Source organism: Anabrus simplex, chromosome 2 (assembly GCF_040414725.1).
Source record: "Anabrus simplex isolate iqAnaSimp1 chromosome 2, ASM4041472v1, whole genome shotgun sequence".
Lineage (NCBI taxonomy): Eukaryota > Metazoa > Arthropoda > Insecta > Orthoptera > Tettigoniidae > Anabrus > Anabrus simplex.
In genome coordinates, this window is record NC_090266.1 from 646,204,151 (window position 1) to 646,276,239 (window position 72,089).

Consider the following 72,089-nt stretch of genomic DNA (forward strand, 5'->3'; position numbering starts at 1 on the left):
ACAAAGTTCGGCGAATAGTCCTGTACTATCAACATTTATGAACAATGCACGACAGTGACCTTACTGTCCTTCGAAATAGTCCCCTCCCATTACTATGCACTGCTGAGTTCGGCGATTCATGTCCTGAAAACTTCGCAAGAAGGCTTCCGTTGGGATGGTGTTCTAAAGCCTCGTCACATTTAGTTGGATGTCAGGAATATCATCAAATCTCTTTTCTTTCAAAGCGAGTTTGAGTCGTGGGAATAGGAAGAAGTCTGGAGGATCGAGATCTGGCGAGTATGGGGGATGTTCAAGTTGCACCACCCCCTTTTTTGCCATGAACTATTTGAGAATACTGGCTGTGTGTGGGCGAGCGTTATCATGGACAAAAAACCATGAACCCTATTGTGCGTACTGGTGTCGTACCTGCATAGACGTTTCATGAAACGGGTCAAAATTTCAATGTACCGTGCAGCATCCAGCGTCATTCCCTCAGGTAGAAATTCCTTGTGGATAATGCCTTAACTATCAAAAAAGAAGATGAGCATAGTTTTGATGCATGACTTTTCGGCTCTGGCCTTTCTCTGGTGAGGGGATCCCGGAGAACACCATTCCATGCCTTGCTGTTTCGTCTCAGAGTCGTCCCTGAGACACCAGGTTTCATCCTCGGTGACAACACAGTTCAAGAAATTTGGTGTCGATCCGCCGTTTCGACAAATCCTGTGAAGCCTTTAAACGTGCCTGGTTCTGATCGTCAGTCAAGTGATGTGGCACAAGACAAGAACATGTTTTCCTCTTCCCTAACTTCTGGGTAACGATTTGTCACACGGATTCATGGTTAATCTGCAGTTAAACCGCTATCATGCGCACAGTTAATCGCCAATTGTTCGTGATTAATGTCCTCACCTACTCAAGGTTTTCTTCAATGATGGCGGTCGCCGGTCTTCCGCTACGGGAGTTGTCAGAAACACTTTCCCAGGCTCCTCGAAAACGGGCGAACCACTCATACACACACTCCAAGGACAGTGCTTGATCTTCAAACACGTACCAGCATCGCCTGCGTCTCTTTTGGTGTCTTGCCAAGCTTGAAACAAACCGGTACATTGATCTTTCGGTCGTTCACGTTCCTGTTCACAATTCAGAACCAACTCCCTAAACAGGCACTGTGTCAAACAGGTCTTACACGGCACACACACGATGCTGAACAACGTTGGGAGCAGGTGGTCAAAACCTGCTGCTACACAAGTGGAGCGTTGTGTCTCGCCAATATTGCCGCATCGACCGTTCTGACTTCATTCACCCAACTTTACTGTCACAGGTTGTATAAACTCATTATTGGAAGGATATTTACCAGTGTCCATACTTAAAACCCGTGTGTCCAACTTGCCTAATGTACTCCAACAGGCAAGTTTCATAAACCACCAATGGAACTGCTTTGTGAGTGGATATAACGCTCCTCGGGCACGATTTCTTCGAGGGAGATTGGAAAGAGCTTCAACATGGGAACCTCAAACACGTTAAGATGGGAGTAAAGATGACATCTTATGGAGATGTGAGCAGTGATAGCACCAGCAGTGCCAGTAGCGACGTCATAGACTGTAGTGTATATAAGATAAGACCTCTCCTTTCCTGTTTTGCTGGTACGTTATTATTACTTTCATAAAGGGTACTTTAGTTAACACATATTTATTTTGCTTCAGGTCATAATACGAGGTGTCCGGGTTAAAGGTATAATATAAAATTTAATAACTTGAGAAATAATGGAGTTATTTATTGGTGGTTTGTTTCTACAACTAGGGTAACTCAAAATGTTTTCTGTGTTCTCTTGCGGTGGTGGTGGTGGTACCACGTGCGGATGCGCGTAATTGCATTGTTCACGAGAAGCACACCAGTAACCGTGTGGACTCCACAGCAAAAAGTGTTCTGCGTGCTTTCGCTTGCGGAGATAAAATCCGTTACATTGGTACAACATAGATTTCTGCGCGAGTATGGACTGTTAGCAACTGATGATGTTCCCACTTACGTAACAATCATGAAATAGGACAGGTGACTTCGAGAATCTGGGACCTTGCTGTCGATGTCGGGCCACCACGCCAAGCACGCAGTTTCAGAGGCTACTGTTGATTTAATCCGTGAGTTCTTCAAGTGGAGCCCTCGTCAGTCATTTCGACAAGCAAGTAGGCAATTACAGTTACCTCGTTCGACAGTACACAATGTTGTCCACAAAAGGTTGCATCTACGGGTGTACAAACTGCAGCTTCATCAGAAAATCAAACCTCAGGACAGGCTGCTACGGAAGGCATTCGCGGAGAGAATTCTGGCAAAAACTGATGGAAACGAGGCATTCCTCAATTCGGTCTGTTTCTCGTACAAGGCCACATTCCATATTTCTGGCATGGTTAACAAGCACAATTGCCGCATGTGGGGATCTGAACCCCACCCCCACGTAGTGATGAGAGTTGGAACGGGACTCTGTGAAAGTGAATGTGTGGTGTGGATTGTCGAAGGACAGGGTTATTGGCCCATTCTTCTTCGCAGAACCTATAGTTAATGCAACACGTTACCCAGACATGTTGGAGCAGAATGTTGTGCCACAACTTCCTCCTGACGTGATCTTTCAGCAAGATGGTCCACCATGTCATTATGCAGAAGTTGTGAGGGATTTCTTGAATCGTGAGTTCCCAGATTGCAGCATTGGGAGAGGTTGTCCATCAATTGCTTGGCCCCCTAGAAGCCCCGACATTATGCCACACGATTTTTTCATGTGGGGGTTTGTCAAGAATCAAGTGTATCAGACACCAGTTCTTGATCTACCAGATCTGCGTCATCACATTCGTGCAGCTATCGCAAATATTACACCTACAATGCTGCAGAACACTTGGAGAGAAGTGCAATACCAATTATGTGTCTGTCGCACCACTCATGGTGCGCACATCGAGGTTTAGTAGGTATGCAAACAAACCTTTTGAGTTACCCTACTTGTAGAAACAAACCACAAGTAAATACCTCCACTACTTCTCAAGTTATTAAATTTTATATTATCATACCTTTAACCAGGACACCTTGTGTGAGCTCGTAACTAGAAGGATACTTTCCAGTGTCTCTACTTCAAACTACTGCATGACTTCCAGCTATTTCTTGTGGGGTGGGAATTTTTACGAACAGACGGACGGAGTGGCTATGGGAAGTATACTTTTGCCCGTAGTGGCTAATTTCTTTATGGAGCATGTTGAGGAGGAAGCTATTGCTTTGGCGCCCGTCAAACCTATGATAACGGAGCTCGATTGCTGCAATCGTTTAAGTGCGGCCAGTATCCAGTATTCAGGATATAGTGGGTTCGAACCCCATTGTTGGCAGCCCTGAAGATGGTTTTCTGTGGTTTCCCATTTTCATACCAGGCAAATGCTGGTGCTGTACCTTAATTAAAGTCACGGCTGCTTCCTTCCCAGTCCTAGCCCTTTCCTGTCCCATCGTCACCATAAGACCTATCTGTGTCTGTGCAACACAAAGCCAAAAGCAAAAAAAGAAAAAAAACCCTGTGATATGGTGGAGGTATGTTGACAATGCATTTGTGGTCTGGACAGAAGGTCCTGAGAAACTTCATCTATTTCTAAACCACCTAAATCAGCAACACCCTTCAATTAGATTCACTATGGAGATGGAGTCGGACACATGCCTTCCTTTCTTGGATGTTCTAGTAAGAAAGAAACCGGACGGTTCCATAGGACATACCATCTATCGTAAGCCTACCCACACAAATCTCTATCTTCATGCAGATTCTCACCACCATCCGGCACAAAAACAAGGCATTCTCGCGACACTCGCCAAGAGGGCGAGACGAATTTGTGAGCCATCAAATATCCAGGTGGAGATGGACACGCTCAAAGTCGCGTTCAAGGGTAATGGTTACAGCGATTTGCGAATTCATAGAGCCCTGGATCCCAGAGAAATGATCAAGCAAAGCTCACAGAAGGAAGAAGTGAATGGAACTGCCTACTTGCCTTACATTCACAACACCACAGATCGAATTGCCAAGGTCCTTCGCAAACACAATATAAAAACCATGTTTAGCACTGCCACTAAAATTGCTCACAGTCTGAGTAAAACCAAGGAGAAATTGTCCCCAATATCACATCCTGGATTATATGAAATTCCCTGTACTTGCAGTAAGTTATACATTGGCCAAACATGCCCCGTTCGTACCCGTATCAAGGAACATGAACGTAATATTCGTCTCAACCAGCCAGACAAGTCGGCAATAGCTGAGCACGCTCTATCGTTGGGTCATGATGTCATGTTGCAAGATGCTCGAGGTCTTAACCACACCAGACACTGGTCCAAGATTGTATGGGAAGCTGTGGAAATATGTAGAAATCCTAACAATTTCAACAGGGACACTGGCTATCAATTAAGTTATACCTGGTTGCCAGCCATTAAGGATTTATGTAGGTAGTTCCCTTCCCTGTCCCTTCACTGTTGTTATTTTGTGTCGGTGTTTTCCAAATTCATACGTTCCTCATCGCCAGATGTTTCATTCCAGGCTTGTGTCAATGTCATATGTTACGTACACATGTTATGGGACCCTCTCAGAATGATTCTGATACCGTAGTTCGGTCAGCTTCCGCTTCAAACGCTAGCGCTGTGCCACGTCTGAGGAGCAATCTGGTGATGAATGAACGTACCATTTCCACTTCTATTATAATGTCTAATTCAAAAAGTTATTGTTTAAGAAGCCTTTCTCGTGGACAGTCAAGATTTTCTTCTGATGACGCAGAGCACAGTTCTCTGCAAAACGTAAAGAATTTCACCTTTTTTGCTTGACACGACGTAAGCCCAAAAGCCTATACAGTATCGTGTCAATAAATTTATGATCAATGTATCAAGAAATTAATCAGAGAAAGTGTGAACTTTATAGAACAAACATCACAGTTTTTGAAATGTTGCTATTTATGAGAAATATTTATCTAATAGAATAGTTTAAAAATTAGGAGTATGTCTACTCCTTAGTCCCGCTTCCTGATACGGGGTTGAGGATGAAGCATGGTATTATATGGCATGTTTTTATAGACGGATACCCTTCCTGATGCCCACCTCAGTTAAGGAGCTAATGAAGATGAAATTTATAATGGTGGAAGAAGGTGGGTAAGGAGGTGGACAGAACTGGCAGTTGCACGGTATTTGCCTGGAAGCGAAAATGGGAAACCACAGAAAACCAACAGGACAGCCAACAGTGGAGTTCGAACCCACTTGTCTCCCAAATGCAGAGCTCGGCTCAATAGATTGTTAACTCATATTTCATTAGAAATACCATGCAGTCCACGGAAGAGAGAAACCCTCTTCCAGATAATAGTGATGACTGTGGATACTGGATATTGGAACTTAGGTGCTGCTGGGTGAGGATAGAATTATTTGATGGAGAATGCAGCAGCTACTCCATTATTTGAAAATTAGGAGTATCTCATCTAAATGAGGACAGTTAGCAGGTACATAAGAAAAGAATTACCTAGGAGTAAAGTTAACTCATCTTCTCATCTAATAATGTTAAAGTTCTTCGAATGTGAACCGGGATCCATTGCACCTGATCAGTACAAACACTCAATAGGTCAATGATTTCAATATGAATATGGAATAACAAAATATAAAGAAGCAACTTGCTTTTTACAATCTAACAATACTTTCATTTCCTGATTTAAGAAATTTAGGAATACTTACCTGGTGTATCACAGTAGCCTGTCCAGGGGTTGGAGTTGTTGACCTTATCACAGGACTAGGGACGGTGCGATGCTGAGGTGAAGGAGATGGTGCTGGGGTTAAGCTTCCCCCAGCTGGAGCAGGTGATCTAGTAGTTGATCCACTTCCAGATAAAACTGATGACTGTGGAGACTGGATATTGGAACTTAGGTGCTGCTGGGTGAGAATAGAATTATTTGACGGAGAATTTTGAATACTGCCACCTCCACTTACAGTCAAATGCTGACTGAGAAGACCTGAACTAGAGCCTTGAGCTGGAGAACTATGAGTCAATACTGCTGCTTGAGATGGCTGACTCTGATTGGGAACACCCACAGGACATGTCTGCAGATTGCTATTATGAGACAGGATGATTGGCTGGGGGCTTTGCATATTAGAGTATGATGAATGCCCTGAGGAAGTAGAATTGGTATTCTGAGCTGGAACTTGCATTGTAGCTGCATTTGTTCCAGATTGTCGCTGGGGAAGCACAACAACCGAAGAGGGAGCTTGTTGCTGGAGACTGCCAAATGCATCCTTAAATGCATTATTAGCACCATTACCAGACAAAACAAAACTATTAGTGGCTTGAGGATTAGAACTGTTAGCTCCTTGACCTGCAGTTCCAGGCTGTGACTGCACCAATGGCAAATTTGTAAAAGAATCTTTTAATAAATTTCCAGGGGGATTTGCAGCTGATAATATAAATCCAGCAGGATTGGATGAAATGTGACTTTGAGGAGATTGTAGCTGTGTATGATAAGGTGAAGGGGCAGGAGAAGGTGGGTGAGGAGGAACTGATGCAGGTGATCTGAGAGGTAATGGGCTTGGAGAAGGAGTGGGTGGTGCATGGGATGCTGGAGATCGAGTTGGTACTGAAAAAGGAGATCCTGGAGATGAAGCTGTGTGAGTGGACGATGGGATAGGAATGCCTGAGGCAGGAAATACAGCACCAGAAGGCCCAACTAATACACCTGAGGAGCCTAGAGATATATTTGCAGAACCAACAGGGATTCCAGTAGAACCAAAAATTGTTCCCGCACCAGCAGACACTGATGTAGAAGAAGAACATACTGGAATACTTGAGATCCCTGCAGCTCCTAGTGTTAATCCTGAGGGTCCGATTATCCCAGATGAGCCTACAGGCATTCCGGAATTTCCAATATGAATGCCAGTAGGTCCAAGTGAGATAGCACCAGATGAACTACTAACAGGCACACTTGATGGTCCCAGGACAGTACCTGAAGGACTAATTGAAATACCAGAAGAGCCTAAAGATATGCCACTGGAACTTTTAGGAACACCCGAAGTAGAGGTCACTGGTGTATAGATGAACCCTTGGTGCTGAGATGAAGATACCACTACAGTCTGAGCAGTTGAAGTGTTGACAAGGGAAACGTGGGGACTAATCTGGTTAGAATTGGTGTGAGGAGAAAATGGAGTAAGAACAAAATGATGAGCTGATACAGGAACTGAAGTTACTGCTCCAGATGGAATGGTACTCGAACTGGATGATACGGCCTGTGAAGAGAAAGAACATTATTTTCTATGAAGTTCCACAAACATACAAAATTACATGTTAAAAGGCAGATAATTAAGAGAAAATCTTAAAAAAATGAAAAAGTAACAGAATAGGTTAATATTGCCCCTTTTATTGTATGTAGAATTCATGTGTTAGCAACATTTCAGTCCAGCATAGTCCTGTAAATCACATCCTCTTGATAGGCTAATTGAATATTGTCCGCATTTATATTTTTTTACTTGTGTTTACAAGATTAATATCAGTTTTGTGCCACAAGATATATAATGAACTCACTATCATTAATGTTGTTTAAGACATCTACATTTAAAATGTTGAATTTGTCTGGAGATGAGTGTGATATAGAAAATAGTACTGAACAAGAAAAGGAAAGGGGTCCCACGTTGTTCCAAACACCTGGTTCAGGTCATCTCCAGGACTATGGGATATATGCAAACAGTTAAATTCCATCAAAAAAGTAAATGATTAATGACAAATAAAGATGTGCTGTGAGGTGATCCCATAAAAGGCCACAGCAGCACAAATATGAAATTCACACCTTGGTACAACAAGAAAATGCCAAACTATTCAAGTCTCCTTTTTCTGTTGCTCCATCTTCCTATACTGACCTGCCACTATTTTTAACCTACTAAATCTTTTCTTTCATGTTCCTATCATTCTATATATGACTTGATTCATCACTTGTTTGTTCCTTCGAATTATTTATGTTGACCCACTGGGATCCGTTTCTCCTTCTGTATTTGTCTTGCATTCATAAGTCTTTTACCATTTATATATACATCTTTAACTTCCATTTTACTGTGTTTATCTGACTTTCTCCTCAAATTATACATCCTACATCAAAAAAGTTATCAGTGGAACACAGTGTACGAGGGATACTGACTCGAAGGTGATCAGATTTTTAAATGAGAAGATGGAATGGGAATGTGGGACACTGGGAGTGAGATTTCTAAATAATAACTGGTAGGCAGGAGATAGGGATCTGTGCTCAGATGGCCTTCACTTGAACCGCAGTGGTACATATAAGTTAGGAAGTTTGTTGAGAAATGTTATAGGAGGTACATTCAAGGAAACAGGGTGTTTTAGGGAAGGGTGATAGGGTATAGGTATCTGGAAGTCAAGTAGAGATGACAAAGATGATGATGATGATGATGATGATGATGATGATGATGATGATGATGATGATGATGATGATTATGCTTGTTTAAAAGGGGCATAACATTTAGGTCGTTGACGCCTAATGGTACGAAATGGGACGAAATGTAATGACAATCTAAAAGTCCAAAATTCATCCACTGACCAGAATTCAAAATGCAATGATGATGAATCAATAGATGAACACAAATTTTTAAAAATCAGCGGATCCAACTCACATTAATGAAAGTTAAAAATAATTCCAAAATCAATCCACTGACTAGAATTCACAAAGACGAAGATGAACAATGATTATGAACTTAAAACAATCAGTGGATCTGACCTTCAATGCCACACCTTCCCAGATACTACCTCCAAGGGGCTGCTTCCAAAGCACAATCCTGAATCGATGATGCTTGTTGTCTAAAGAGGTCCAAAATCCTGGTCAAATGCCCCTCATAATGGTACCTATCACTAGTAAAGTAGAACCATGGTATGTGTCATGTAGCGATAATAATCACAAGTAATGTACACTCAAGGTGTTCCACACAATATGGTACTACTCACAGGTAACGCAGACCTATGGTGTTTCTCACATAATGGCACCACTCATAGGCAACGCAAACCCATGGTGTTCCTCACACAGGGACCCAAATTTTCCCGTGTTGATCTTCAGATAGTGGGTACTAATCACAAGCAATGCAGACCCATAGTGTCGCTCATATAGTAGTACTAATCACAGGTAGCGCCCCGACCCTTGGTGTTTTTCACATAATGGTACAAGTCACAGGCAACGGAAGCCCGCGGTGTTACACATATAGTGGTACTAATCACGAATACTGTAAACCCATAGTGATCTACCCACTGTTGCTACTAATCACAAACGCATTGTGTACCTAAAGCCGAACCATGGTCTTCCTTGTGTAATGGTACTAATCACAAGTAGTCTCATGGTTCTAATTCCTTTGGCCACCCCTTTTGGTAGCCTCTTATGACATGCAGGGGATATCGTGGGTGTATTTTTCAATTGCGTACCCGACCCACAGGGGGTCAGAAAGAGAAAAAAAAGAAGGAAGGGATCCGGCACTTTGAAAAATGAAGGCAAAGGCAAGGGCCACGAGGGGCGTGAAAATGAGACTCCCTACGCTTTGAATACTCTAATAACGTGGGTGTCGTAAAAGAACAAGAGCTGACCACGGGAGGTCGGACAGGATAGATGAAAGTGGGGAGCCTGGCACAAGTAAGTGAAAGCAATGCCTAGACTTAGCTAAGTGCCCCGAGGGCGCTAACTCATACTCCCAAGGTGAAAGCCCCAGAGGCCCCTTTTAGACGCCTCTTAGGACACACAGGGGATACCGTGGATGTATTCTTCACCTGCATCCCCCACCCACTGGGGGTAAGATGACATAAAAATATGAGTGTTCAACTGAACAAGTATTGTAAAGAAAGGAATAGAATTTAGTAATTTAATATACATAAATTTACCAGATACTGTATTAGGAGTGGAATCATCGCCGAGAAATTATATCAAGGATGCAGATTTACTTTATCTTTTATTTCGTTTACAAGTTGCTTTACGTCGCACCGACACAGATAGGTCTTATGGCGATGATGGGGCAGGAAAGGGCCGCACTTAAGTGACTGCAGCTACTGAGCTCGGTACTGGAGAGTTTATGGTAGAGATAGGGATATGAATCTACGAGGGGGGAGTATTCATTTTGGTGAAAGAAGAATTTCTAAGCTATGAAAAAGTTATAAATGACAAACATGAAATTCTAGGTGTAAGGCTCATATTTGGAGATAATACACCTATTATCTTCTTGATGTTTTAGGAGTGTACAGACCTGCAAAGGGTGGAGCAGATGCTGATTCGGAATTATTTGATAAGATAATCAGCTATATGGGAAACAAAATGGAATGAAACGTGAATGTAGCGGGTGATCTCAATTTCCTCAATATCAATTGGGAAAGTAACACCAATGACAGGAAGCGTGACCAACAAATGGCAAACAACTTAATCTGGGAAGGACAGCTGAATCAGTAAGTGATGGAACCAACTAGATGGAAGAATATTCTGGACGTGGTGCTGGAAAAACCAAATGAGCTGTATAGAGAAACCGAAGTAATAGATGGCATTAGTGATCACGAAGCTTATTTCTGCCGTAGTTAAAACTAAATGTGATAGAAAGGAAGGTCGTACAAGTGAGACTATTAGGCAGTATCATGTGGCTGATAACGTGATAAGACAGGCATAAGGGAGATGGGAAAACGGTAAATAAAAATGTAAACAGACTGTGGGATGGGTTTAAAGCAATTGTTTAAGAATGTGAAAACAGGTATGCACGGCCTACCTTCTATATAACAGAGAAGTAAAGAGACTAAGAAGGAGGTAAAGTTTGGAAATAAATAAAGTTAGAAATGGTTGTTGAAGTAAGAAGAAATTGAAGGAACTTACTAGGAAATTGAATCTAGTGAAGAAGTTAGCTAAGATAACATGTTTGCATGATTGGCAGTCATACAAATTTTAGTGATAAATGGAAGGATATGTATTGGTACTTGAAGGCCAAAAACATCTTGGGGTAGTTCACCTCGCCTCAGCAGAACATACTGAAGCATTTTTTGTCGCCTCACTTCCCGCCGTTTAATGCACGGAGTGGTAGTATTCAGTGACCGAGCTCCTTTCAGAGAACATTACAGGGGACTGTACTAACGTAATATTGAGATACTTACAGACTGACAGTGAGAGTGATTTATCTACAAGTAATGCAGTGAAGTGGTGGTTACTTTCCAGTACACGAAGAAAATGTAGCGTGCATCCAGCCAGTGAGGAATGAATCGAAAAGGGAGAGTTCTATAAATTGTATTACCAGCTTAAAATGTACACAGACAGATTTTTTGAATATTTTATAATGTCCCAGTCGATGTTTAATTACATCTTGAACCTAATAGAACCTAGATTCCAACAAGTGTACACTAACTTCTGATAGCACAATTGGCAGCAACCTCTTCCCAACATTTATCTAGAATATATCTATTATGATGCGATTTGTGACGCTGGTCCCATATAGCATTCTTTCAGAAAATTTCACTTATTAATTGCTCCTTATCCATGGCGACAGGGCCACGACACAACACATCAGCGATATCACAACAGTGAGACATCGCATAGAGGGGACAGTATGGTGAGCCTGAGACAAGTCACGATGCTAGTTCCAGGCAGCTGCAGCATAAAATATTAAACAAATTTGATTCCCGGTGAACGGCGAGGTGTACGGCGAGTTGCATGGTGAAATGTGCTGCTCTAACATGTTTCACATCATTTGCTACTGTCAGTTTGTTCGCTGATCGCCACACGGCGAGACTCGCGGCGAGGTGAACAATTCCAAAATGTTTTTGGCCTACGGCAGAAACAGCTTCCAAGAAGAATATTCCAGGAATCATTAAAGAACAAGGGGAGTGTGGATGTGAGGATCTTCCGAAGGCAGAAGTATTGAGGCAGCAGTATGTCAAGATTGTTGGATACAAGTAAAGTGTCCAGACAGAAGAGGTTCATCTTAACAGAGTTCAAAACTAGTAAAGTAGGTGGAATTGATAAGATTTCTGGGGATATGCTAAAGACAACTGGCTGGGATATAGTACAATATCTCAAGTACTTATTTAATTATTGTTTGCATGAAGAAGCTATACCAAATGAATGGAGAGTTGCTGTAATAGCCCTTGCTTATAAAGGAAAGGGTGACAGACATAAAGCTGAAAATGACAGGCCTGTCAATTTGACGTGTGATGCATACACATGTTGGGAAAGCGTTCTGGCAGATTATATTAGACATGTTTGCAAAATTAATAAATGGTTCGACAAAAGGCAGTTCGGGTTTGCGAAAGGTTATTCCACCGAAGCTGAAGTTGTAGGATTCCAGTAAGATATAGCAGATATCTTGGATTCAGGAGGTCAAATGAACAGTATCGCGATTGACTTATCCAAGGCATTTGATAGGGTAGATCATGGGAGACTACTGGCAAAAATGAGTGCAATTGGACTAGACAAAAGAGTGACTGAATGGGTGGCTATATTTCTAGAAAATATAACTCAGAGAATTAGAGTAGGTAAAGCTTTACCTGGTCCTGTCATCATTTATATTTTCTTATATTTTTTTATATATACACTGCCGGCCAAAAAATTCCGGTGTACCTGCACGAATATGTTTAATGATTGTTTAATTGCAGAATATATTAATGTAACCATGTTTTGAAGGTTTTTGGGCAACGGCGACGAGTTTACGTTCGACGTTCAGCATCTGAAAAAATGCATTCTACTGTATAACACCTGAGTGATAATTTTCTCTAACTCTTATTAGAGTGTATGTCAGGTCAAGGTGCAGCTTATAATCAAGTAAGAGATGGATTACAATAGAAGAATTTAAATGGATCTTGCATTGAAAATAGTGCATTTGAAGGTGGATTTGAATGAAATATGGAGGGGCTCTTTGGTGGTTTGGGGTTGTTTCACATTCAGTGGAGTTGGTCAACTGCACTGAAATAAAGGAAAACTGGACAAAAACGCCTACCATTCCATCCTATCTCGTTATGCTCTTCTGTCTAGAAAGCAACGTGGATTTGTCCTCCAATAAGACAATGACCCCAGACACACGTCTCGCTATTGCATGAATTATCTGCAAAACAAAGAAAATTCTGAGGAATTGTTTTTAATGGAATGGCCTCCCAATCCCCGGAATTAAATCCAATTGAGCTGCTATGGGAGGAGTTGGATCGGCAAGTCTGAAAATGTCCTCCCTCATCGAAAAGCTGTGGAACTCTTGCAGAATGCCTGGCAAAGTATACCTGCATCAATGTCAGAAAAAGTTGTTCTGAGAATGCCTAGAATAGTTAAAAGTGTACTTGCAGCAAAGCGTGGTTTCTTTGATGAGAAGAGAGTGTCCTGGGGATCTGTGAGAGTAAATGTGTACATATTGTATATTTCTAGCTCAGATGTAATGTAAAAGTGCAGTTTTATTGTAAAATATTAATTTTACAATACATATTTGTCAATTCCTTGCATAGGTATATTGTTTTCTGTTAATCTCAGTCCACTCTTTGACAGTTCAATGCTTGTCCGGAAACTTTTGGCCAGCAGTGCACACATATATAATGATATCAGTAAAGAACTGGATTCAGAGATAAGGCTTTTTGTATTAGTAATAAATAAGTTACAAGATTGTGAGCAACTTCAAAAAGACCTCGACAATGTAGTGAGATGGACAGCAGGCAACAGTATGATAAAAAACGGAGTTAAAAGTCAGGTTGCGAGTTTCAGTAATAGGAAAAGTCATCTTGGTTTTAATTACAGTTTTGACGGGTAAAAGTTCCTTATGGGAATCCAGTGACAACAAGGAAAGAGCCCATATAATCTTAGTGATAAAGTAATTGATTGAATATATGCGAGGCATGTCTGGTAGGCAAACATGCAATGCTATTACTTCATTTTGCTATCATTTTAAAATCACCCATTGAGAAAATACTCATAGCACAGAAACAAAATCATCTATGTCACGTAATACTATGTGCAATTTGTTTATATTCCCCTGGCAACACAGAATTTATATTTGTGGAGAAAATAAGTTAAACTCAAGACATTTCAATCACTGGCCACCTTCATCAGATAGCAGCATTTCACAAAAGCAAGCGCCAAACTGTCCGTCACATGGAGTTGCATCGGTGGGTGATTATAGTACCAAGAAATTTTCATTTACAGGTGTATTCAATTATTGAAATTTTGAAATGTGGAATAGAAGTGTTGAGGAAAATAAACCAATTTCTTCCTGTAACAAATATTATGGAAGTTGATGAGAATGTTGCTGCAATGAATTTGGTCATTAAAATAATATACTGGTTTTGTTTATCTGGCCTTGATAAAAATCAAAGTGGACTTAAACTGGACATACATAACAGAAGAATGTTGTACACAAAGGGAGATAGGAAGTGAAAGCAGTTTTGCCCTGTGCCAATAGTTCTTCATGCCCTGAGCCCGAACATCAGTCCTCTCGCTGCGCCAGTTTTAAGATGGCAACGTGTGGAGGTTGACACTGTGTGAATAATGGCTGGCATGTAATAATAATAACAGTAATATTTCATTATTCAAATACTTTATATGCTTAAATTCCGGGGGAGTCCACTGTACTCGACTTTTTCTGTTATTAGGCATCCCAATGAACGTCAGTGGTCTGATGGTCGATTCCCCTTTGCCGTATACCACGTTACAGTCTCCTTTAAAGCACTTACTGCGTCAACACAGCAAAGAGACATGGACGTAGAATTTTAGAGCTATTTACAAAATAGTTCCGGCATTTTTGTCAGATGGCTCTGCTTTCGCACAGCATACTCTGTGTACTCGAATATGGATAATGAGTTCTGGAAGCTTTTGGTAGTATCACACAAGAACATTTCGGACCATTCCAGCATAGCCCACTTGCATATAAACGCATGACCACTGTATCAGTCAGATTGAGTCCTAAACAAGAATAAGAAATTTTATGTTTTGTTTTCATTTGGTTATCACATTTTTTATTCTCCCTAACTGATCACATTATGTGGCATCTACTTATAATATAATGTATCTCCGCTTCCATGAGTCAAAATTACTTTCTTTTATATTCTCTTAACATTTATGTTTCTAGATTTTGCTTTGAGCTCCTAAGGGGGAGGGAGGGGTTCCATGTCCCTGGCTGGGTTCTCTATTGAACAGATAACTTTCTCAAAAATATGCAAAGTAAAAGAGGTAGCAGATATAAGTAAACAGTGGTGCAAGTTGGTGAGAAGAGTGGTTAATAGCTGTACTGAGATATATAATTTTACTGTGATCAAAAGGTGGATGTAATTTCACTGTGATCGAAACGTGGATTTCGTACTCCAGAGGTACCAAAAGCAGGGACTACCTCTATCCAAACTCTTCACGTACTGCTTCACAATTCCCCATTTAATATGTAAAGGGGGCAATAAAACACTTTGAGGATCAATTAATGGACAATTTATAATATTTTTTATTTTTTTATTTTTTTTATTTTTTTTCCCTCCAGACACGAACTGTTTCGGCTACAAGCTCTTGTTCAGCAATATCTCTCGCCCTCTCAATCAAGTGTTTCCAATACGTACCCCTACTCCTCCCCCTTTCAATATTATAAAACTCCCCTAACCCCAGTCTATCCAAGGCGTTCTTCTTCACCTTATCACCCCAGTAATCTCCATAATTGCACTTCATTTGACACTGGTAAGCCGACTGCAGAATTAGCCCCCCTTCACCTTATCTCAATCTGCACCAGTAACCAAGCACTCTTTTTAAAATCAATCTTGATATACTGTTTACACAACATCCTTACTCATGCACTCGTGCTACACAATGGCAACCCCATAACAATCTTACAGAACTTACTTTCTACCTGCTCTAATACCCCAAACTCCTTCTCCACACCCCAAACCTCAGACTCATACAGCATTTTACTCTTCACCACCGCATTAAACACCATGCTTTGTATATCATAGCTTACCCCCCGAAATTTATTCTCCGATATCCTAGTTACTGAAAGTGCAGCTTGGCCCTTCCATTTGGCTCGCCTAACCTGCTCCACCCAACTTACCATTTCTACTTATCACCACCCCCAGATACTCCATCTTTTCCACCACCCCTATCTCTTCCCCATTTATTGCCCACTTTATCTCCGGTTTCATTTTGTTCCCTTTCCCACATACCATCACCTTAGTCTTTCTACTGTTACCATTTCTTCGCAAAACTCCAAACATCGTTCAAGCTTTTTTGCAGGCCCCCAGCTGTCAACGTCAGCAATAACACATCATCCGCAAAAATAAATCCTGGAATTTCTTGTATGCCTAGCACCGGATAAGCCCACTTTTTCTCTACATCGTCAATGAACAATGAGAAAAGAATTGGCGACAATTTACACCCCTGTTTCAGCCCAACTTTCGATTCAATCAATCCACTAACCACCCCGTCCTCCACCTTAATGCTTAATGTTATGGATATATGCTTCTGATCGCTCTTCTCATCTTCTCCCCCAGTCCTGCCCTCCCCAGTCTTTCAAACAAGGCCTCCCTGCTCGCTGTATCGAACACCTTCTGGAAATCAACTGCAGCTATAAACACTTCAGAGCCTTCTTTTCTAACATATTTATCAATTATTGTTCTCATAACCATTAAATTATCTGCTGTCCTCCTCCCTTTTCTGAAACCACTCTGAAAAAACGACAGAATTAAGTAACCTTCAGTCCACTTCCTAAACCTGTTTGTTAAAATACTCGTGTACACCTTGCTCAGGGAGTCCAGCAGGCTTATGCCTCTATAGTTACTGGGATTTGTCCTCTCTCCTTTGTTTTTATAAATAGGACATATGATCCCCTTCTGCCATTCTTTCGGGAATTTTGCCCCTTCGAATATCTTGTTTAGGAATGTAACTAAACTTTCTCTCATTGGTCTATTTTCTGCTACTTCCTTCCAATAAACATTACTTATTCCACTTTCCCTCCCGCGGTCCTGTTCTTCAATTTACTTTCCACTCCCATCACCTCCTCACCTGTCCGGCTCCATGGCTAAATGGTTAGCGTGCTGGCCTTTGGTCACACGGGTCCCGGGTTCGATTCCCAGCAGGGTCGGAAATTTTAACCTTACTTCGTTAAATTCGCTGGCACGGGGCTGGGTGTATGTGTCGTCTTCATCATCATTTCATCCTCATCACAACGCGCAGGTCACCTACGGGCGTCAAATTAAATGACCTGCATCCAGTGAGCCGAACTTGTCTTCGGACACTCCCAGCACTAAAAGCCATACGCCTTTTTTTACTTCCTCACCTGTTATTCTCTTATCAAATTCCTGACAATCCCTCTCTATCCCCCTTTCAACTTTATAGACTCCTTCTACTCTTACTCACCCTCCCTTCTCACCTATAGGGGCCAATGACCTCGATGTTAGGCCCCTTTAAACAACAAGCATCATCACCACCTTCTCACCTAATAGTTCCTGGAAGTACTCCACCAATGTTCCATACCCAATTTTAGGTTTTGTTCCTCTACTCGTTCGCCTATATATTTTATTAATGCTCGCCCACACCTTATCTCCTTCCCTGTTTTTACACTCCCTGTTTAATGTCCATTCGAGCCTCCTGCCATGCCTTTATCCTCTTTCCTAGCATTTTCTTAAATTCCTTTCTCAACCTGCAAAATTGTTCCCTTAACTCCCTCCCACCATGTTTCCTGAACTCAACCAGTGCTCTCGTCACTTCACCAGCACTCAACCAGCGCTCTCTTTACTTCACCTTACACTCCTTACTGAACCAACATTCCCCCACATCTGGTCTTCTTCCCGTATGATTTTCCCACCACTCCTCTCCTACCAGGATATTCCAGTAGCTCTAAAGGCCTATCAATATTACTGCCTTCCACTGTTGCCTCGATTCCCACCCTGATGATCTGAAATTCTGCATCTTAAAGGTAGTTTAACTTTGCTTTACCCTCCTCAGTCCAAATATACTTGGGGACTATGCGACCTCTCTCCCTCTCCCCTCTTCTTAATCCCCTATCTTCCACTCTCCCACTCCTATTCACGATTATATATACTGAGGAATGGTGTGATTCCACCCAATCAACCACCCCCATCCTGTTGATTCTATCTAACATAACTGCCGAACTAATTACCATATCATTAACACTTCCTCCCTTATTTGTAATATATGTCACTTTTCCTTTCCTATCGCCCTTCCGACCCATTCAGAATGTACAAGTTGCCCATCCCACTAAATTCTAACAACTTCTGCCCGTAAACATTCCTCCCTTATCTTCACTTCTCTTACCTCCCATTTTTACTCCCATTTCCTCTTTACCACACTCTGGGCTGGAGCACCCAATTCTCGCGTTCAAATCCTGCAACAAGATCAATCCATCCTCTTCGTACTGTCCGCCAATAGTATTTATTTCCTCTATCGGACCATCAAAAAAAATATTCATTTGCATACAGAGCCCCTTGGTGGGTTGTATATAAAATCCAAGCACACACTCTTCCTCTCATCTCCCTCCAGCTTAAACCTAACCCACATTAGCTCTTCCATCTCATTCTCTATAGCAGTAATTTGATCACTTAACTCTTCTTTAGCTAATAATGAAATACCCCCTAAATTCCTTCCCTTCTTTCCCTGCCTTTCCTCGTTTTATTCCTTACCATGAACCCTTCTTTTAGCCATGACTCTAGAAGGGCCACTATATCAAAACTCTCCACCACCTTGCCAACTACATTACCCAACTTACTTCCTACCCCTTAATATTTACAAAGCCTATCTTACACCCTAGCTACCTGCTACACTCGTTTGTCCCTTCCTTATCACCCTTACTTCTATTTACATCAGCTGCGTTATTTGATTTACTACTAGTTTTGCGCATTCCTTCTCTTTCCTCCCTGCTATCTACCTTCTTTGACGTCTTAGAAGATTCTTTGCTCCCCCTCTCCTCTTGCCCTTTGCTTTTCTTCCCTCAGAGATCTTTTAGACTTACCCTTCTAACCCTGCTCATTACCTCTCTCCAGCTACTCGCCTCCTCCACCTCCACAGCAATTGCCGGTGGCGCACGACTCCCCCCACCTCTCTCCGTACGTTGATCAGCCTCCTCTTCTCCTCACCGATCTTCACTGTTGCCTCCTCTTCTTTCTCCACACTGGACATTGCTCCTCTCCTCACCAACAGCCGTTACTCAGTCATCACCAGCCGAACCCTCGTCTTCTCGTCACACCTGTCGCTCTCGTTTGCATAATCGCCTGCAGATAATTCTAGTCCATTTGCTGCTACTTTTCCACTGACCATTCTCTTATCTATATACCATTCCCCACCACCAACTTATTGCCCCTAATGAACGCTCTCAACACTTATTACCTCGCAATCCACATGTGTCTTCTTATCACTTCAAACTCTCTGCTCGCTTCATTACCTATATCCTGTTTCAACCATATCTTCTCTTTCTTTAAGTTCCCTGCGTTCCTTAGGACAATGTCAGCCATCAGGGTCAATATCAGTGTAAGCTTAATTGGTCTCCCACCTTTACCTTTCACTCTTCCCACTCTCTGAACCTCATCAATATCCACCTCAATAAAGTTGATCTTCATTCTATTCTGTACCATCTCCACCACCTTATAAACTAGTGTCACCTTATCTTCTTTCGATGCTTCTTCCATGCCGTATATAAAAATATTCCTCCTACGTTCCTCGTTCCCATCCGCAACTTCTCTCTTGAGTTTCGCCACCTCCCCCTTCAGCAACTGAAATTTCTTTCGCATTTCCTCCATCTCTGCCCCATTTCTCCGCACTTTTTTCTTCACCTCATCCACCTCATTCTTTATGCACTGTCTTAAGTCCTTTAACTCCCTGGAATGATCCCTTATCGTCTTCTTTAATTGGTCTATCTGACACGCCTCCTTCAGCACTTCTTTTAACGCCTCGATCTCCTCCCACCCTAGGGCACAAATTGGGCCTGGCCCCGGGTTTATCTCTACTCCACCTATTATAAGCAGTGCAACACTACCAGCACCACCGCCACCAACAGCCCTGCCATCTTCCCTATTTTCTCACCCTTCATCCTCATACTCGATTCCGATTTCTCCTTTCTTTTGCACTGCCAAATTTCAACCCTTACTCGATAAAATTCTAGCGCTATCCCCATACTTCAGCACTCACTCAGCACATCCGCTCACACCGCTTACTCTATCGAGACTGTCCACATTAATATGTCAACAGAGTTATACGGATCTTTCTCTGTTTAGCCCTGTGTTGAAAAGTGAACCTGACTGTCTTATTTCTCTTCCCTCTATTACTAACGGAAGACTGGTTGGCCTTGGTGCCTGTTGTGGTAGCCATCTTAAAATGAATATATGAGCTCAAATTAAATGATAATGTTCAATATTATAAAGTAAATATACAGACCGGAATTTACAGGAGCATTTTTGCTACGTACAGAACATGCACCACGTCGACATGTATCACATAAGTGAAAATACCAAATGTAACATAAGCGAAGTTAGACTGACAGATCAGCAGACACAAAATACAGACCTTGCTTTTAAAAACTTCTGCCCAAATAAAAAAATTAACACTGTTGTAATAAACTTTGCATCTTAACGGGTGTAAATACCCTACCCAGGGTCTACTAGGATCCTTTCCATACATTCCATGATGGAATAACTGGCACACCGGCCAGAACTAAATAAACCCAACCGTACACTGCGGATACAGTTACTGGTAATCCAATTAAAACCCGTTTAAAATCGGCTAAATTATCACTCAACAAGAAGAATGGATCATATGACTAGGAGTCATACTCAAATCATCTCTGGAAGGGAACAGGGAACTGGAAATCAAGTAGGGATGGCATAAAATTGTTAGTGTTGAACTGTAGAAGTATTGTAAAGAAAGGAACAGAATTAAGTAATTTAATAGATATATATTTACCAGATATTGTAATAGGAGTTGAATCATGGCTGAGAAATGATATAATGGATGCAGAAATTTTCTCACGGAACTGGAGTGTGTATTGTAGAGATAGGATAGGAATGGTAGGAGGGGGAGTATTCATTCTGGCGAAAGAAGAATTTGTAAGCTACGAAAAAGTTAAAGATGAGACACATAAAATTCAAGGTGCAAGGCTCATTTCTAAAGATAATAGGCAACTTGATATATTTGGAGTGTACAGACTGGGAAAGGGCAGCACTGATGCAGATTCAGAATTATTTGATAGGATAGTCGACTATGTGGGAAACGACATGGAAAGAAATGTGATTGTAGCAGGAGATCTGAATTTGACAGTTGTCAATTGGGAAGGAAATGCGAACGACAGGAAGCATGACCAATAAATGGCAAATAAGTTAATACGGGAAGGATAGCTCATTCAGAAAGTGATGGAACCAATCAGAGGGAAAAATATCCAGGATGTGGTGCTGATAAAACCAGATGAGCTCTATAGGGAAACAAGTAATAGATGGTATTAGTGATCATGAAGCTGTTTTGGTCGCAGTTAAAAATAAATGTGATAGAAAGGAAGGTCTTAAAAGTAGGACTATTAGGCAGTACCATATGGCTGATAAAGCAGGCATGAGGCAGTTTCTAAAAAGTAACTATGATCGGTGAAAATGAAAGACTCCCCAGGCCTCGAATGCTCTAATACCGTCGGGGTCGGAAAAGAACAAGAGTTGACCAAGGGAGGTCGGATAGGATAGACGAAAGTGAGGAACTCGGCACAAGTAAGTGGAAGCAATGCCAAGACTCGGCTAAGGGCCCCGTGGTCGCCAATCCACACTCCCAAGATGAGAGCCCCTTGTAGTCGTCTCTTACGACAGGCAGGAGATACCGCGGGTGTATTCTACATGTGCGTCCCCCACCCGCAGGGGTTACGGAGTAAAGGTATACGACGTTGTTCTTGGTGATTCGTCCGTCGAATGAGGACGTTGACTTCATAGCAACTTGCTAGTAAGTATTTACACTAAAGTGAGATAAATGCTTGCCAGTTACTATTCTAGCATACAGTGGCATTTATTACGAATATAAACGTTAATTTCGCCGTAACGTGCATCCTCGTAAATAGTATTGGACAAAAAACAAAATTATACCGTGAGGTAGGAATGATTTCATAAGATTCATATCCTGAATCTTAACCTTTGCGTCCAGGTTACACAGTCCTTTTACTTTCTACAATTTCTGAGTTTCATTTCATAGTCATAGTTAATTAATTTTAACATTTCTTCGTATGTGCAGATTTCAGCCCTAATTATGTTTTTGACATTCCACATTATAGCTGAATAAGAGTACTGACTCCAGTAATACAATTTCAAAAGGAATAGCGCAAAACAAACGAAATCATCAGGGAACACGTACACCGCCGCGCTAAATTTCACTGTATTTTTAGTAACCTTATTATCAACGCAATAAAAATGTTACATTTTCCACATAACACCACCGTCGTTAAAATCCGTTGGTATCCGGGAGATAGTAGGTTCGAATCCCACTATCGGCAGCCCTGAAAATGGTTTTCCGTGGTTTCCCATTTTCACACCAGGCAAATGCTGGGGCTGTACCTTAATTAAGGCCACGGCCGCTTCCTTCCAATTCCTAGGCCTTTCCTATCCCATCGTCGCCATAAGACCTATCTGTGTAGGTGCGACGTAAAGCCCCAGCAAAAAAAAAAATCCGTTGGTAGTGCGCAAGAAAATATTTAACTTCTAGTTTGCAAAACTGCAGCCTACGTATCTGGCTGTTTATCTGACAGTCGTAGTACGGGCACTTAGTAAAAGACAATGGTACATATCTGTAGTATTCTGCATTACCTCGCTACATATCTCTTCTAGCATTATAGAAAGAAAGTTGACGAGTTGGTATATGGATCGTAACCTCGGGAATCACTCATCCGATTTCAGTAATTCTTTCACCATTAGAAAGCTTATTTTTTCCTGAATATTACAGGCTATATATAATTATGCAGGCTTATTTGAGGAGCAAGCAGTATTTTAAACAAGTAGAGCATTTCAGAAAAACTCCACATCCGAGATTCTTAAAACTGAATATGCTGCCTGAACTGTCAATCAAATTACAAATGGAACTCGCCAAGTGGGTACTTGAAATTCAGTCATCTACAAACACAAAAAGATCATATGCATTTTCTTCCCAATTCATTCTCTGGCATTTTTTTAAAATGCGTTTCAGCGTATTCAAAAGAAACCAAAATCAAGGGTACACTGTTCATTATATTAGCGTATTTCCCTCAATGGCACAGCGTCCGCTGAGAGGATAAGCTATTAATCTTATAAGAAAAACCGGAATATTATCCCAAGAACTAAAATATATTTCCTATAAAAATACGTGTGTGCATCTTCAACTCTAACGGTTTGCCGTAAAACTGCATGTTTATCGTGTTCAAGGAATATTTCAAGAGGTGCAATGAGCTGTAAGAAGAATACCAACGCAGCAATCAAACTGAAGTCGCTGATGAATTACTGCATTGCTTAGACTCTGCCAGAAAGGAAAAATGGCATACACTGATGTCTAATATTAATTTCCAATACTCCAGCAGAAAAGTATGGTCATTCCTTAGGAAGCTGGGCAGTAGTGCCCCTAATTTCCATAGCAAGAACTCTAAAATAAAGCTGGAACATATAGCAAACAGAATTGTTGGCTTAACCAGAGCATCAGCAGGCACAAAAAGGGATGAAACAAGGCAAATCCTAAACGAGATTAAGATAGAACTGTCCAGAGATGAAACAAACTCACAGTTCTCCGAGGATTTTTCTGTTGCAGAGATCTCAGCTGCTTTGAAGGAAACAAAATCGGGGAAAGCAACAGACTTGGATGGTATCCACCCGAATTTCTGACGCACAGTGGTCCTAAAAACTATGGAATTGCTCACTAAATTCTTTAGTGACATCCTAATGAAAAGAAGGCTCCCACCTCTTCTTAAAAGAACTAAAGTAGTTGCTGTTGTAAAGCCTGGGAAAAGTAGATATAATGCGGAAGTTTACCGACCTATTGCTCTACCGAGTATCTGCTACAAACTACTAGAGAGATTGATCTATAACAGAATCTTAGCTACAATACTTCAGCACATTCCAGTTGAACAGGCAGGATTCAGACCTAACAGGAGCTGTTGTGATCAGGTTTTGGCACTAACCAGCCATACTGAGCAGGGCTTTCAAGAAAAAATGAAAACGGTTGCTGTGTTTGTGGTTTTATCATCAGCCTATGATACAGTCTGGCGTAAAGGGATGATCCTAAGGTTTCTGAAAATTATTCCTTGCAAGACCCTACCTTCCCTGCTCAATAACATGCTATGCAATCGCCTAATTCAAGTACATCTCAATGGAAACATAAGCAGACCCTACTGATTAAATGATGGATTGCCACAGGGTTCTGTTCTTGATCCACTTTTCTTCAAATCTCTACACGGCATATCTTCCATCTACAGCGTGCCAAAAGTTTATATATGCTGATGACATAGCCCTATCAGCACAGTCCACAGACATTGTGGCTGCTGAAGCCATTCTCACACAAGATCTTCTAAGAACGGATAGCTACTTCAACACCTGGCGATTGAAACCCAATGTAAACAAAACAGAGATTAGTACCTTTCATTTAGACAAAAGGAGAGCCCATTACATTCCACAAGTTCAATTCAGAGGCCAACAGCTAAAATACTGTGCTCATCCAAAATACTTAGGTATTGTACTGGATCGCTCTTTGACGTATAAAGAACACTTCCGCAGAACAGCAGCGAAGGTTAAAACACGTAACAACATCCTTCACAAACTCGGTGGCACTAGTTGGGGAGCAAATGCTAATGTCCTCCAAACAACAGCTCTTGCGCTAGTATACCCAGTTGTAAAATATTGCAGCTCTGTATGGTTCAACAGCACACACACAGGAAATGTTGATGTCCAACTGAATGATACCATGAGGACAGTGTCTGGCACACTCAAATCCACACCACTTAAATGGCTGCCAGTCGTAACTAACAAACATCCTCCTCACCTTCGAAGGCTAACTGCTCTGAAGAAGGAATGGTTAAAATGTACTGCAAATACACTCTTGTCGATTCATCAGGACTGCAACCCTCAGAAGCAAGGAAGATTAAAATCTCAACATCCATCATGGCAACTAGGAATGAGGCTGGTTGAATCACAGTACAACATGAATAATGCCTGGAGGGAAGAGTGGGCTGCTTCAAACCCTGACTAGCTAGGGTTGATATCTGACCTTCGTAGGAAACTTGCTGGGTTCAACTTGCCAAGAAAAATCTGGGCTTCGTTGAACACAGTGCGGATCGGTCTTGGAAGATGCAACTTCTGGCTCCACAAGTAGGGAAAAATTTCCAGCCCTCATTGCGACTGCGGTGACATGGCTCAGACAGTCCACCATGTTGTAATGATGTGCCCACGTCGGAGCTTCCAGGGAGGATACCACGAACTTCATGCAGCAAGTGAAGAGACAGTGAATTTGCTAAATTCCCTGGACATTAAATTTTAAGTTACATTACCATCCTCTGATCCTTTGTCCGATTGCTGTTCTATCTACTTTAAGTGTATCTAGTTTTAAATGTATATTATATATATTCTTTGTACTTTCTATACGCCAAACGAAATAAATAAATAAAATCATACGGCCAACGCACTCGCACGTCGAGAGCGGTACAGCTAGGTGGTTAAGAGCTAAAAACAATGTTGCCCATTAGTGGTACAAGTCCAGCAATCTTCATATTCTCTGATTCTGTGAAAGAAATTTGGACAAGGAAGGCTGGGGCAATGAAAGAATACTTGGACTAAGCCAAGGGAACTATACATCTGAAACCCTTAAAATAGAATATGCTGCCTTAATCTTTTAGAAGTATAGGTTCTGGAAAAAGTAATATTTACTGGTTGTGGCATTGGACACACTCACTGATCTAGAGGTAAAGGGAAGATATAAAATTTGAAAGAGAGATTGATCTGGGCCAAGTGATTATTGGACTCTTCAATATTATTACCAACAGTGCAATCAAATGGTCCGATTTCATGGCGAGTGGAGCCGCAGGAACTGCTGGTATTAAACAGTTCAACAATAGTGAAAGAGATTTGTTTTATTACTGTGATATACGAACCTAGGTAATAACTGTTATGAAGAAAGGTGATATGAAAGTAAGGAAAATGCATGTGATGGCGTTTGATCCAAGGTCTGATTAGAAACCAGTAAGACGAAGACTTCTAAGGCACGGTTATTCACGAGCTGCAAGTATTCTTAGCCTGTTTAGCGTATTTTGAGTATATTGTCAGCATGTTAAGCTGACTGAAGTTATTTCGGTACCAATAACTAACACTACATTTAACAGTCTTGTCTATGAAAAGAGAAGCAGGTCTCTATGAGGCGAGTTACATAACAGGTATTCCACCAGCACAGAGAGAATTACAATTTCAGGTAAAACTTCTCTCCACATGAAAGTCCATGCTTGGGATTAAATGTCATCGCATCCCCACATACAGTACCCTATTCAAATTTCAAAGGGGTACAAAACAGCAGAGAAATATGTAAAGATAAAAAATAGCACACCTGATGAGTGAGCAGGAAGGAGCTGCCTGCTACACTGGCTCCACCCTGGCGACTCCCCGCCACCTCCAATAAACTCTGCTGTAGCGAGTCCACGATGCTTTCCAGAGTGGCACGTTCTGAACCCTGACAAATAATATTAATCTGTACCATCTGATATAGCAAACACAACAACAATATGCTAAAGAGAGAATCAAGCCATATTTTCATATCCCATCAATTGCCTAGGCAAGACTAAAATCGCTATTACAAGAACTACAGGGTGATGAAACTTCTGCTTTACAAAGGGCATCCTGCATTACACATCAACTGGAGGAACAAGTATCCTTCCTTTTAATCGATGTAGGCAACATAAACAGCAGATGAATGAAAGGATATCATTGATGAAAATTAATCCCCTCTAAATAACAACTTCCAAGAATTTTCAGGGCGGTATGTCTTCAATATCACAACAGAGATATCATACATAAACTACATCCCAACTTATTACAAAAGGTAAAAAAGAAAATTCTAAAATGTTTAAGTGAATTTAATCAAGAGGAAAAACATAATTCATAAGGGGCACATGACATCTCTAAACAGATAGTGTTGCCAGATGCAAGGGTATCCAATGACAATGGACAACATAGCACCACATGTACACACTAATAATTTACCGGTATAATTCGATCAACTTGCTGGAAAGAGCTCTCCCATCACACTTTACCACTTGAAGCTTGAAGCCTAGAGCGATCAACTGCATGTATGCTCATGTGAATATACACTACTGGAAAACGTTGCTCTCCACGAAGTCTTTAATCCAGGAGCCAGAAATTGCATTCACTTAACCACACAGTACACCGTGTGATTCTCTTTCAACTACTAATGTTGCTTTATGCAGCCCAACCAACGTATGTGTACTGACATCCTTGGTAATAATAATACCCCGTAAGAAAACATTTTATATATACATTGGGGGCTCACCCTTTTTCTCTAGACCTTCCACATTTCTGTACAGAAATTGGGGTGAATAGATAATACTAGTACTAAGCTCAGTATGCAGGCGATTATGACCACACCCGACTGTCCGTTCAAAAAACATTACATCTTTGAAATCATTTATCTACGTCAGTCTACCTAGTTACTATGTTAATATGTCGTGCCTAGTGAATGGGTGTAGCAAAGTGGAAAATTAATGCTTGAAACGAGGTTACAGTGGTGACTGAAGAGCGTATGAAATAGTGAACTGACGAATCTATTCTTAATACAAGTAAACACACATCGTTCCACCGTAGTGCATGGGGGGTTAGATGCTAGCCTAGCGATTTGCGGAACGTACGAGGGTTGGAACTCAAATAGTGGCAACACCGCTGTGGAGACGCTATGCAACCAAATCGAATATTGCCGCTGATAGCACACGTTGGTTACATACCTACCTTACCACAGTAGTAATGGGACATTCGATTCATTTCACTGAATCGATTCATTTGATTCTGTTCACGCTACTGAATCGATACAGTGATCCGATTCACGGCACATTAGTCACCGCTCCTACTGCAACTGTGTAGTATGTGCTGGTAAGACCGCAGCAACAGCATTCAGTGCTCGCAGCTGCCATCTGGTCTTCATACTATGAACTCCTTTCTTAGAAAAAAATGCTGGTCACTCTAATACATCGAAGGTTTCCGGCGACGCAGGGTGGGAAAGGTTAGGATTAGGAAGGTAGCAGCCATGGCCTGAATTAAGGTACAGTCCCAGCGCTTCCTGGTATGAAAATGGGGAAACGACGGAAAGCCGACGGTGGGATTCGAACCTACCATCCCCCAAATGCAAGTGCATAGCTACGCGATACTAACCGCACGACAAATCGCTCAGTCATTTTTGAAAATATGTATTTTTCTATCAGCTGAGGATTTCTTAAATCGTCATATTTTGTATAGGCTACCTGAGATGTACAGTAGCCCACTGGTTTTCTGATTCAGCATACTGTTGGTTAAGTTATTGCGTCTGCCCACATATGATTGAAGTCTTGTGCAACGATGTGCCATATGAGCTGACAGAAACCGAGCTCCATAGCTGCGGTCGCTTAAATGCGGTCAGTATCCAGTAATCGGGAGATAGTGGGTTCGAATCCCACTGTCGGCAGACCTGAAGATCGTTTTCCGTGGTTTCGCATTTTCACACCAAGCAAATGCTGGGACTGTACTTTAATAAGGCCACGGCAGTTTCCTTCCCATTCCCATCGTCGCCATAAGACATATATGTGTCGGTGCGACGTAAAGAAAAACAGCAAAAAAAAAAAAAAAGAGAGAATACTGAGCCGTTCTTCCCAATATAAAACAGGTACTTTTGAGTGGTCATGAGCATGACTCATAGTCATAGGGCGGTCTAGTGTTGAGTTTTATAACTTAGTTGACATTTGACAATTATACTAAGATTCATTAAACTAATAGCCTACCTACTTGCTAGCTACTTCAGAATTATATTTTGACCACCTTTTTAACACTGCAAATAAATCCATCTATTATTTATTTAAAGAAGAGGACAGTGAATGCAAATGGGTATTATTTTCAAATGGGCCGAGCTCGAGAGTCCATTATAGCCTAAGATTCTTTCAGTGAATCATGGCTCGCTGTATGTCTCGCTGCAGCGGAAGCTCGGCTCTCCGCGTGTCCAGTGAGCCGATAAGGAGCCGTGTGTATCTCAAGGTACGTAGAAAACAAGGTAAGGATCACGAGAGAGGTGCGCAGTAGCAAAGCAGAGTTGTGACGTCACGCAGGACCCTCGCGTTGAATCTGCTCTGAATGAGGTAGAGGTAGTTCGAAAGAATCGCTGTACACACAGAAGCTAGGTGCTAATAATACACGATAGTAACATGTCTGTGGTGTATAAGAAACCGTGTGTGTTATTTTATGTGATAAAACGTAAAAAGCAGTAATAGTGTACACTTTTCAGTATGCTTTATCATGCCATTGCAGGCTGCACAAATCATAGCAGGCATGCGAAGGAACGAAACATACACTTTCACGTATTCTCTCAAGCCACTGGCCTAAATAAATGGTGACAGAAGTAATCAAGTCATTATCGAAAGCTATCTTTCTCAGCTTCGAGGGTTCGGAAGGCTTTATGACCATCCTCTTCCGACAGCTGTGACGCGAAAGGTGAGATCACTGCTTCTCAGCCTCAATGCTTCCGAGGCGATAAGAAATTCCATCTGTTCTCTGGAAGATTATGAAACATTACGCCCAAATATGTTACATGCTACTGATGAACTCGATCAAGACTCGGATATCGTGTGCCAAGGCCAGCGTTTAGCCCACAACATCCTATTCTTTACTGGAGGATGAGCTAGGGTTCGTTAAAGCCCTTGAAGAGCTAGTAAAACAGCTCGAGGGCAGTCGCGAAACCAAGGATCGTGATGAGCTGCTTGAAAACTTCACTGGCTATATAGTAGCTCTTGGGGTAAAGAAGAAGAACCTCGATATAGAAAGCAATAAAATTACAGAGAAAAAACAGGTCAAACTACAAGGGGTGGAAATTAGATTTCAAAGAGAGTTCCTTTTTCTTTTTGCCAAGTTGATTTACGTCGCACCGACACAGATAGGTCTTATGGCGACGATGGGACAGGAAACGGCTAGGAGTGGGAAGGAAGCATCCGTGACCTTAAGGTACAGCCCCAGCATTTGCTTGGTGTGAAAATGGTAAACCACGGAAAACCATCTTCAGGGCTGCCGACGGTGGGATTCGAACCCACTATCTCCCGAATACTGGATATTGGCCGCACTTAAGCGACTGCAGCTATCGAGCTCGGTAGTTTCAATTTTACCACGGGAAAGAACTAAAAGAGGGTTCTAACATCATCACAAACCTTACGATATCCTGAAGAAGAAATTCCCCGAAATTTATGAGCTTGCAAGTTGCTTTGTGAGAAGCCATTCTTTTATTCGAATGGACGTTTTAAACAAAAATAAGACATTCAAGGGACCGGGTTTCAGTTAATACAATACCGATAAATAAAGAACAAAAGCAAAGAAATTCCACTGATGCTATGGATAAGTGTGTGTGATATTTTTTTTAAATATCAGCATTATTCTTTGTTTATAACATACCTGTTATTTTTTATGGAAGGCAATTTATTAGGTTGTATATGAAACCAGTGCTAACAATGTTAATACACTCATGCTCAGAAATTAAGGATAATGCTGATACATGGTGAAACAAAGCTATGGTGGGCGGTTTGCGGTTTTAAAACCTAGGGTTATGACCATGTGGTGCATCTGACCTGCGGTCGTCGCACGGTGGCGCTGGAACCAGTCGAAATACGCAGAGGTGTGTTGGTGCATGTCAGAGGACGGTGCAGCGACTAAGTGTGCAGATGTTTTCAGACGTGCTAATGGTGACTGTGTGGTGAAAATGGTTCAGCGAACACATATTGATGACGTTATGAGGGGTAGAATAATAGGGCGACTGGAGGCTGGTCAAACGCAGCAGGTCGTAGCACGGGCCCGCAGTGTTCCACAAAGTGTGATCTGAAGATTATGGCAACGATTCCAGCAGACAGGAAACGTGTCCAGGCGCTACAGTACGGGACGTCCGCAGTGTACAACACCACAAGAAGACCGATATATCACCATCAGTGCCCGCAGACGGCCACGAAGTACTGTAGGTAGCCTTGCTCAGGACCTTGCCACAGCCATTGGAACACTTGTCTCCAGACACACAGTCTACAGACGACTGAACAGACATGGTTTATACGCCCGGAGACCTGCAAGGTGCATTCCAATGACCCCTGTTCACAGGAGAGCGCGTAAAGCCTAGTATCAAGAACACAGTACATGATCATTGGAACAGTGGCCCCAGGTTATGTTCCCGGACGAGTCCAAGTATAGTGTGAACAATGATACTCGCCGGGTTCTCATCTGGTGTGAACCAGGAACCAGATACCAACCCCGTAATGTCCTTGAAAGGGACCCGTATGGGGGTAGTGGTTTGATGGTGTGGGGTCGGATTGTGGTTGATGCACGTACACACCTACATGTCTTTGACAGAGGAACTGTAACAGGTCAGGTGAATCGGGACGTCATTTTGTACCCGTATGCCCGCCTTTTCAGAGATGCAGTGGGTCCCACCTTCCTCCTGATGGATGATAACGCACGGCCCCATCGAGCTGCCATCGTGGAGGAATACCGTGAAACACAAGACATTCGGCGAATGGAGTAGCCTGCCTGTTCTCCAGACCTAAAGCCCATCGAGCACGTCTGGGATGCTCTCGGTCGACGTATCGCTAAACGTCTTCAAACCCCTAGGACACTTCAGGAGCTCCGACAGGCACTGGTGCAAGAATGGAAGGCTATACCCCAGCACCTGATCCAGAGTGTGCCAACCCGTTGTGCGGCCTGTGTACGTGTGCATGGTGATCATATCCCATATTGACGTCGGGGTACATGCGCAGGAAACAGTGGCGTTCTGTAGCACATGTGTTTTGGGACGGTTTTCTCAACTTATCACCAATACCGTGGATTCACAGATATGTTTCGTTTGTGTTCACTATGTGCCTATGCTATTAGCGCCAGTTTTGTGTAGTGTCACGTTGTTGGCACCACAATATGCAATTATCCTTAATTTATGAGCATGAGTGTATACAGGCTCATTAATTTATATGGCCTATCAAATGTTAACGTGGAATTTGCCAATTCCTGGTACTTGGAAGAGAACATTTACTGTACTGTTTGTGTTGTGGACAGTTTCCTAACATTTGCTGTTTGTGTTGTTGACAGTGTATATAGTTTCCCAATATTGCTTGTAACAACGGACATATTTCTTGCAGTCATCAAGCATCAAGCTTTAATGTTCGAGTCTGTAACAATTAGAGCCTCTTGTTATTGTCATCATAGGTGTTAAGAACATGAACATATGGAATAGCCATTCCACTGCAACCACAGTCTTAGTAGTGTTACAACCTTTTATACAGATCGAAATACTTCAGAAACGCTGCTGGATTCACACTGTATTTGATCTCCTATAATTACTCTACTGTAATAGTGAAGTGGAATGCCTTTTGTGAGGTGACGTTAAAAAAATATCAATGAAGTTCTCTTATCTCTAACTTGTGGCTAAAACAGAATAGCTTACAGCTGTGTATTAGCCTACCACATACAGAAGACAAGGCGCTGAGGGTTCATGTTGACGTCATCGGCGGCCAAGCGTGGTGGGGAGACCTGCGCGTGATCCCTACCTCTTACTTTACCTGGTGTGTATCTTGTGTCTCACTGAGCCGTGCTCGTTCAATGTCTCGCTGCAGCGGAAGCTCGGCTCACCGCGGGTCCAGTGAGCCGATAAGGAGCCGTGTGTATCTTGTGTCTCACTGAGAGCCGCATTCGTTCACGATTCTTTCGATGTGCCATGATTCACTGTCCCGCTGCAGCGGAAGCTCGGCTCCCCGTCAACGTCCAGTGTGTGCGCCACTCAGCACTGTCCGCTGGGAGTAAGCTGAATCGTGTGCCGTGAGCCCGCCGTTCCTGTGAATCGATTCACTCGGACACTTGAATGAATCGATACACTGCTTCGAATCATGCATTCAGTAGCCAACACTATACCACAGAGCAAATGGACTCGCCCTTCCCACATCACCTGCGTGCGCACAAGCGAGAGAAACAGTCACTTGTGAGCTAGCGGTCTAACATAACGTTGTCACTATATTTTCCAAACAGGAACAACGGAGTTGGATCGAGATTGAATGTGCCAGAGGTCGTACAGCACGACAGTGTCATCAAGGTCTTCAAGAGGCTTGCGGGGAATCTGCATTGCCTTACAGAACAGTGGCACGTTGGGTAAAAGCCTTCAACGATGGTCGGCAAATTGGGGCGGACATTCATCGGGCAGGTCGTCCTAGGAGTGAAGAAGTAGTGCATGCTCTTACCGCGTTGCTGGACAGTGATCGAAACCAGACGATTCGTGAGCATTCGCTTCAGAACTGCTGCAGAGATTCGACAGGCAGTAGACTGCTCCATTCGCACCATCAACAGAACAGGCTCTGCTAAAGGTATACTACGACTTCCACATCGCTGGCAACGGGTTATACACAACGCTGGTGACTACATTGAAGGTGATTATGTTATTTGCTTTACGTCCCACTAACTACTCTTTTACAGTTTTCGGAGACGTCAAGGTGCCGGAATTTTGTCCCGCAGGAGTTCTTTTACGTGCCGGTAAATATACCGACACGAGGCTGACGTATTTGGGCACCTTCAAATAACACCGGACTGAGCCAGGATCGAACCTGCCAAGTTGGGGTCAGAAGGCCAGCGCCTCAACCGTCTGAGCCACTCAGCCCGGCTACTACATTGAAGGACAGTAAAGGTTGCTAACATTAACTCGTTTGTATCTGTTGTAAATAAAGAGTTGCCACTATTTAAGTTTCAACCTTCGTATCATTTGATGGTCGAGCCCTCTCTCTCTTTTTTTTTTTTTTTTTTTGCTAGGGGCTTTACGTCGCACCGACACAGATAGGTCTTATGGCGACGATGGGATAGGAGAGGCCTAGGAGTTGGAAGGAAGCGGTCGTGGCCTTACCTCTATCTTTCGACTTCTTTTCATCAATATGGTGTTTTAATAAATGGACACAGGCGAGTGTGTGCCACATGCAAACAGCAAAACGCCGCTGTTACTGATATTGTGCGCTGCACTTCTGTACGGATTGAAAAAGTCTCTTCAATCATTCGCCGTGTTTTCCACGAATGAATACGTGGACACGCTCCTTACGTATGGGGATTTTTTTTTACATTTAATCCGTTTACCCTTCAGGGTTGTTTCCCCCTGCACTCAGCGAGGGACCCCATCTCTGCCGCCCCAAAGACAGTGTCCTGGAGCGTGAGACATTTGGTCGAGGAGATAACAGGGAAATGGTTCATGTTTGTGGATTACTGTAGTCACGTCCTAGTCCGTGAACCATGGGCAACGGCTGAGTGGCCTAGTAAGTGGTGTAGCGTTATTAACAAAAACGCTACCTGTGATACATATATATATATGTGTGAACTATCTACTATTTACGCGACATACATTTATATGGTGTCTCTCATCGGAACTGGTAAATTAGCTCATTCCTCTACGGACATTATGTTCACGGGCTAAGTACTGTACTGAGCCGTGATTTTCCCGTTCATATGGAACTGTTATTCTACTCTATGGAAAGACTAAAACCTTGAGTCTGGTGGACTTGATTGTTTTGGGGTATGAGCGCTGTGAGCTGTTGGAGTGTTGGTCGTGTTTCCTGTCTAGGCGTGGCTATTGTGACCTCTCGGAACTCTGTTTATTGCTTGGTAATACTTCTGCGAGATATTAATGCATAGTGGAACGATACATGAACGCCTACGCCATCTGTGAGAGTGGCTAGCAACTTATCTTGGTGGTTCTGCGGTCTCCGCCAGAGCGTGTAGCGGGGTCGAGACTGTGTCGCGCCTAGTGACGGTGTGTGAAAGTCGTCTTAGCTGTTGGACTCGCTCGTGGCTGGAAGCTAAGCCATGTTTAACGGCTGCTCTGTAACTAAAAGGATTCTCATGGAAACTGTGGGTATCGGGTGATAAGGGGAGTACACCTCGCCTAACGAGGAAGTATAATGCTGTACCGTAGTTAAGGATATTCATTTTTAGTATGTAAGTTATTCTTTAATTTCTTATTTGTGAAGTGCAGTGGTAGTTGGTTGTAGCACGAGGATGTTACCTGAGCATTACTGATCACCACAAAAGTTCGCCTTTTGGTCTTATTAATGGGTATATATCGTTTTGGTGTAGTTTTCTGTATTCTATAAGTGTATTTATTGTAAGTGTAGTTAAGCTAAGGCTTGATTATGGTGTTCATATTTGAAGTGTGTGCTGCGTAACGGCGAAGTGCAGTGTGCTCTAGGTAACAGTCAAAATCCGTTCCTGCCTTTTCTAAATTTGTGATCCTCTTTGTTTATTCTTGTTTCTGATGTATCTACGTGTGTTTTGGTGTATTATTTGATTCGTGTGCTGTTTCTTTTGATAAATTGCATCTTCATTTTACCGTGTTTATTGTGGTGTACACTATCATCTGTTCTCTCTGATATTTTGTTCCCCTACTATTGTTTTGTGATTCGGTTCGTGTTACGACCTAACTACTACGATTGCACTTAACACCACCCATTTCTCTTTAAGGGCATCATTATTATTATCATTATTTTTATTATTATTATTAGTTGGATTTTTCATAGATTTTTATTTAATTTATACGTATGACTAGGGAATAGTATTGTAGATTTCTTGCTTTTCTGCGGGTGGTTTTATTTTATTATTGCCCTAATAATATTAGGATACCTACATTTATTACTACGATGAAATTCTTTAACAATGTAAAAATTTGAAGATTTAATTGAGGGTTTTGGGCACCCCTAGTGTGGAGTGATTGTTGCTTGGGGCTTATCTTCTCTTCTCTGTATTGTTGCTTATCTTATCTTATCGCCGTGTGGCAGTTACGCAACTGTCATTATTATTATTGTCTTGTGGGCATTAGCATCGGCTGTCGCATACCGCTGTCATTAGTATGATGTTTTGTTTTGCGGTATTGAGGCAAAATCGTGTGTTTTTCTATCTTGTAATGTGGGTTCCGCCTCATTAAATTGCGCATTTCTGGTCGTGTTTTTACCGATTACCACATCAACTATGTGGAGTGACTTTATTTATAATGTATTAGTGTTGATTTTATTTTAACTACTGTTCGATATGTGTTTTCATATTGGTCGGTTGTAGTGTAAGGTCCCGTTATTTTTCTTGCATTGTTTGTTTACGTTATGTGAGTTTGTGAGGAATGATCCTTCCGCTGGGACGTGTCGGAGCCCTCTATTAAATAATTCATTGTAAATTTTATTAATATTTTATGTTTGTTCACGAACACCTATTGTAATTTATTTAGTTAGCTGACTGGTGCACCAGAATCTTATTTTACAAAGAAGACTTATTTTAATGAATATTGATTTTATTTATATCTAGATTTGTTACCTGTTTTATTTTCGTGGATGCCAGAAGGAATATAATTTTATTTTTTTAATTCATTACGTTAATTGGGGTCTAATGATTTTTCTTTCATTTTTAAATAATATGTACGAATGAATTTTCTTTTAAGTATAAATTAATTTAAAATTTTATGTTGGTGTTATTTGGGCGATGTCTGTCGCAATTCCTAATGATCCCATCCTCTAATCTTATTTCTTTGGGCATTGGTCCTGCACACTTCCATTTCGCCTTTGTTGAGGTTGTTTACTGTTTATTTTGTATGCGCACGTTCCAATGACGCTTGTCATTTTCTTGTGTTGTTTGAGGGCGTTGCAGTGGTCCTGAGAGTTGGGATACCAGGTGCTATGGAATGGGAGTGGACATGTTCTGAGTCATGGCCCTCCTTGTGCTCAGGCGGCTATACTATACAATTCACCGGTGGTCCATAACCCGTTAGAGGAGAGATCCTCACTTGGACTATGTGCAAGTAGGGTAGCATCCTGCTTCATGAATTTACCGAGCTCAGAACATTTTAAGCAAGCCTGGGACGTGTGGGAGTAATGGAGTCCCACTCCCATTTGACAGGCGAGGGACTCCTTGGAAACAACTTGGCGAACCAAATGGAATTCGATGGGGAGCTATCAATATTAATGGGGCTTATGGAAGAAAGAAGGAAGAACTACCTGAGTCAGCAAAGAGGATGCATCTGGATGTGTTAAGAGTAAGTGATATTCGGGTAAGGGGAGATAACGAGGAAGAGATAGGAGATTATAAAGTGTACTTGACGGGTGTTAGAAATGGAAGGGCAGAGTCTGGGGTAAGGGCTATTTATCAGGAATACCATTGCACGTAACATAGCTTCTGTTAGGCACATAAATGAGCGAATGATGTGGGTAGATTTGTCAGTTGAAGAATTACGACAAGAATTGTGTCCGTGTATTCACCATGTGAGGGTGCAGATGAGGATGAAGTTGACAAGTTTTATGAACCATTGAGTGACATCGTGGTCAGGATCAACAGCAAGGATAGAATAGTGCTAATGGGTGATTTCAATGCGAGAGTTGGGAATAGAACTGAAGGACACGAAAGGGTGATTGGTAAATGTAGGGAAGATATGGAGGCTAATGGGAATGGGAAGCGTTTGCTGGACTTCTGTGCTAGTATGGGTTTAGCTGTTACGAATACATTCTTCAAGCATAAGGCTATTCACCGCTACACATGGGAGGCTAGGGGTACCAGATCCATAACAGACTATATCTTAACAGACTTTGAATTCAGGAAATCTGTTAGGAATGTAAGAGTTTTTCGGGAATTTTTCGATGATACAGACCACTATCTGATCTGTAGTGAACTAAGTATCTCCAGGCCTAGGGTAGAGAAAGTGAAATCTGTCTGCAAACGAATAAGGGTAGAAAATCTCCAGGACGAGGAAATTAAACAGAAGTACATGGATATGATTAGTGAGAAGTTTCGAGCAGTAGACAGTAAGCAGGTTCAGGATGTAGAAAGTGAATGGGTGGCATACAGGGATGCTGTAGTAGAAACAGCAAGGGAATGCCTAGGAACAACTGTGTGTAAAGATGGGAAAAGGCGAACATCTTGGTGGAATGATGAAGTGAGAGCAGCTTGTAAACGTAAAAAGAAGGCTTATCAGAAATGGCTCCAAACAAGGGCCGAGGTAGACAGGGATTTGTACGCAGATGAAAGAAACAGAGCGAGACAAATAGTTGTTGAATCCAAAAAGAAGTCATGGGAAGATTTTGGTAATAACCTGGAAAGGCTAGGTCAAGAAGCAGAGAAACCTTTCTGGACAGTAATAAAGAATCTTAGGAAGGGAGGGAAAAAGGAAATGAACAGTGTTTTGAGTAATTCAGGTGAACTCATAATAGATCCCAGGGAATCCCTGGAGAGGTGGAGGGAATATTTTGAACATCTTCTCAATGTAACAAGGAAATCATCCTGGTGGTGTTGCAAACAGCCAAGCTCATGGGGAGGAGGAAGATGATGTTGGTGAAATTATGCTTGAGGAAGTGGAAAGGATGGTAAATAAACTCCATTGTCGTAAGGCAGCAGGAATAGATGAAATTAGACCTGAAATGGTGAAGTATAGTGGGAAGGCAGGGATGAAATGGCTTCATAGAGTAGTAAAATTAGCGTGGAGTGTTGGTAAGGTACCTTCAGATTGGACAAAAGCAGTAATTGCACCTATCTGTAAGCAAGGAAACAGGAAGGATTGCAACAACTATCGAGGTATCTCATTGTTTGATTAGTATACCAGGCAAAGTATTCACTGGCATCTTGGAAGGGAGGGTGCGATCAGTAGTTGAGAGGAAGTCGGATGAAAACCAGTGTGGTTTCAGACCACAGAGAGGCTGTCAGGATCAGATTTTCAGTATGCACCAGGTAATTGAAAAATGCTACGAGAGGAATAGGCAGCTGTGTTTATGTTTCGTAGATCTAGAGAAAGCATATGACGGGGTACCGAGGGAAAAGATGTTCGCCATACTGGGGGACTACGGAATTAAAGGTAGATTATTAAAAGCAATCAAAGGAATTTATGTTGACAATTTGGCTTCAGTGAGAATTGATGGTAGAATGAGTTCTTGGTTCAGGGTAATTACAGGGGTTAGACAAGGCTGTAATCTTTCACGTTTGCTGTTCGTAGTCTACATGGATCATCTGCTGAAAGGTATAAAATGGCAGGGAGGGATTCAGTTAGGTGGAAATGTAGTAAGCAGTCTGGCCTATGCTGACGACTTGGTCTTAATGGTAGATTGTGCCGAAAGCCTGCAGTGTAATATCTTGGAACTTGAAGATAGGTGCAATGAGTATGGTATGAAAATTATCCTCTCGAAGACTAAATTGATGTCAGTAGGTAAGAAATTCAACAGAATTGAATGTCAGATTGGTGATACAAAGGTAGAACAGGTCGATAATTTCAAGTATTTCGGTTGTGTGTTCTCCCGGGATGGTAATGTAGTAAGTGAGATTGAATCAAGGTGTAGTAAAGTTAATGCAGTGAGCTCGCAGTTGCGATCAGCAGTATTCTGTAAGAAGGAAGTCAGCTCCCAGACGAAACTATCCTTACATTGGTCTGTTTTCAGACCAACTTTGCTTTATGGGAGCGAAAGTTGGGTGGACTGAGGATATCTTATAAGTTAGAAGTAACAGACATGAAAGTAGTGAGAATGATTGCTGGTACAAACAGGTAGGAACATTGGCATGAGGGTGCTCGGAATGAGGAGATAAAGGCTAATTTAGGAATGAACTCGATGGATGAAGCTATACGCATAATCCGGCTTCGGTGGTGGGGTCATGTGAGGCGAATGGAGGAGGATAGGTTACCGAGGAGAATAATGGACTCTGCTATGGAGGGTAAGAGAAGTAGAGGGAGAACAAGAGGACGGTGGTTAGACTCGGTTTCTAACGATTTGAAGCTAAGAGGTATAGAACTAAATGAGGCCACAACACTAGTTGCGAATCGAAGATTGTGGCGACGTTTAGTAAATTCACAGAGGCTTGCAGACTGAACGCTGAAAGGCATAACAGTCTATAATGATAATGTATGTATGATGTACGATAAAAGGGAAGGAAGACCAGTACCTCGCCAAGGAGACCTCACCCGCTATGCTGAACAGGTGCCTTATGGGGGATGGGAAGACTGGAAGGAACGGGGAAGGAAGCGGCCGTGGCTCAAGTTAGGTACTATCCCGGCATTTACCTGGAGAAAAATGGGAAGCCACGGAAAACCACTTAAAGAAAGGCTGAAGAGGGAATCAAAACCACCTACTCACTTGACTTCCCTAGGCAGAGTGAACCCGGTTCCAACCCTCGTACCACTTTTCAAATTTTGTGGCAGAGACGGGAATCGTACCCGAGCCTCCTTGGGTGGCAACTATCATACTAATTACTACACTACAGAGGCGGACAGCTATGGGGAAGCAAGGAATATGCGTGCCAGGCAAAGAGTCTGTACCAGAAAAGATGTCCAGATAGGTGACATCCGACTGCAAAAACTTTCAGCAGTGTTGAAAGACGTGTACAGCCAACAGGCATGACTCAAAAAGTACGACTTGTCCGAGGACAAAACTGTAATATCTGGTGAGAATGATGAAGCAGTCCTGGACACAGCTCGCCATAATCCACTCATCACACATACACGGGCAATTACACAGCAGTTGAACATCAGCCACCCGTCCGTATGGCGAATAATGCACTTTCTCCGCCATGAACTCCCACTTCTGCGGCAGAATGTACCACTTGGAGACTGTTTAGCGATGTGGTTTCAACAGGATACAGTTTGGTTCTCCTTACTTCCTATTCCGTATTTTTCCAGCCCTCATGTCAAACCGGTCCTTCGTAGGGCCACATACTGAAAATATGCATCACGTACATTGAAATAAAAATTACAAAAACCGAAATGAAAAAGTATCCTCGGCCTGCATTCGAACCTACCACCCCACACGCACGACGTGCCCGCATTCCACACCCTTAACAACTACCCTATAGTAAACTCCGACAGAATGTGTGCCGATTACAGCTCGTGTAATAGTTTTAACGCGGTCAAAATGCCCACTTCGTGTTTCGCAGAAGTTTCATCTTCATATTATTTAGAGAGCGCACTCATGATTGCCACTGTTTAATGTCACAACATAACGTGGTTTTGTATGTCTCATGAAAACATCCGTCTTTCTGGTAACACAGGGGAAAAAATAGGCATCGTTGTATTTGCCACCTAACTATAATAAGACGATGTTATGTTGTGACATTATTAAACAGTGGCAATCATGAGTGCGCTCTCTAAATTATATCAAGAAGAAACTTCTGCGAAACACGAAGTGGGCATCTTGACCGCGTTAAAACTATTACACGAGCTGTAATCAGCACACATTCCGTCGGAGTATACTATAGGGTAATTGATAAGGGTGTGAAAAGCAGGCAGGTCGTGCGTGTGAGCTGGTAAGTTCGAATGCAGGCCGAGGATACTTTTTAATTTCGGTTTTTGTAATTTTTATTTCAATGTACGTGAAATATCCTCTCTTATGCATATTTTCAGTGAATGTCTTGTGTATGTGGACCTACGAAGGACGGATCTGGTATGTGGGCCGGATAAATACGGAATAGGAAGAAAAGGAACCAAACTATCCTGTTGAAACCACATCGCTAAACACTCTCCAAGTAGTACATTTTGCTGCAAAAGTGGGAGTTCATGGCAGAGAAAGTGCATTATTCGCCATATAGACGGGGGACAAGGTACATTGTTGGAACGAGTGATGACTGGTGAATGGTACGCGTTGCAGCTGGACGAAAGACCGGATATTTCTAACAATGCAAAATTATTAACTGCACTTCGAAAGGAATAAGAAAACATAAACCTACGGATTTGCTGTTTTGTTCAACCTTGCCCACACACGTGAAACCCGAAAGAATCTTTGGGATTTCATAAATGAAAGTGGATTTGGACTTAAATGGGAGCAATGGGTCGAATTAACTACCTACTAACTATAACGGCGTAACTGCACACGTGAGTACTGTCGCCAACTCGTGGTGAACGCATTGTTGCATCCCCTGAGAAGAACTAACAAATCGCAACATGGCCGCAGAACTGGATGATGTGCTAAAAGCAGCTCTGAAAGTTGTTGGTTTCATCAAAGCCAGGCCTCTAAATTCTAGGTTATTTTTGGAGCTATGGGAGGATATAAGTAGAGTGTGGCCGTGAACATTTGCTGTTGCATACAGAGGATATGTGGTTGTCCAGAGCCAAAATTTTGACCCCCTTTGTTTGAACAGAGTGATGAATTTGGGCTATTTCTATAATAATGGTATTGACTTTATGTCCCACTAATTAATTTTACGGTTTTCGGAAACGCCGAGTGCCGGAATTTAGTCCCGAATGAATTCTTTTACGTGCCAGTAAATCCACCGACACGAGGCTGACGTATCTGAGCACCTTCAAATAACTCCAGACTGAGCCAGGATCGGGCCTGCCAAGTTGGGGTCAGAAGGCCAGCGCCTAAACCGTTTGAGCAACTAGGCCGGCTAGACTATTTCTTCTCAATAGGACATGCAATTTCAAAGACTTGTCCAATTATTTCTCGTGGCTTGCGAGACTTGGTTATTTAGCAGATATATTCCGCCACTTAATTGCATACAAGCCTGCTAGGACCTTGAGTCACACTCTTCACAGTCAAAAAAAGAAAATAGTTTGAACAATTAAAACAGTGAGTATCACGCCGAATTTGGAAACCCGAATTCGATTCATTCCCAGGCTCTTACGATATTCTGTGTTTCTTTACAATTTGTTTTACGTCCCGCCGACACACATAGGTCTTAGGGCGACGATGAGATAGAGAAGGGCTAGGAGTGGAAGGGAAGCGATAGTGGCCTTAAGGTAAGGATTTCCAACAACAGAGTAGCGTTACAAAATGTTGCAAAGTTTGGGCTGGGAAGACTTGGGGAGAAAGGAGACGAACTGCTCGACTAAGTGGTATGTTCCGAGCTGTCAGTGGAGAGATGGCGTGGAATGACATCAGTAGACGAATAAGGTTGAATGGTGTCTTTAAACATAGGAAAGATCACAATATCATGATAAAGAGGACAAACTGGGGCAAATGTTCGTTTATAGGAAGGGGAGTTAGGGTTTGAAATAACTTACTAAGGGAGATGCTCAATACATTTCCCATTTCTTTGCAATCATTTAAGAAAAGGCTAAGGAAACAAGAGATAGGGAATCTCCACCTGAGCGACTGCCCTAAATGCAGATCAGTAGTGACTGATTGATACAGCCCCAGCATTTGCCTGCTGTGACAATGGGAAACTACGGAAAACAATCCTCACGGTTGCTGACAGTGGGATTCGAACCCACTATCTCCTGAATGCACGATAATACCTACGTAACTGAAACCGCGCAGCCATTTGCTCTGTCAGTCTCCTGTCTGAAAATGAAAAAAATACTACAAGGCAGTGCAAGTGATGTAATTTTGAGACATTTGAAATTCCCAGGAATCACACTCAGACAATATTTTCTGCCTCTGGTTGAGAAAATCTTGTGGATCAAAAATCACTTCTTCGAAACTGAACATGAACTGCCCTCCCTTGAAGAAGATCAACTAGCCCAAGTGAATCTCCTGTGAATACCATGAATCAAAACTCCACGTCTCTGATCGACTTTTGGATCTATAACATCGCAGACGTGGACTCTGATCACAATTAGTTGGTCATGAAATGTCCTCTGAAATTGAAGAAATTGAAGAACGGAAGGAATGCAAGCAGATGGAAGCTAGACAAGTTGGCAGAAAAGTGTGTGAGGGATTATTTCACGGAACATGTAGCAGGACTAAATGAAAAGGCTGGAGGGGGACAAATAGAGCAAGAATGGACAGTTGTGAAGAATGAGGTCAGTGGGGCTGCTGAAGGTATGTTAGGAAGAAAGGAAAGATCAACTAAGGATCAGTGGTTAACCCAGGAGATACTAGAACTGATCGATGAACGACGAAAATGCACGAATGCAAAAAAATGAAAAGGGCAGAAAAGAATGCAAGCGATTAAGGAATGAAGTGGATAGGAAGTGCAGGACAGTTAAGGAAGAATGGCTGAAGGAGAAGTGCAACGATGTTGAAGGGCATTTTTTTTCGTTGCTTTACGTCGCACCGACACAGGTAGGTCTTACGGCAACTATGGGACTGGGAAGGAAGCGGCCGTGGCCTTAAGGTACAACCCCGGCATTTGCCTGGTGTGAAAATGAGAAACCACGTGTTGGAGGTTGTATGGTCCTTGGAAAGGTATATGCTGCGTACAGGAAAATCAACGAAACCATTGGAGAAAGGATTTTTTTTTTTGCTATTTGTTTTACGTCGCACCGACACAGTTAAGCCTTATGGCGACGATGGGATAGGAAAGGCCTAGGAATAGGAAGGAAGCGGCCGTGGCCTTAATTAAGGTACAGTCCCAGCATTTACCTGGAGTGAAAATGAGAAACCACGGAAAACCATATTCAGGGCTTCCGACAGTGGGGTTCGAACCCACTATCTCCCGAATACAGGATACTGGCCGCACTTAAGAGACTTTGGAGAAAGCATAACTAGGTGTGTGAATATTAAGAGTTCAGATGGAAAACCACTTCTAGGGAAAGAAGACAAGGCAGAAAGATGGCAGGAACATATCCAACACTTGTAGGAACTTCTGGCTCGGTGAGGAAAGCAACGGGAAACTACCTCACTCCCCATTTCCCTAGTACGCCTCATCAGTGATGCCTAGGCCATCTATGACAGCTGATGGCAGAGCTGTTGAAGATCGAACCAGCCTTAGGGCTGAAGACTGAACATACATACGTATCAAGTTAGACAAGTACATGTTCTGGTTTTGGAACAAGAAGAGTCTGCTGATGCTGAAGAAATGGGAGATCCCATTTTGTGGTCAGAATTCGAGAGAGATTTGAGCGACCTACATATAAATTTATTCAGCAAAAAGTAATATATTTGCATAATTCAACAAGTTTTTCCGCTTCATTTTGCACAGTGTTATAGTGTTGCGTGACTTTCCCTGTTCACTGAATTAAGTTATTAAAAATTTACCAGGCGCCCGATGATAACAGCTACCGTCTAAACGGTGAGGGAGTTTCATCACGAGTGAGAACATACATGTTTACTATCGAAGATAAAAGTACAACTGGGTTAATGCATCTACCGCGAAGACGTACAGCATACCTGTAAATAACTTAACTGATGTTATTCCCGGTAAGCATGAGTGGAATGTTGGTGAGTTTATCAGATAATTCAAACCCAAGCAACCACAAACCACAGCTTATCCACCTTAACTCTATATGATAGAAAGGTGTCTAAAACACCACTCAAAATTTAAGAGTGAAAATTTTAATTCATTACGTACATTACAAAATGACGATGATGCTTGTTGTTTAAAGGTGCCTAAAGGTAATCGCCCACTACACCGCGCCGCGCCGCGCAGCGCAGCCGAGAAGAAATTTCCGTGGTCTGCTTCTTGTGAAATGAAATGGCTTAACGCCCACTGCAGGGAGCCGCGCCCCGCCGCGCGGAGCAAGCTTGTGGAATTTCCGCGCCAGAAGCCCCCAGGTTTCTGGAACGGAACTTTTTCCTTTCGGCGCGCTTGCCTGGGCGAGGGTAGAAGGATGGAATAACGGAAAGAATGTGGTTTCGTGCCGTTTCGGCGGTCCTCGGGAGTCCTCGACTAGTGCCAGCATGCTCGTACCTTCACGCGGTTAGTGGTATTGTGCACTGTACGCCTTTCTGTTATCTTGTCTGTGTTTCTGTTGTCTTCTGAGTTGTGTTTCCTCTTCTGTCCTGTTCTCATCGTTCATTGTGGTAAGTAAAATCATGCATAACCAAATTGAGCTAGAATTCAACAAAATCAACATCGAGCCGGATGTTTTCATGTGGTTTTTATATTGTAAATTTAATTAGAATATAATTTAAAAATGTAAACGTGTTAGTTCTCCAACAAACTCCTCAGTCACGTTTATTAAGTTAAGTAAAACAAATTTAAGGTTTTCATTTCGTTTTTTAAATTCAGGTTTTCAGAATGAATGAAGAAGGATTGCTGCTTTTGGTGAAGGAATATCCCCATCTGTACGATCCCTCTCATCCCAAGTACCACGATAATCTGGCAAAGGACAATTCGTGGGATGAAATCAGCAAGGAAATGGGCCTCAGTGGTAAGTATATTTATTTCCAATTGACAAGCACGTTAAAGCTATTATAAAATAAAATAATATTAAAACTTTTCATTACCCAGTACAGTGAACAAGAATTTAAAAAAAATGACATATCAAATACATACAGCCATTAAATTCTAAGGACACCATAATTAACGCTCAGCCTTCTATCCATAAGCAAAACGTGTTGGAAGGAAAGTAGTAGCGTAAAAGCAAAAGCCGCTACAAAATTGTACTACGTGACAAGAAAACAATGATCCTATACCAAAAGAAAGAGTAAACGAAAGGAGTTAAAAGATAAACAGATGTAGTGCAACCTGAAAAAGACATCAGATTTAAACATTATAAATATGTTTAACAATTGATCACATTTTTGTTTTCTTATTACTTAAGAAACTTATTGTTTGTTATAATAATTATTACCTCACATATTCATTGCCATATCCTATGCATTTCATGATTATGTTTCCGGTCAGGCAATTGTTCATCAAAACAAATATATAGAGATTAAAAACGATAACTTAGGTTCATTATGATGAAAAGTCTAAAATTATACTACTTAGTTAATGTAAAACGTTTACTAATAATTGTAGGCTATCATGTTAAGTTCTCAACGAGGACAATACGTTAAGAATTAATTTTTATTCGTTAGTGTTCCTTCGGCCAACATTTATCATTCTTTCTTGCCATTCAACCGATCCTGCATGGGAGCTGAAATAGTCCTTAAATCTGTCCCTGATCCGAAGAGCTGATCCTGTGTACGTCCCTCCAGTGCCTCTCAAATCTTGAAGCGCAGGTGTAGCTTCTTCTATAAGTTCTGCAAGCAGATTTGGATGATCTTCGCGTAAGAAATTATGAAGCACGCAGGTTGCCAAAACAAATTTCGTCATATGTTCTGGCGAAACTTGCATTTTCCTCTGATATATTCTGAACTTCTTAGATAAAATGCCAAATGAATCCTCGCAGGTATTTCTAGCTCTGCTGTGTCGGTAATTGTATATTCTCTTCTCCGTGTTTCTTTTTGATTCATCACCGGGATAAGGCCTCATCAAGTTCCGTTGCAGAGGAAATGCTTCATCTGCAACAATAACATGAGGCATGAGCTCATTCGTTCCAGGTAGAATTTTATCCGGAGGAAAGTCCAATTTGTTCTGCTGAAGTTTTCTTCCGAAAATACTATTAGAAAATATTCCCCCATCGCTATTTTTTCCCAAAGCCCCTACATCTACCATCACAAACTTATAATTGGCATCGACTAGAGCTAGAAGCACAATGGAGAAGCTTTTTTTGTAATTGTAGAACAATGACCCACTGTTGGCTGGCTTGTCAAACACCACATGTTTCCCGTCCATTGCTCCCACACAGTTCGGGAAATTCCATCTTTCTCGGAACTCTAGTTCATTTCTCTCCCAGATTTCTTTGTCTGGTTGAGGCATGAAAATAGGAACCAACTTTGTCCACACAGCGTCACACACATCGTACACAATCCTCCTGACGCTTGTCTCTCCAAGTCTGTAGCTAAATGCAAGTGTTCTGAAAGAGTTCCCGGTAGCAAGAAATCTGAAAAGAAAAAGTAAATAAATAAATACATAAATAAATAAATAAAATAAATAAATAAATAAATAAATAAATAAATATTATTGCTTCTTGCCTAATTCTTTGCGTTTGTTAAATGATCACAAATTTTAATTCATCTCTGATCTGATTACTTTCTTTCTCCAGCTAACAAGAAATAATTTGATAATATTAAATGCCCTGTCATTTTGATCAAAAGCCTGTAATTTAGTTGTGAAATCCCTAAACTGAAAGGATACAATTTTCTGACTGGTAAAATATTCGGAGAGATCCTGCACGTCTCTTAACATCTCAAAATTTAGTACAATTTCGCTTTGAGCCATTGATGGTTACGTGTTTCTCTTAATTTCTAGTGGACGAAATAAATATGATATACTCAGTTTTGCTTCCTACGTCACGATGAAGAGAACTGCTCAAGACCGTGGGATGTGGCTACAGCGACAAGGCTTAGCCTTTAGATAATTGATTTGAATTCATTGATTGATTGATTGATTGCTTTTATATTTCAATAATGATATAAACATTTAAGAAATTATTTAAACTTTTATGCATAGTTAGATAATTAACTTATTTATTTATTTATTTATTTATTTATTTATTTATTTATTTATTTATTTATTTATTTATTTATTTATTTATTTATTTATTTATTTATTTATATTACATCTTTTTTTTACTTTCAGCTGATGAGTGCAGAGCCAAATGGAAGTCCCTGCGGGAATGTTATCGGAAGGCTTTAAGAAAAAGACAACCAAAATCTGGACAAGCAGCCAAGAAAATCAACCCTTGGCGCCTCGAGGCACAAATGGAGTTCATCAGGCCCTTCATCACAATGCAGAGAAGCCAGGTGAGCAATGTAGGAACTCCATCCGATGACGATGAACAAACAGATATTTCTGAGGTTCAGGAAGAATCTCAGAATGTCGACTCGGGTTCCTCACATACAACTGAAGATACTCAGAAAAATGACAAACGACCAGGATTGTGGAGTGGCAAGAGAAAGAAAACTGCGCCTTTAACACCTTCGGCTGCTATTTTTAAAGAGTTTGTTGAGTTGAAGAAATCGCGACAATCTTCTCTGGGGCAAGAGGGTGACCATCTCCGCAAATACTTTCAAAGTGTAGAAGAGACAGTAAGAACATTTCCACCACAGTTACAAGTAAAAATTAAAAGTCAGATTTCCACCATCATTCATCAGGCAGAATTTGAAGCAATCAATATGCAGTCATTTCCAGCACCAAATTTTATCCATCCCGAAATTCCTGTCCAGTATCGATTTCCACCAAGTTTGACTTCTTCCAGTATCCTTACACACACTCAAGCAGGTTCACAGATCCCAATCTCACCAACACCAGGCCATATTCAGGCACCCCAGTTCAATCAAAATCACCAGACGAATGATGACAACCACCCAGTGAACGACAATTAAAGTGTAAACCATTTCGCTACTCTCCATGAGCTGTAACTACATACCGCCTCCCACAAAATTATTGAGACATCTGCTTTTGTTATAAGATGTTATTAGAGCAACAATGATATGTTCATGGTATCTGTCTCTGTGATTCAGATTTGCTTTCATTTCTCAGTGTAGCAAATACGTTCAATTTAACAACTTGAATTTCTATTTAGTAATGTTTTTTTATAACTATGTTCCTTTGCTTTAGATTTGCATTAAATAATACTGTATATTAGGTTTTCAAACCTAAACTGCTGAGTAACAATGGCTTTGTTATGTTGTAAGTGGTTCTCTGTGCTTCAGATTTGTAGTACGGTAATTTTAGTGTGTAGCAAATACATTCCATCTGAACAAATTGTCTGTGCTTTAGATTTGCACTAATTTCTTAGTGTTGCGAAACATTCCAATTTAAGTCCTAAACTGATATTATATTTTGTGTTAGTCTTTGTCACGTATTTCTGTAAATATCTGTCTCTAGCAAATAAATTGCATTTTAAAACAATTTAATGAACGTTTTTGTGTCTATTTTTTTGGAAAGGGCGTAGTTGCACGATTTTCTTTTGCGCATATCTTCCGGACAAACATTTTTACAATTATTTCAGAGAGTGGAACATGTTCCATAAAAGTATGTTAGTAAAAAAATCCATTTTAAAAAAGTATATTAAAAATTCAGCCTTTGGGGAAGTTTTATTTAGTTTCCCAACTAACTTTTGTTCACCTACGCCTTTTGAAAAAAACACTGAATCAATGATTTTATATTTTATTTCCTCCAGAACCTGTATAGTCTTAAAATGATTTAGTGCTTTACCTTAGGATGGAAATTTTCAGCAGCTCTGTGATAATTTCATACTATTTAATCTGATGCAATTGTATAATCTATTATCATCTTTAGCCCTAAAGTAACTTCGGATAAAATAGGCTTTTGTGTATCGGACAACAAAATAAATAAATAAATAAAAACCTTTTCGATACGCTACATTGAATTATCAGTAACTACTATTACTGTAGCTATATTGTGTTACTCTGTTTGTACGAGAAAATATGAAATTAAAATATAAATGAATCAAATAACTTACCTGAGGCATACAGCAAGTCTTTCTTCACATGGTACAGCTCGGCGAAAGGTGGTATTTTCTCGCTCTACACACGGCTTAACTAGGTTCAATAGTTCATAGAATTTTTCTTGGGACATACGAAAGTAGTGGAAAAATTTACTTCGGTCCTTTAGTAGATCAGGAAATAAATGGTGAAACTCTCCGTACGTTTCCCTTTTCTCATAAATGTTGTGGACCCAAACTTTTCTTTCGCGTTTTTCTTCTTCCTCATTTGCAAGTAGCGCAACTGCAAATAATAAATCCTCCTCGGAACTGGAACTCATCTTTCTGTGTGAGCTGCACTTCCCCAACTGGAGAGAGGCGGCGCGGTGAGGTGTGCTGTATGGGCGAAGTCTCGGAAAATGACCCGTGGAATGTTCCACAAGCTTGTTCCGCGCGGCGCGGCGCGGTTCCCTGCAGTGGGCGATTACCTTAACATCTACGATCATCGGCCCCTAATGGAACGAGATGGACAACATGACATGATAGGATATTTAAATTTTTAAATGTATCCACTGACTGGAGTTTAAAAAAATGGTGATGAAAAATGATTATGAGATTAAAACAATCGCTGGATCTAATTCGCAATGCCTTATTTTCTAATAGAATAATAGAAAGTACAGGCGACAAAGGAATAGGGTATTGCCTGGAAGTATATATATATATAATAAAAACTCAAGTTAGAAGTTAAAATAACACATTAAAATACGCAAACACGAACTAAAATAAAGTCAATTGGATAAAAGCGCAGTTAACACAAATACACTACAACTAAGGACATCATTACACACGATAAAAAAGACCACTATCCCTCATAAAACGGATGACGAGGTCTGTTGACTGCTCGCATCTCCAGTATGAGAGAAATTGTACTCGGGAGGTTAAGCCTACGTCGCAGATCAACCAGGTCCACACACTCCGTAAATATGTGTACCACGGTAAGATGATCGCCGCAAGTACACACCCGAGGGGGTTCCTCCTTTAGTAAATAGGACTGCGTCAGTATACCGTGGCCGATCCGAAGACGACACAAGACCACTGCTTCCCTCCCAGAAGCCCGAAGGGAAATCCTCCAGACCTTTGTTGTTCCTTTTACCGCTCTCAGCTTATTTCGAAGTGGAATGGCCTGCCACTCCCTCTCCCAATGGGACATAACCAGATGTCTCAGCTGAGTGCGAAAATCACTTGCTGGAACCTTGTAAGGCAACAGGGGCAGTGTAACTGCTTCCTTGGCAGCCTTATCAGCTAACTCGTATCCCTCTACACCCATGTGGCCTGGGAGCCACATGAACGTGATTCTGGTGCCGGCATCCTAACACCCGGCCAGCAGGTCCTAGATCCGCTGCACCAGAAGGTGCCGAGGGAAACAGGTATCAACACACTGTACCGAGCCCATGGAGTCAGTACACAGAAGAAAGTGTCAGCGCTCATCGGACAGTGCGTAACGCAGAGCTTCACAGATAGCATAGAGCTCTGCTGTGTACACACTACAGGTTTCCGTGAGAGCAAAATAAACCTATCAGTGTCGACAACGAACGCACAGCCCACCTTCGTTTCTGTCCTTGAACCATCCGTGTAAATGATGAGTGAACCTGGATATCGGCCAACAACAGACAGAAAGAGCCTCCAATAAATCGAAGGGTCCGTGTTTCCGTGTGCAGATCCAGAATTATTTCAGGGCGTCGTATTATCCACGGAGGTACCCCACTTGGTTGTCTGACAAGGCTGGAAACCGAACGTACATCAAATATTCTGTGACTGCTATCCAAGCGTATTCCAACCGGCCGCTTTGCTCGAGCACGAGTATCGTACAGCAGACGGTTTCCATTGTGAAATACGCAAGGATAGCTTGAGTGAAGTGGCATCTGTCGCAAATTTGCAGCATAGGATAGGAACATTTGCTGGCGCCTCAGGCGTAAAGGCGGCACACCAGATTCAGCGAGCAGGCTAGCAATGGGGCTTGTACGAAAAGATCCCGTCGCCAACCTAACCCCGCTGTGGTGGATGCTATTCAGTTTCGGAAGGATGCTTTGCCTCGCTGATCCATATGCTGCTCAGAAACTTCAAGATATTCAACTTCTTGGTGCATTGTAATTTTAACTGAGACACATATGGCTCCCACGAGAATTTGCTATCGAAAAGGAGCCCAAGAAATCAGTAAGTGTCAACTACAGGAAGAGCAACATTCCCTAAGGAAAGCTCAAGATCCGCACGAAGAGTGCGCTTCCGGCAAAAGTGGACAACAGTGGTCTTCTGGCTTGAAAACGGAAAGCCATATTCTAAAGTCCACCGTTCCACTCTCCTAATAGCTTGCTGCTATATTATGCGAGCTATAATGCAGAGCAAAATCGTCCACATATAGCGACAGTATTACAGCTGAACCAGCAGCAGCGACAATAACGGTTATGGCAATCGCAGCGTAACACTAAGAACAGATCCCTGTGGGACTCTATTTTCATGAACGTGGTATTGCGAATATGCCCTCCCAACTCGGACATGGAATAGATGGAGGGACAAACAATTCGCAATAAATACGGGCAAGTTACCTCGGAATCTCCACTGATGCAGGACTGAAAGGATACCATATCGCCATATGGCGCCATAGGTATTTTCTAAGTCGAAAAATAAAACAGCCACCAAATGCTGTTTGCGGATAAATGCATCCTGGACACAACTCTCCAGGCGTACCAAGTGGTCAGTGGTCGAGCGAGCGGCTCGAACACATTGGTACTCGGAAAAAAGTCCTTGTTTCCCCAGACAGCACACAAGTCGGCGATTTACCTACCAAATAGCTTACACAAACAGTTAGTAAGACAAATAGGTCTAGAGCTTCCTGCACACTTAGGATTTTTGTCAGGCTTGAGGACAGGAATAACTATGCCCTCTCGCCAATGAGACAGAAACTCGCCCTCTAGCCAGATTCGGTTGAACACCCGAAGGAGATATAATAGACTATCCTCACTACGGTGTTTCAACATCTGGTTATGGACTTGTCTGGCCCAGGAAACGTGTCCTTGCAAAGCGCCAAGACGCTGCGGAGTTCCCACTCCCGTTAAGGGCACGTTACAGTCCTCTGAAGCTTGGTGGCGATGACGTTCTGCCTCCCGCTTCAGAGCGAGGGAATCACGATGGTAATTCCCAGAGCCAGACACATACGTGAAATGACTTGCAAGAGTGGTTCAGTGACGATACTGCCTGCAATGGAAATTCCCGGTACAGAAGATGATCCTTAAATACCCGAAATACGTCCAAGTTTAGTCTACACTTGAGAAGATGGAGTATGTGACGTCATAGACGACACACATCTCTCCCACGAAGCTTTCTTACTTTGGCGAATAAGAACTCGTGCCTTAGCAAGGAGCTTTTTAAATGTTACCAAGTTGGCCACAGTAGGCTGTCTACGATAAAGTTTATGAGCGCGACGGCGTTCTTTGATAGCTGCTGCAATTTCTTCGTTCCACCAAGGAACGAGTTTTCAGCGAGAAGTCCCTGAGAAGGAGGGAATGGACTCCTCGCAGCAGCAAGGATAACTTGTGTTATGCAAGTTATTTCGCCGTCTACAGTCCGTCTTGTCTCGTCGTTAAAGACAGCTAGGGATGTGAACTTGGTCCAATCAGCATGCTTATGAATCCATCGAAAAGGAGCCTCGACTGATTTTTGTTTCAAGAAAGAAAGAATAATGAGAAAATGGTCACTGTCACAGAGATCGTCGTGTGTATTCCACCTAAACTGCGGAATCAACATTCGGCTGCATAGACTTAAGTCTATACAAGAGTATGTGCCTTAAAGCACACTGAAATGAGTTGGTTCACCTGTGTTCAAAAGACATAAATCCGGCTCTGTTACTATTGTTTCCAACTCCCTTCCCCTGGGGCAAGGCGCTTCACAGCCCCATATGGGGTGATGGGCGTTAAAATCTCACAATAAGAGAAGGGATGGGAAGCTGACCTATAAGATCAGTGACATCATTTATGCTAAAAGGCTGGACTGCTGGAAAATAAAACATTACACACTGTTGCTATTACAGGCAGCGGAACGCGAACTGCTACAGCCTCCAGCGGGGTTCTGAGTGGAATCTCTTCGCTGTAGGAATCAGAACGGACAAAAATGCCAACACCAGCGGAAGCCCGGTCAGCATAATGTCGTTCTGTCGAGTATAGTCGAAAATTTCTCAAGACCATATGATGACCGGGTTTGAAATTTGTCTCCTGAATACAGACTATACTCGCCGAATACTCGCTAATGAGCTGCGCAGCTCAGCAAGATGACTATCATAACCGTTACAATTCCATCGTAACAGTGCCATAGTGTGGGTGAGGACTTCCTAGGTTTAGGTTAGAAGCAGCGTAATGGTACCCAACCTACACTTACATCCCCATCCGAAGATGGAGATAAATGTACCGTGTGCATCCGGGGTTTCTTCCTACGAGAGGACCGCGCAGGATTTCCAGAAATCGAATCCGCTGGCGCAGACTCAGACCCTCCAGGAGGAGGGCGAGACCCCATTCGTAGAAGCGGAAGAACGCCTTGCAAGAGCGCTCTAGTTCCCCGCCGTCGATTCTTGTTTATACGGGCTGGGAGGCGATTTCCCAGCCCTGGTCGACGATGCCGTCTCCGCCGGCTTAGGCGCGGCTTTCGCCGACCTCGTGAGGGAAGGAGACGTTGTCTTCTTCCCCTGCTGTGCCGGCGTAGGTTTCTTAGCCGGCACAGGCTTATTGGTGGTCGAAGGCCGGGATGGACCCGCCTTCCAACTCTTTCTCTTTGCGGCGTTGCTCACAGGAGCAATTGACACCTTGGCGCAGCAATCTTTTGCAAAGGTGTTCCAGTTGTAAATGACAAACCTGGGAGAGACTGTGCTATCATGCTGAAGTCTAGTATCTTGGCAGTTGCATTCAGATAATTAAACTTACGGCGCGCTTCCTGGTAGGAAAGACCATCCAGGGTCTTAATCTCGTGGAGTTCCTCTTCACTCAGGTATACAGGACAGTTCCGATCTCGAGGAGAATGAAGACCAGGGCAGTTAGCGCACCTATATGGAGTTGTGCACTCTTCCGCGCCATGAGCTTCTCTTCCATACGTACCACACATTGAGGGATTCGAACAACGAGATACCATGTGTCCAAATCTCTGGCATTGACAGCATCCCATAGGAGGCGGGAAGTACGGCCTCACATCGCAACGATAGGTTGTTACCTTGACTTTCTCTGGCAACACTGACAATTTCAAGTATACTCTGAACGCACCCGGGCCAATGCCTTCACCGTTGACTTTGGACGTGATGCGCCGGACGTGTGTCACGCCACGGTGCTTCATGTCTTCCATCAATTCATCGTCAGTGTTCAGAACGAGACCACGGTGGAAAATAACTCCACGAACCAGATTCAACGTTTTGTGCTCTTCCACTTTTACGGGGATTTCGCCAAAGTGGTCGCACTTAAGAAACCGATCTGCTTGGAGCGCAGTGCTCGTCTTCAGAAGCAAACCACCATTGCGCATTTTCTTTAGATCCTCAAGTTCACCGTATACACTTTCGATGTGTCGACTGAAAAGAATCGATTTAACCAGCTTGAAATCTTGCCCATCGGTTCTGGTAGCAACCAGGACCCTAGGGAAACTGGAACCCAGACTAATACGCTGCGCTTGTTCCCAAGGGGTTGCCCCCCTTAGGGAATCAAATGTTAAAGACTTGGGTAGCGAACTACCCGAGAAGGCAGGCGGAAGTTGTCTCGACGCCATGCCCGAAATCATCCTCCCCGAATGCCACCCACTCCGATCACGGGTCTCTGCAGCCGAACCAAGCAGCCAAGGCAGTACTCACCTGGTCATAGCCGGTACTGCCCGGGGTCCAATGTTGGACGATGCCTAATACGGGAGGACTGAGGCAATGAGCACTAGGACTCTCCCCAGTCACCCGCAATAGCATGTACCCCACAGCGTGTAAAGAGCACTAAATATAGGTAAAAATAAATAAACATAATTAATAAGAATATGTCCTACTGGCATACGGCTGCTCGGGGACCTGTGTTGTCAGGCTGATACTACTGCAAGGGTACATGACACTCCCACCCGCCGCTTCCTGGGTGGTTACTGCACGGGCTTTCGAGCGTAATATCACACGTAGGAGGCCCATCTCCGAGCAGCACGCAAATAAAAAAATTCGATTAGGACTACAACTAACCCTCAAACACAATAAAACAATAATGAGGGGACCATGGCCAAATGACCCTTTCAGTCGCCTTCTATGACAGGCAGGGATTACCTGCGAATGTATTCAGCTCCTCCCATCCACAGGAGGTCCAACACATATCAAACCACACTACATGTCCGCGCCTAGGTCGCTACTTTTAGTCGCCTCTTACGTCAGGCGGGGGATACCGCGGGTGTATTCTACACGTGCGTTTTCCACCCGCAGGGGGAACATTACAAAGAATATTTGAGGTTGTAGGCCTAACTCTTTTATTACATTCGGTCAAATTACAAACTGCAATAAATATGAAAAACTTCTTTCTTACAACTTTAACTGAAAATGACGTGTATTTCTGCCCTCTTTCTTTGTTTTCTGCCTCCATTTCAAACTCGGGTAACCCCGCAGTGATGGAGAGTGACTGAGAGAACTTCGCCCAACATTCACGGCGTGTGACGTCACTGTGGTTGAATAGTATACGCTCATCGCCAGCCAGCTCGCTCGCCCGCCCGCTTACAGTGCTGTGCGCCCGGGGTACGAAATGCCCAGCGTGAGCACCTCTGGTCTCGAGGGTCCCGGGTTCGATTTCCGGTCGGGTCGGGAATTGTAAACTTCATTGGTTAGTTTCAGTAGCTCGGGAGCTGGGTGTGTGCACGCGCCATCTTCAGCATTACAATTAGTCACAGACGTGCAGGTCGCCTATACGGCGTTAACTCGAAAGACATGCACCAGACCTCTTCGGTAACCACGCACTATTATTATTATTATTATTATTATTATTATTATTATTATTATTATTATCATTTATGGTGATCTTCACCTACTTGTGAGGGAGATGGTGAACTTCTAAAAGAGAAGTTTGTTTCGATTCTTCAACATCCAAGCCATGTCCACACCTGGGAAAAAATATTTCATTCTTGCGACGATGATGCACTGAGTAGTGAAAAAAAAAGCACGGCATAGATAAAGAAGAATTCCGAGGAATATAGTATACTGCCGGATATCATTCAGAGCAAATTATACTTGGATGATCTGGAACTTGTTAATCATTTCCATCACACAAGCGACCTTAATTCTTATCACAACGAAAGATTCAAATCTGTTCCAAAACGAAAACATTTCAATTTTCAAGGACTATCCATTACGTCAACAAATACCTGTACTAGAACACATCGCCAATTAAGACAACAGAGAAGTTGTAGGCGGTAGCATAGAATTTTCAAAGGCATCTAATGCAAGGAAGCAGTACATGAAGAAGTACAGCAGAAATATATTCTGGCGACAAGAAATGTTTCATAAAATTATATCCAACATAACTCAAAATAAATTTACGGAATTTGTGATTCCAGAAAATACAGACAGAAATGACTTTCCAAGAAACATGGGATCTCTCAGAAAACAACCGAGTACAATTGAACTAAAATAAAAATATTTTCTCGATTAGGACTCAAAATGGAGTAACCAGCAGGCAGTTGCTTCGTGGCGGACAAAAAATTTCAAAATGATTATGGGTACTAATGATGAGTGTTCCTCCACAATACTAACAATGCTGTTTAATTTAAAAAAATACAAACAAAATGTACTTACATCAAAGAGTGATCAGATACTGCCGAATGTTGACCTCGCAGTGCGCGAATCATGTTCTCGTGTTTACTTACACAACTGCGCTGCCAGGTTCCCGTCCGGGCAACGTGACATCACGCAGGTGAGGGAGACCTGAAGATGTAGACCGGATCTATCTATCTATCTATCGTAAAGAGTTCGGGTTTTTCCATTTCTCTTCCAATTTTTCCCTCTATTAATTACAATGTTTATTAGATATTGTTATATATTTAGTTCAGTTTTCCTTTAAGGTAGTTCCGTTTAACTCAAGGTTTTCAGGAGATGGCTGATTTTGACCTTTCCGAAAAGGCAGAAAATTTCGTGATAACCTTACCCTTTTACAAACCGCAAATCTTGAATGCCGAAACCACTGTGGGCCGTAACAAATATAATTCTGCTGGACAAGCACATGCTGTTATGGTGCAGGTCTGATGCCAAAATTTTGTATATTTTACAAAGTCCTATGTCATTCTCACGATAATACTTTCTAAGGCAGCAAAATTTCAAGGTGCGCCTGTCTCTTTTACACCCTGCAAATCTTGAATGTTAAAACCTCTGTCGGTCATTACCGCATATGATTTAATTTTAAGTCCATCAGAACTATTAATACTTTAACAGAAATGGCATTACCAAATGCACCGGAACTTAAGCAAATAAACTCAACGGATTGATTCCAATGAGCACTTTAAAAGTGTTCCCGTTTTTATAACTGGAAGACAGACTTAAAAGCATCGAGCATTACCCGGTCGCGGGATACTTCTCGTTAAATGCGAGGTCGACTACTAGTAAAGGACAACATCCCTATCTAGTTATTATCCAGTTCTTGGACCTAGCAATATATGAAATCAACCCAACACCGGATATCTGGCTTGCTACAGATTTTCGGTTACTAAGTGCAAGTCCTTATTCAACATCTATCTTGTAAATTCTCAGCTTCATTACTGAAAAAATAGCACATTTTGGAGAAAGGACAAACACCCATAAATCGAAACGATATTCCCCCAAAACAGAAAAGGCACGAAAATGAATGCGTCTTTCTACAGAAGTACAGTATACAGTACATCAATAAAAACAATATCTTGTGTGTAAACCTACATCCAGATAGCTTAGCATTTCTGAAAGCGATTCTTCGTTATTCCACGAATGTTGAACTTCTTCAAAACGTCTACTTGAACTACGTATGGACCTGCCTTCATCATGGCACATGCAAGTACCGCAGAAAGGGGGTTTGGCATAGGAACACATGTATTAATTACTCAGAACGTCGCTATTTCTAACGTTAAACTAATCAATTTGCTCATTTCGCTACAGTCAACATCCTCGGCTGCAAAACGTTTCAAGGATACCAAGGCAATGCGAGTCTTTCTTGTTTGAAATTCTGATTGTAAACCGTATGTAGCGGTACAATGGACACATTGTTTTTTTTTTTTTTTTTTTTTGCTAGGGGCTTTACGTCGCACCGACACAGATAGGTCTTATGGCGACGATGGGATAGGAAAGGCTTAGGAGTTGGAAGGAAGCGGCCGTGGCCTTAATTAAGGTACAGCCCCAGCATTTGCCTGGAGTGAAAATGGGAAACCACGGAAAACCATCTTCAGGGCTGCCGATAGTGGGATTCGAACCTACTATCTCCCGGATGCAAGCTCACAGCCGCGCGCCTCTACGCGCACGGCCAACTCGCTGGACACATTGGAACGCAGTAAGCGAGATAATAAAATGTTTCTCACTTTCTTAAGAAATACGTTGTAATAAAATTAAAGAGCGTTCAACAACGTCCTTCAACTAAGCAACTCTAATTTTTGAAAGCCCAGAAAAACTAATGAACGAGTAGTGAGACATCTATCGGCAGTGTTCCAATACATGCGTATTGCAAGATAAGACCGTATGCAGTGTGAGGTCACGTGTCAGAAGAGTTAATGTATTTCCAGGGATTGGTGGCCTTAATGTTTGACACGTTTAAAGAACAATCACAATCTCTATCACCATCATCAGCAACAACAACAACAGATGGAGTTGTGTGCACAGCTGCAAGCGGCACATCATTTGAAAAACTCCATCGTTAAGATATTTCCCAACCTTACAATGACTATCGGCAGTTATAATTTTGCATATGATTCATTCTCAGGATTTTGAGTCACTACAACGGCAGAACGATTTAGGCACAAGTCAATCTTCTTCTTGGAACAGCTTTGAAATCAGAACCAGGCTCAATACCGGCGCTCAGACTCTTCTCGTATACCCTAGGTACATACATTACCACTAATAGCATCTAAAATCCAGACTTGCCATATTCCAATTGTAAAAAGTGAGTTGTAAACGTGCAAGCGAACAGGAAGGTTGTATAATAAGCGAGTGCTAACACGGGGATAGCTATTCATCAGTAATAACATGGGGATAGCCAGTCAGCAGCACCGGGCGGCGACAGGTCGTTGCAGGCTCGTCAGGCGTTCTACTGAATATAGTAATATAGTACCGGACATGAGACGGGGCTTACCACAATTCTGATGGCAGCTTCGGTAGTGGCGGTGCTGTTGGTCATCGGAGTGTGGAAACGAACCCTGGACCCGGAGCTACTGGTGCCGCTAAATGGAAAGAAATGAAAAAGATAAGGTCAAGGAGGCTTGCCAGGCAGAACAGACCAGAGAGCTTCTACGGGAGCAAGCCAAGGAATTAACAGTATCAAAGGACTGCATGAAAGAAGAACTAACAAAGGTGAAGCAGAGATTAAGGAACTGAGATGGGAAGGAGAGAAAACATCAGCAGGAAACAGGTAAGAAAAACATTTTTATATACGGGTTAACGGAGGACGCGAAAGAATATCTAGCAACTGAAGTTCTAGATCTAATAAATGGAAGTCTGAAGATCAGTTGCAGGGAAGCTGATATCGACGAGTTCCAGCGGCTGGGGAAGGTAAATGGTAGGCGTCCAGTGAGAGTGAGGCTTGTTTCAACCATAATGTCAGAGAAGATCTTGAACATTACGCGTCACTTGAAAGATGGAAGAGTATGGATCAAACAGGAAACGGAGAGAGAGAGAGAAACGCTAGGCGTTCTGGTCCCATCGCCTACATAATGGTGCCTACATAATTAGTGGTGCGTGATGCGAAGTGGAGTCGTACATAGTCAGTGGATCAGCTAAAGAGTATGGGCAAAATCATTGAGAGGACGATGGCCGAGGAAGAAGGCGAACATACGGTACGGCTGAGCTCAGAGTGTGTATGAACTGGAGACTTGGAGGCCACCTGCAGGGAGAATGGCCGTGTCGAATTTCAGCGGGATGCTAGGACAGAGACTGGAAGGAAGGACGCATCGCCCAAACGTAGGTATTTGAGCTTGAAGAACTTCTGGCTGAAGAAATGTAATTCAAATAAGTAAGTTTGTGACAGGAAAAGTGTTCGTGCACTAGGTAAGAGTTCTAGTGAACAAGGAGTAACTAGGGTTACGAGGAGCAAGACTGGCAGTCGGAGTGAAATGCAGGAGGAAAAACGTATACTAGAGATGAAAATAGGGTGTGTTAATATTAAAGGTTTTATGAATAAATTATAGAATTAAACTTTTAAAGAGTTTGTGGGCAGCTTGCAGGTACTTGCTTGAGTAGAGAAGTAAAATATGAGTATAACAATTTACAGTCTATTCCAAGGGAAACAAAGGAGACCGTGAGAGGTAAATATCCGTATGGTATAATTGATGGCTATGGTGAGTAAGGTGAAGGATAAAACAAAACACACTGAATAGGATGTAGAGGAAATTATTTGGTTTTTAAAAATATTAGGAAAGTGAGCGAGATTTATGCACTGGCTTCGTCTATTACCCTCCTGAAGCCTCTCCATTTCCGAAAAACATACTTTATTGATGAGCTAGAACTGGAAATTAATCGGAGACAAAATATTTTTCAAGACGCAGGCATTTTACTGATAGGAAATATCAATGCGATGGATGCAGATCAACGGCCGTTGTATGACAAAGAGCAGAGGAAATTTATATTCAAAAGAGAGTAATCCAAGATACGGGATTTAATAAAAATGGTGACAAATTGTTAGAGTTGTGTAGTACTGAAGAACTATACATTTTTAAAGGCTGGCGGGGTGGAAATGAAATGGAGAACCTGACAAATATAACAGAAACAGGGGGTAGTGTGATTGATATGGCGCTATGTTCAAGGAATGCACTGCCTATGAAGGTCGGGGACTGTGGAGAGTCACACCATTTACCAATTATTATCCGAAAAGAATATAAAGAGAGTAGTGCTTTAACGAGTTCAACGGGGGACTTTAAAGAAATATTAATATTGCTAAATACAGGTGGGAAGAAGGGCTAGGGAAAGAGTTGATGAAGTATTATGAAGGAGGAATATTTAAAATATTGAAAATTGGAATAGATACAATGAGAGTAATCTAAATGGTAACGCAGTGAAATTATTACAACGCACTATTAAGGTGGCGGGAGAGAAGATCCGAGTAAGGGTACGAACATGCCGAGTGGATTACTCCTCGCTCAGCGCTCATCACTCCTGTGTCTTCACACAGGAAGCTGAGAGATGCAGAACAAACCCATACATTTCAGTAGTAGCGTTCATGCCGGCACTTCACTCATCCCTCATCTTTCCACTCCTCCCTCAAGAATCAAATCGGTTTGATTTTGGAGCGATGTGCTTCTTGAGCGCTGTTCTGTGATTGGTTGGCTCAAGGCCACGGCCGCCTACTCATAATATTATCGGCCTGCGTTTCACTGAAGGTAAAATATCCATGTTGGATATTATCTTTATACACGGTAAATTTAATCTTTCGATGAAGTACAGATTGCTTTATTGAAGTGGAGAAAAATATTATATTACTACTGCTTACGTTATTGTAATGACCAGTTCTTCTTCAATGCAAATATGACTGACATGATAACTGCTGTACTTCCGTGGTTTCATACTGCCTTCAATTCCTTTCAGCAAATATTGAAATGTCTGCATTCTTTTTCTTCTTGTTTTTCTACCGCCTTTTGCCACACCTTGTGGGGCCGCGGATGCGAACCGTATCACACATGTTGACTGGCCCTGTTTTACGGATGGATGCCTTTCCTGACGTCAACCCTATGTGGAGGGATGTAATTACTATTGCGTGTTTCGGTGGTAGTTTGTAGTATGGTGTGTTGTCTGAGTATGAAGAGGAGAGTGTGGGAACAAACGCAAATAACCAGTCCCCGAGCCAGAAGAATTAATGTCGCCATTAAAATCTCCAACCCGGCCGGGAATCGAACCCGGGATTCACCGAACCGAAGGGATCAACGTTGGCTATTCAGAAAAGGAGTCGTATACTGAAATGTCTGCATTGACATTCTTCAATAGTCGTGACATTTCTGTGGGTCTTCCTTCACTTCTTGGTATAAATGATGGAATTCACCCAATCTCAGCCTTCTCTTATTAATTGGATGTGCGCTGTATCTTCTGTCAGAACTTGAAATCAAGTACAGTTTGCTTGCTATCATAAGTTCATCATCACTTCTGCTATTATACTTAACTATTATGTATACTATTTTGCTTTACGTCGCACCGACACAGATAGGTCTTATGGCGACGATGGGATAGGAGAGGCCTAGGAATGGGAAGGAAGCGGCCATGGCCTTAATTAAGGTACAGCCCCAGCATTTGCCTGGTGTGAAAATGGGAAACCACGGAAAACCACCTTCAGGGCTGCCGACAGTGGGATTCGAACCCACTATCTCCCGGATGCAAGCTCACAACTGCGCGCTCCTAACCGCACGGTCAACTCGCCCAGTACTATTATGTATACAGAGGAGTGTGAACATTTTCACGAAACAAAATTACATTTAAAGAACACAACGCTATCTTCATGGGCGCCCGCAAGGGGGGGGCAAGGGGGGGCACTTGGAATTCTAAAGATGTTGATGTTCAATTGTTTAATATCATACCAGATTATTTCATAAATTGAAATTACTGACAGTCATCTAGCATATGTTATAACTGGAAGTTTCTGTAAAAAATTTAATGTTGCTGACGTTATATTGGTTTTTATATTTAAGAAAATTGTTAATGTGCCCCCCCCCCCCCTGGAAAAGATCCTGCGGGCGCCCATGGCTATCTTCTCGTGAATGCTGCACAATCATAACTGGATGGAAACGTTTCCTCATTAATGAAGAAAGAGCGAGGGTCTCCTACCCGGTATGTGCGCCTTTGAATGATGAGTGACGAGTGAAGAACACTGCTATGAGCACTGAGTGAGGAGTAATCCACTCGGCATGTTCGTACCCTAACAGAGGTGAAGAGGGAAAAAGACAAGGTGTGGCACAATGATGATTGTAGACATAAAAATCGAAGCAATGAAAATACTAACGGCGTACAAGAAACATGGGGGATACAATTACAGAATGGACTTATTATTTTTTGCCACTTGTTTAACGTCGCACTAACACATCGAAGGTTTTCGGCGACGGCAGGACGGCAAAGGGCTAGGATTGGGAAGGTAGCGCCCATGGCCTTGATTAAGGTACAGCCCCAGGATTAGCCTGGTGTGAAAATTGGAAACCACAGAAAACTATCATCAGGGCTGCCCACGGTGGGATTCAAAACCACTATCTCCCGACTGCAAGCTCAGAGGTGCGCGACCCTAACCGCACGGCCAGCTCGCCCATTGGGTATCATGGTATTCGCATAGGCGTCGCACCACGGCGCTTCTGGGCAAGCTTTTTTTAATCCTAAATCTCTAATAGGTCACGCATGCCTTCGTTTCTGCTTGCAACAGTGCTTATGGGCGAGTCTCATAAACTCCGTTAAGGATTTAACGTGAGGTTAAACTGCTTTAACGGAATTGTTAACAGAATGGCTGTTTCATCAACCTTCGTTAACGCTAACGCGCCGTTAAATTCTTCGTTAATTTAACGTAGCACTCTCGTCCCGTTAAGCTGCTCCACATCGTGTTAAAAAAATGGCTGGAAGAGATTTTGTGTTTCATGCTAAGTTGTTTTATTTATTGGGCTATTTTCAAAATACTGAGAGACAAGAAGTTTTACGCAGAAGTAATTACATGCTTTACCTCAAAGAAAAGCAGTTTACGGAGTGAAAGGCGTATAGGTTTTAGAAGTCTGTCGTGAGAAAAGTGCATGAAGGGATAAAATAGAGATTACAGTACCCTACAGGAAGAAATTCACCTCTATCTCCAATGCAGCAGTTGCTGATTGATGCACTGAGATACCATGTAAAGGGGTCATTCGGATCATTGGGGGAGATATTTATTTAATTTATTTATTTATTTATTTATTTCATTTATTTATTTATTAGTGCCTTGTTCTGTGGCGAAGTTACGGCTCTAGTACCTCTCTTATACATAACCTCATTTTGATTACAGTCTAAAATAACATTCTATGTTATAAATTGTAGGAGAGATAGGTGAATATACTGATATTCCGTTAACATGTAACAAACATCAAATTTTGTATCTTGAAATATAAATTGAAAGAAAGGGAGATCATACATGCAGCCTACACCATGTATAATATGATAGGTCTAATTTCTAATATGATTGTGCCACTGTAGTTATTAATGATCTGTCCAGTTTACAAAATTCAGCTTAAAAACCTGAATAATACGGAAGAGAGATCTCACACAATAACAAGAATTCTTTTAAACCAAAGCATAATTTCATATGACGGCATTTCTAATGTCTCACGATAAAGAAATAACGTTGGCTTGCCGTCATATTCTGCATCACAGTCGACGTCATTGCAAAGAGGCACGACTTTGTCGCCGATTAATGCTATAATCTTCGAAGTCATCTATTTAAATGCTGGGTTAAATGTACCACCCCACCTCTGACAACTTCAATGTGTCCTTGGCTTTTTTTTTTTTTGCGCTTTTTAGGTTGTCGTGGATGTCTTATTTGTTTTACTGACCGCGTGGTCACATTAAAGTGACTACTGAATTCATTTACTAACTCACTGCACGCTCTTTGTTTTCCCTTTAGGGATGTACCATCCGTCCTTTTACATTACTTAACAGTCCTACATAATTTCGAAACTAAATTGACAATATTTTTCTCCAGTGAAGTAAAATTACTGCCCGGAAGATTTTTCCAGGCATCTTCCATTATGATAACTTGTCTTCAGTGTGTGGTCTAATAAACTTATCTCTACCGGGCGAGTTGGCCGAGCGCGTAGAGGCGCGCGGCTGTGAGCTTGCATCCGGGAGATAGTAGGTTCGAATCCCACTATCGGCAGCCCTGAAAATGGTTTTCCGTGGTTTCCCATTTTCACACCAGGCAAATGCTGGGGCTGTACCTTAATTGAGGCCACGGCCACTTCCTTCCAACTCCTAGGCCTTTCCTATCCCATCGTCGCCATAAGACCTATCTGTGTCGGCGCGACGTAAAGCCCCTAGCAAAAAAAAAAAAAACTTATCTCTTCCTATCACCAAGCAAGTTCAATTTCAAATGGAAAGCGTACAGGAGAAAGGTGACAAATGAATAACATTATGATCGACACCGTTCCGAAGAGCGAAATAATGTTAATGCTACACACTGCTGACTTGGTCGTTAACGTAAACGCCACGTTAGTTAATAAATTTCTTATAGTGTTCAGCGAAACGCGATTTCCATAACGCCACGTTAAAACCTTACAAGGTGTTAACTAACAATCCGCTAGGGAATTTTTAACAGTGGTTGATGAAACTGGACCTATATCGGACAAGCGGTTAGCAATATGCTCGGTGGTACTTATAACTTCCTTCAAGAATTTCCATTGCCAGAGAGCGAACATCAGTGTATTTGAGCCTTTGATATAAACTGGGCAGTCATAGTTATGTACGGTCTTGTCTATTGCATGTCTAACAGTCAGCCGTTAAATGTGATGCGTTTCGCCACTCTCAGTTACACGTTGAGCTTAGTACGCACTTCGTCATCCACTTATACTAAAATTCCCTACGACGAAATAAATTTAACACCGGTATCTATCAAGGTAATAGCGGGTAATTCATTTTAAGTACGGTATAATAAATGGTGCAATACAAGTTCATTCTTCACCTATCTCAGACAGAGTTCGGCGTCATGGTAATTCATACCTCCGATTAGAATCTTTATAACAAAATTTGTCCTGGACAATGTCGAAAGGTTGTATGTCTACAGAAACAAACATAGCCAAACTCCGATTCTAACCTTGACAATTTCTGGTTCCAAACATTGGTTATTCTTTTAATTATATACTATGTTAGATGTGCTACCTCCCGTTGAAAAACTACGGGAACATAATTTGCACTTGGCAGATTTCTTCTGATCGCCTTCTGCATCGAAAAATGTTCCAAACAACTTACGGTTTTCATGGCATTACCTACACAGTCAAGTTAGCAGTGTCAAAACTTCACCCGTCACACGTGCGTCACACGCGTAGAGTTAGTAAATAATACACTAGATGTAGTAGCGGCGCCACCATTTGCGACAGAATAGCTGTAGCGAGAGCAGCATGTTGAAACAGCAGCTGTTTGGCAAAAAGCTCACTCCGCTGTACACATCAATGTAAATTGGGGACTTTTAAAACTATGTGGATATAGATATGGTTTAACACTCTTATACGTAAACATTCTCAGATACTATAACATACTTGCGATGCTTCTCTCCAGTAAAAAAGAAAGCCCAAAAAGCATAAATACAGAAGAAATGCGTGATAAAAGAGGACGGTGTTCAGGTGCAGTTAAGTAACACAAAATCAATTTACTGTTCGTATTAAGTCTTCTAACAACATATGTTTAGAAGGAGGGCACGTATATTTCGCTATCTTTTGTGTAAATGACCAGGCCTTTTGTATAATTCTGCCCAACGACCGAAAAGGTCCAATCTCGTACGAAGCGAATGGGAGAGTGTTTAGCCCTAAAAGCGTTGGCAAGATTTTGGGGTAAAGTAGACAAAATACTGTCATCGTCGGTTTAGACGCTGGCTTTCTGAGCCCAAATTGGCAGGTTCAAGCCTGACTCAGTCCGGTGATACTTGAAGGTGTTCAAATATGTCAGCCTATTGTAGACAGATTTACCGGCACATGAAGGAACTCCAGTAGGAAGAAATTCCGAAACCTCAGCGTCGCCAAAAACCGTGTAAGTAGTTAGTGGGAAGTAAAGCCATTATTATTATTATTATTATTATTAGTATTATTATTATTGTCGATGTTATTAGAAGTGGAAATATGACGATTGTGGTTTCAGCCCATTACGGAGTTTTTATTTAGCTTTTCCTGAATCGTATGATTTGCTTTAAGATTTTACCTAGTAAAATGATTTGCGTTAATGGAAAGGGAGTGTGGTAACTTATATGATTCAATAGAACACAAAAAATACTTACAATATTTTTTACAATTTGCTTTACATCGCACCGACACAGATAGGCCTTATGGCGACGATAGGATAGGAAAGGACTAGGAGTGGGAAGGAAGCGCCCGTGGGCTTAATTAAGGTACAGCGCCAGCATTTGCGTGGTGTGAAATGGGTAACAACAACGGTAAACCATCTTCGGGGTTGCGGACAGTGGGGTATGAACCCACTATTTCCCGAAAACAAGCTTACAGCTGCGCGGTCCTAACCGCATGGCGAACTTGCTCACCCAATAATTTATTATACTTGTATACAGTGTGTACCAAAACTCGACGGCAAAAATTTAGGAATGGATTCCTCACATAGAGGGGGAAAAAAAGAAAAAAAAGTTATGACAACATGAGTCCGAAAACGTATACTTACAGATTTATTCAAACATTTTAACACAAATTAATTTTAGTAATAATTTACATGTCCTCGTGCAATCATCCAAGCGTCTCGTCAACAGAGGTTCGCCATTAACATCTGGGCAGGCATTGCTGGTGATTCCTTGTTGGGGCCCTACGTTCTTCCGAATAGGCTTACTGGACAGAACTATACGAATGTCTTGCGTACTGCATTGCCTGATTTCTTGGAAGACATGCGACTTGCATCCGGTCGACAAATGTTTTTTCATGCATGATGGTGCTCCCGCACATATCAGTCTGCTGCCCGCAGGTACCTGAATACCCATTTTCCTGAGCGCTGGATAGGTAGAGGACCGATTTCTTAGCCACCACCACGCTCTCCTGACTTGAACACCCTGGACTTTTACCTGTGGGGGACACGTTAAGTCTCTCGTGTATGCTAGTGATGGGACATTCGATTCATTTTACAGAATCGATTCATTTGATTCCGTTCACGTTACTGAATCGATACAGTGATCCGATTTACGGCTCATTGGTCACCGCTCCTACTGCATCTGTGTAGTATGTGCTGGTAAGACAGCAGCAACAGCATTCAGTGCTCGCAGCTGCCATCTGGTCTTCATACTATGAACTCCTTTCTTAGAAAAAATGCCAGTTACTCTAATACATCGAAGGTTTCCGGCGACGCAGGGTGGGAAAGGTTAGGATCAGGAAGGTAGCAGCCATGGCCTGAATTAAGGTACAGTCCCAGCATTTCCTGGTGTGAAAATGGGGAAACTACGTAAAACCATCTTAACGGCTGCCGACGGTGGGATTCGAACCCACCATCCCCCGAATGCAAGCGCATAGCCACGCGATATTAACCGCACGACAACTCGCTCAGTCATTTTTGGAAATATGTATTTTTCTATCAGCTGAGGATTTTTTTAAATCGTCATATTTTGTATAGGCTATCCGAGATGTACAGTAGCCCGCTGGTTTTCTGATTCAACATACTGTTATTGCGTCTGTCCACATATGATTGAAGTATTGTGCAACGATATGACATATGAACTGAGAAAATACTGAGCCGTTCTTCCAAATATAAAACAGGTACTTTTGAGTGGTTATGACATGAGCATGACCCATAGTCATAGGGCAGGCTAGAGTCGAGTTCAATTGTCAAATGTCAACTAAGTTATAATACTAAGATTCATTAAACTAATAAACAGTATAACCTAATAGCCTACCTACTTACTAGCTACTTCAGAATTATGTTGTGACTACCTTTTTAACACTGCAAATAAATCCATCTATTATTTAAACCTCCCTGTAAGAAGAGGACAGGGAATGCAAATGGGTACTATTTTCAAATGAGCTGAGCTCGAGAGTCCATTATAGCATACGATTTTTTCAGTGTAGCATGGCTCACTATATGTCTCGCTGCAGTGAGCCGATAAGGAGCCGTGCGTATCTTGTGTCTCAATGAGCGGCGCTCGTTCACGATTCTTTCGATGTGCCATGATTCACTGTCTCGCTGCAGCGGAAGCTCGGCTCTCCGCGTCTCCAGTGAGCCGATAAGGAGCCGTGTGTATCATGTGTCTCACTGAGCCGCGCTCGTTCACGATTCTTTCGATGTGCCATGATTCACTGTCTCGCTGCAGCGGAAGCTCGGCTCCCCGTCAACGTCCAGTGAGTGCGCCACTCAGCACTGTCCGCTGGGAGTAAGCTGAATCGTGTGCCGTGAGCTCGCCGTTCCTGTGAATCGATTCACTCGGACACTTGAATGAATCGATACACTGCTTCGAATCATGCATTCAGTAGCCAACAGTAGTGTATGCGACTCCTGTTCCTGATGAAGCAACTTTATGTGTGCGCATTGTGACAACCTCTCAGGAAGTACGCACTACATGAAGCATTTTTGATCGCGTGTGTAACTCCATGCAACGACGAGCGGAGGCTTGTATTCAAGCTGAAGGTCGTCACTTTGAACATTTCCCCTTATACACGCTCAAAGTGTTTCAGCTGCCGTTACAGACGTGCGGTGTAAATGTACAAATGTTTGAATAAATCTGTAAGTATACGTTTCCGGACCCATGTTGCCATAACCTTTTTTCTTCTCTCTATGTGAGGAATCCATTCGTAAATTTTTGCCGCCGAGTTTTGGTACACTCTGTATAATCCTATATGACATTTAAAGGAATAAATAATATTGACGAAAGTAAAGGACTCAAATCTTCACGCGGTGTTGCACAGCTAGTCCCAAAATTGTAAAATCTGGTAAGGTATGAATGGGGACTGCTACACTTATTACACGAAGGTCAAGCAACAAACTGTATACACAGAAAATATATTCAATAACTTTTAATACTACTAACATACAAAAAGTGAAAAACTTAGGACAATTCCAGGCTATCATTCGCATCTTTTCTTATTTCCTTCGTTTGTGGCAATTTGCTTTACTTCGCACCGACAGGGGAATCAAGGGAAGGAAATGACTGTGGCCTTAAGAAAGGTACAGCTCCAGCATTTGCTTGGTGTAAAAAATTGGAATCCGTCTTCAGGGCTGCCTGAATGCAAGCTGACAGCTACGTGACCTAAAGCCTGCTGCCATTCTCTCGGTATCAAGCACATGATTTTCCTGGATATTCGCTTTCAAAGGCATGGCCACTCAGTGAAAGGAAAATGTCACCCTTTATATTTGAATTTCCCACCAAAACATTAATTTCAGTCTTCAAGGTAGGGTCCAAAGAATCTCATTCACACCGACATGGGAATCAATCGCGAAGTCAGCCCAAGTAGGCCAACTCACATAACAATAAGAGTCACGTAAAATATGACTTTATACGCACGTAAAATGAATTTCAAGAAAACATACCTGTGAAAATGTACGCCATTGCCCTTTATGAATCTTTCTATACAGCCACAAGCTGCACAGGAGACTGGCATTTTCCTTCAGAGAAGAATGTACCGGTGCTTCAATATATGGGGACGCTCCAGTAGACAGCGCCAAACAATCCAGCTCTTGCCAAACAGCGCGCTCGCTCAGCTTCGCACGCGACTGCAGCGCCACTGCCACTTATAGTGTGTTATTTACTAACTTAATGGCCACACGCAGCAACATAATGTCGGAATGAGTAGAGCCAAGGCCACACTAGATATACAGGCCGTGCAACCGCTACGTAGGACCTAGGGAAGGTTTTCATTCCCCTCCCCGAAGGGGAGGGACGGGCCACCTAGAAGGTAACACCTTCTCTCTGGCCAGGAGATTTGGCGGGATTGGGGAATTGACGGAGTTGGAAGAGGGGAAAACGGTGATGTGTTATGAGGGAGTTGTGTTGGAGA

At 42.2% G+C, this 72,089-nt stretch overlaps 3 protein-coding genes across 3 annotated transcripts in view; 1 reads left to right on the top strand and 2 right to left on the bottom strand.

The window, feature by feature from the left end:
* LOC136863624 (serine-rich adhesin for platelets) overlaps nt 1-26,633 on the bottom strand; it is a 402,886-nt gene extending 376,253 nt beyond the window's left edge. Inside the window, exons 1-2 of the mRNA XM_068226021.1 lie at nt 26,484-26,633; nt 5,692-7,230 (exon numbers count right to left, since the gene is read on the bottom strand). Coding sequence (XP_068082122.1) covers nt 5,692-7,230; nt 26,484-26,633 — 1,689 coding nt within the window. The remainder of the gene's footprint in view (nt 1-5,691; nt 7,231-26,483) is intronic.
* Nucleotides 26,634-45,480: 18,847 nt separating this feature from the next.
* On the top strand, nt 45,481-49,681 carry LOC136867484 (uncharacterized). Its single transcript, XM_067144693.2, has 3 exons — nt 45,481-45,700; nt 46,013-46,154; nt 48,413-49,681. Exons 1-3 carry the CDS (start codon nt 45,629-45,631, stop codon nt 49,156-49,158), a joined length of 960 nt encoding a protein of 319 aa, XP_067000794.1. The 5' UTR covers nt 45,481-45,628; the 3' UTR covers nt 49,159-49,681.
* On the bottom strand, nt 46,148-50,570 carry LOC136867483 (uncharacterized). Its single transcript, XM_067144692.2, has 2 exons — nt 50,262-50,570; nt 46,148-47,714 (listed from the first exon to the last, which is right to left on the bottom strand). The coding sequence occupies exons 1-2, from the start codon at nt 50,561-50,563 to the stop codon at nt 46,796-46,798; spliced, it is 1,221 nt and encodes a 406-aa protein (XP_067000793.1). The 5' UTR covers nt 50,564-50,570; the 3' UTR covers nt 46,148-46,795.
* Between the last annotated feature and the right edge of the window lie 21,519 nt (nt 50,571-72,089).

What these genes read in the sequence shown, in the direction of transcription:
- LOC136867483 (XM_067144692.2), bottom strand. Translation starts at nt 50,563, where the DNA reads ATGAGTTCCAGTTCCGAGGAGGATTTATTATTTGCAGTTGCGCTACTT. An exon ending in AGACTTGCTGTATGCCTCAG is followed by an intron (nt 47,715 to 50,261) that starts GTAAGTTATTTG and finishes TTTTCTTTTCAG; the next exon opens with ATTTCTTGCTACCGGGAACT.
- LOC136867484 (XM_067144693.2), top strand. Translation starts at nt 45,629, where the DNA reads ATGTGGTTTCGTGCCGTTTCGGCGGTCCTCGGGAGTCCTCGACTAGTG. An exon ending in CATGCTCGTACCTTCACGCG is followed by an intron (nt 45,701 to 46,012) that starts GTTAGTGGTATT and finishes TTTTAAATTCAG; the next exon opens with GTTTTCAGAATGAATGAAGA. An exon ending in CAAGGAAATGGGCCTCAGTG is followed by an intron (nt 46,155 to 48,412) that starts GTAAGTATATTT and finishes TTTTACTTTCAG; the next exon opens with CTGATGAGTGCAGAGCCAAA.